Source organism: Pinus tabuliformis, chromosome 5_2, assembly GCF_031772625.1.
Source record: "Pinus tabuliformis cultivar Carrire ecotype Pingquan chromosome 5_2, CPIR1, whole genome shotgun sequence".
Classification (NCBI taxonomy): domain Eukaryota; kingdom Viridiplantae; phylum Streptophyta; class Pinopsida; order Pinales; family Pinaceae; genus Pinus; species Pinus tabuliformis.
Window position 1 is genome coordinate 866,520,183 of NC_142306.1, and position 72,089 is coordinate 866,592,271.

Genomic DNA, 72,089 nt, shown 5'->3' on the forward strand with positions numbered 1-72,089 from the left:
TTTTCTAATTTATGTATATAATAATAAAATAATAATAATCTAATTTTTAATATCACAATCAAGCTAAGCACCAAATTGGTTTATGAGACCCTCTTATTTGAGGCACAAGTGACCCACCTTTGCACAACGATTTGACTACTGAAGTCTATAAAGGTGTACATAATCTACCCCCCCTTAGATTTAAACATGTGACCTCTTAAGAGGAAGCACACATTCTTAACCATTGGGCTCTCAATGTGTACCTCATATTTCTAATTTTGTATGAATCTAAATTCATAATTAAAATGAAGTTATAGGATTTAATAATATAGCGTTGTAATTACCTATCAATTATATCCATAAACATAATGGTTGTTGGAGAGGTAAATCCCCTCTACGGATAGAGGCGATCCCTACTAGCCCAGCAGGGGTCTAGCAACAATCACACAATGCTGCCACGCATGTTCCTAGTTACAATTAAACAAGAAGTTAAGAGCACCTACTTGGATTCCTGCGCTGTCGTTTGACGAAGAGATGTTGCCTTCGCTCCTTCGCTTCGGCCGGTCACAATCCTCCGCGATCTCCGCGAATGGATACCTGCACACACGAAGAGAAAGCAAACGCAAGCGTGAAATCTAGTAAAAGTAACCATATGCCAGTCAGAAAAGACATAATTCACTTCTATCCATTGCATAGACAAACGAGAATGGAACAATAATAGCAGTCATCTATTATTAATCAGAATAGAGAAGAGTACAACCAAATGTTCTGACGTCGATAAGCTTCTCAGGAGGGATCAGTCAGCATGTATCTCAAGCATTCACCTTTGAGGATGGTTCTCCCAAGACAACAACTCTCTCTCTCTCACACAAATGTCACAAACAAACTTCCCCAAGCAATCAATCACTTCCACACCTAACACACCAAACCTATAGCAACAATCTGAGCACTACAAGCTCTGTACAATCCAAGCTAAGTCTAACTAGTTCCAACTAGCTGCTCATGGTAATGGTGGAAGTTTATATAGGAGAAGGAGTCTCCTAAAAAGGTGGAAGGATGAGCTTATCTTCAAGGGAAGTAGTTGCAAAGGGTCGAACAGACATGCCATAGAAAGGAGTCGACATTCACAAAGCTAACAACCAAGCCTGGAGAGATCTGGAAGGCTGGTTGTTTGAACGAATTCGCCCAAACTGGATCAGCGCGGATTATAGGGAGACTGCCGCGCTGTCAGCACATATCAATAACTGAACAGGTCATGTCAGCGCGGAAGAACACGGGAAAGCCGCGCTGTGCATCATCGCGGAAAAGTAATGTTCTTCGGCGATGGCAGCGCACAGAATACATTGGAAGGCGCCTGTCATCGCGGTTATTTTAGGAACAGACGCGCTGATGCACAAAACTTTGGAAAAGTGGGTTTTTAAGCCAGTTCAGGGATCAAGCACTTAGTGATTGTGAATTCTGGACACAGCAGGGTGACTGACAGGAAGGCAGTGATAAATTACTGTGTAACAGATGCCCCCTAAAGCATGAAGACCGAGAGAGTGGGAGGGGTGAAATGCTTTACAACACACGCCGAACTGGAACACCACCAGGAAGTACCGAAAATCTCTGACAATCAAATACATGCAGTCTAGGCATGGGCGCAGCCATCCAAAAGACATGCGAGAATGGTCTATGGTATGGACGCAGCCACCCAGCTAAAGAGACCATAATAAGGACAAGGTATGGTCGCAGCCATCCATGAAGACTCAGGTATGGGCGCAGCCATCCGTCAATGAGTCATGTAATGATTATCCACAAAATCGCAACCTGGACCACAGTGAGCAAGGATCCAGGGTCTTGCGCTCCATCTCGACTCGAACAGAGTACAAGTCCAAGCATGTGAATACATGGGTTGAAGTCGAACATGCATGAACATCGTCTGATTACCGGTCAATGATGAAAACTGTTAACAGACGCGAGAGGTACCACCAATAATGACAATGGCCCCCAAGGTACTATAGGTACAATCCGTGGCGTGTGAATCAATGAGTTGGTGTCGAACACCCACGGAATCATTCGATCGAAGGTCAATGATGTAAACCTTGCGTCGAACACGAAGAACCTGCCATTGAGGCATGCAGGCTCCAAGGCACCTGGAAGGAGTCTCTAAGTCACTTTCTCGGATAATGAGCTGAAGTCGACGAGAAAGGACCTTGATCGAAGGTGGGCCATGATGATTCCCACATCATCGACACGAGACAGAGGTATAATAGTTTGCGATGAGATAGCGAACGAGGTTGCATTGTGGCAGAGGACAACTTCTCTTGAACATATAACGGCACTGTAACGGATTTGGCAGTACTTGACATCAAATGAGCAGCGGATAAGATGGTGACGGCAATGAACAGATGAGAGGTCAAATAGGATATCCCAAACCCATGGAGGCTAGTGAAAACGAGATGAGATGACCCCACCCAGACACGAAACAGCGGAGTGCCATGTTCAAGAGCGACGTACTGCCGAGACGACTGTAATCATAGTTCCATTTTCCCCACCTTTGCAGGCCGGTACCCCGATTATTTTTGGAAGACAAGCTTGACGGGGATAACATATGCTTGATGTGTGTCATGTTGACAATATCCGATGTCATTGAATGTTTAACGAGCCTGACATAGGAGGAACTCGGCTTCTTTTCTTGTTTCGAGAGTCTGAAAAGAATGCGGAAAAGGAGACTCCAGGGGGGTCCTTTTTCGTACAGTTGTGTCTCTCGAGCCCGAAAAAGTATAAAACTATGCTCGAAAGAACCGCCCGGTCATTACAACCGAGGAGTACTTTTCATGAATAGTGTCTCCGACCTGAAAAAGTAAAAAAGCGGTTGAAAACACGTCGTTTTAGAGCCAATATCGAGCGCGAAACGACAAACACCCGGCGATCTTTTTGGTTTAACGGTCGGAAAAAGAGCTTAAAAACGACCGCCTTTCATTCCCTTTAGCGAGCTGAAAGGAGGACTCGGCAATCTTTTCATCTTTAAACGGTCAGAAAAGAGCTGAAAGCAGACCTCCATTTTTATTCTCTTTAACGAGTCAAAAAGGGAAAAATACTCGGCAATCTTTTCACATTTTACGAGTCAGAAAAGAGCTTAAAGGCGACTCGTCCTAGAGGAACGAGTGGTATAAAGGGTAGCAACTGGTTCCGGTAATGGTGGAACTGTTCAAAACATGTAATGGTTAAGAGGCTGGCTAATAAAACCACTCATCGCTGCGGTTCCTCAGGAAAGGATAAACAACCAAGTGAGAGCATATGATCGGCCAAAGAGATGGTAGCAATGGAATGAAACAACCAAGGCTCATCTAGCAGAATTCAGCGGATAAAAATGGCAATCACGAGATGTAAATCGGGTATGGGTTCATTTTTTACACAAGCTTGAACCGTGGAGAACTCTGCTCGGATTCGGTTTCATGTTTACACAAGCTTGAAACGAAAAACTATGCTTGTTATAAGTTCGCATGCCCCCAGCATAATGACGCAAATCGAGGTACATGCCCCCCAAGCTTCATTGCATTCGACAAAGTGGATGGAATGAAGGTTCACTCTCGAGATCGATGAAAGACTCGACTTGTATTTTACGAGATCTTAATCAAAAGAATCGATCTGGAAAGGGAGGTGTTTCATTTTTTAATGAGGTTGACACAGTAAAAGAACTATCCTCATAACCCGTGTTTCATTTTTTAACGAGCTTGACACCGGAAAAGAACTATGCTCGAACACCTAGTTGCATTTTTTAAGGAGCTTGACACAGGAAAGCGAACTATGCTCCGACCAGACCCAGTTTCATTTTTTAAGGAGCTTGACACCGGAAAAGAACTATGCTCCATCCAGACCCAGTTTCATTTTTTAAGGAGCTTGACACCGGAAAAGAACTATGCTCCAACCAGACCCAGTTTCATTTTTTAAGGAGCTTGACACCGGAAAAGAACTATGCTCCATCCAGACCCTATTTCATTTTTTAGGGAGCTTGACATAGGAAAAGAACTATGCTCCGTGCAGACTTCATCATAATGAACGGGAAGTGGAGACCTCCAAGAAAGTGGCTCCGGAAGGAAGGCCAACATCTCGGAAATCAGGACCTAATGCCCCCAAGACACTGTGGACGATAGTGTCATCAGTGGGTACGGGCACGGGGTGGGCGGCCACGTAGTTGATTTGCGGCGAGGCAGATGCAACTTGTGGGTGAAAGCCAGGAGGGAAGGACGAGTGCGCCGGAGGGGCTTGTGGACGAACGAACGATAATTGATCGAACGTCACGATTCTTCCATCGTGTGGAAAACAAACCACACGGAAAAGTGAAGAAACAAGGGCTCCCATGGCATACACATAATCACGACCAAGGAGAAGACTGAAGTCTAAAGAACCTTGGGTAACTGAGATGTCTATATAGACAGTCTTGCCTCCCAAAGTAATAGGAAACTGTGGAAGGATCCCTAATGGTTGACTCGTTCCTCCATCAAACGCGGTGAGATGCGGTGCGACAGGTACAAGCGATGGGGAACCCAAAGCTTGCCAAGTAGTAACGGGCATGAGACTAACCGATGCTCCTTCGTCTAACACAGTGCCGGGCAGCGCCTTATTGCAAGCATAGGCGGTGACCCAGAAAGGCACATGGGATGGAAGGGGAGGGGCAGTCAAACGACTCCAATCAAAGGAGATGACCGAACTACTTGGTGGGGGAACCATATGGTTGCCCCCCCGCTCAGAAAGAACCGAATCTAAATTCTCCGGAGAGGTTTCAGGAGAACCTTTATCAAGCTCAGGAGAATCTGAGGAGACGAGAAGGACATGAGAACCTTGCTCTTCCGAAACAGAGTGGTTGAGAGGAGGTGAACTCGAATCAACACCCTTTCCGACCAACAGCGGGTCTGGAACAGGCTGAGAACAGCCAAGTTCGGGAAGAGGGGCCTGGACGAAAGGAGAATCTGAAGCGATCTCTTTGTGAACAGGGGCGCGATCTACAGCTGTAGAAAGACGCTGATAACCAGCGGGAAACGGATTCGGAGGAGCAGTAAGACTTTCCAACACAGCAGAGGCTTTATCCATGAGTGGACAAAGGTGAAGGGGATGTTTGCCTTCACAAAGTCGGCAGGGGATTCGAAGCTTCCCTTTCTCCTTACCATTCCCAACTGACGAGGTAGCATCGCCATGATCATCAGTGGACGATGAAGGGCGGGCCGGATCGTGGGACCAAACTTCTAATACCCTGGGAATGCCAGGGCAATCACGAAGGAGATGGTCCTCCTTGCATAATCGACAAGGAAACTTGACCTTCCGCGGAGGGGCAGAAGGTGACCCGACTTCAGGTGTACTGGAGTGGATAGCTGGACTTGAGAGGGGGACTGTGTGTGTATACTCTCCCTTAGGAGACTTCTTCTTCTTGGTCTTCTTCTTCTTCTTCTTAGCCACCTGGTTAGTCGAGTCAAGACTTTCACCAGGCGAAGTAGAAGATGAGGACGTAGAAGTAGGCGTCGAAGGGGAGAGGTCCACCTTTGGATCAACATGATGTTGTTCAGGTGGAGGGACTGATGGACTAACAGCCGATACGGTAGGGACCAAAGAGGTTGAAAACAACCACACAGGCAACCCGACAGTTAACCCTGGTAGGGACAACGTCGCCATGTACGGAGCACCAACATTCCCAAGAGGAGGGAATTGTCCTGGATTCCCATCAGAGGGGGAACCTGGGTTAGTGAATCCCGGAAAAGTTGCCATAGCAAACGAAAACGAAACCTACTCAAGCTAACGCGCACAAGATCTAACTGGGTGATGTTATCGTGGCCAAATTAATTTTAAGACGCAAGGACCAAACTTGACCTTTTCATATTTCAGGAGTCGAGAAAAGGACAAAGATGACTCCAGTCTCCTTCGAATGTTTAATGAGCACGAAGTGACAAGACGCTCACAGGCACCTTTTCATTTAGGGAGTCTGAAAAGGATCAAAAGCGACTGCTCTGGAACTCTAGGTAGAGGGTGTGCCAAACTCTTCGCAAAACCACAGAATACTTTTTAGGGTACGGGTGGTCAATCTTCGTGAATGCTGTGTTCACTGCATTGCGAATCGTAGGGCGGCCGACTCGGCTTCCTATGGATAAAGGATAAAAGCCTAGTGGGGTCTCCCTATATACTCGACGGTACGTGGGAGCGCAGTCCGTATTAGACCACTATCGAGTCACAGAAGGAGGAATCACCCAACCTAATGTGAAACAACAGTGACTATGTTTTAAGACGCCGGAACACGTCTCTAACCTAGACCTCTAAATATTTGCGTTTAGTTCCAATGCGTTTTTAGATTCATTTGGTTCATTTTAACAATGCCCGAGAGGTAAATCCCCTCTACGGATAGAGGCGATCCCTACTAGCCCAGCAGGGGTCTAGCAACAATCACACAATGCTGCCACGCATGTTCCTAGTTACAATTAAACAAGAAGTTAAGAGCACCTACTTGGATTCCTGCGCTGTCGTTTGACGAAGAGATGTTGCCTTCGCTCCTTCGCTTCGGCCGGTCACAATCCTCCGCGGTCTCCGCGAATGGATACCTGCACACACGAAGAGAAAGCAAACGCAAGCGTGAAATCTAGTAAAAGTAACCATATGCCAGTCAGAAAAGACATAATTCACTTCTATCCATTGCATAGACAAACGAGAATGGAACAATAATAGCAGTCATCTATTATTAATTACAGCAGGGTGACTGACAGGAAGGCAGTGATAAATTACTGTGTAACAATGGTGGTGATAGAATAATAAATAATATTGAGCATAATAAAAGGACTAAATATGTCCCTAGAATGACCTATCAATTATATCCATAAACATAATGGTTGTGATAGAATAATAAATAACATTGATCATAATAAAATGACTAAATATGCCCTAGAATGACCGTGAGTGGAAAGCTAACAACATTGTTGCTTTAACAAATAATTTAACCCCATTAAAATTTTATCATTATTGTTATTATAATTAATATAACATAAACAACTACTTTCCACCTAATAGAATAGCAGTCTCACTATTTCATAAAATAGAATAACTATTTCACCGAGTAGAACAACATTCCCAAAAAATAAACTTACATTTTATATTAATATTTATATTATATTCAGTAATATTTTTTTTAATTAATATTTTTAAATCATTATAATAAATATATATATATATATATAGTAGATGATGTTTTTATAAACCAAATAATATTTAATGTTAAATTTTCCCAGTGTAAAAAATTAATTTTATAAATTAATTTAAAACTATATCATTTAATAACTAAATTAATTATAATTTAATATTTTTATGATAATAATAAATTCCTAAATTAAGATATGATTTATGTAAAAGTTATCAATCATTTATTTCATCGTTCCAACTCTAAATAATGTTTCAATATATTGTAAACTAGTAATTGTCCCAAAAGGTACAAAGAGAGGCCGATAGGATTATTAAAAGCAAGAAACCTCTAGAGATAGTCAAGCATATACAAAGCTTGCTAGTGACCAAGGCAATAACCACCATGACCATCTCGTAGCAGCAGATTTCATACTAAAACAACAAAAACAAAACCAAACCATTCATATCAATATATTAAGTTTAAAACGCGTTCATACTAAAAACTCAATAGATTATTGGCAACACACTTTATTTTTCTAAATAAAAAATAAATTACACCGTTTTACATGATAAATGAAAAGCGGAGAAATTTGTGATTTGCAAATATTAAAACAAACCACTTACTTTTCCACATTGTTATTTAATATTTTAAAATAACCACGCGTTATCTAATCTATTTCTATCTTCAACTTGTAAACTCATTCAGTATTTCTAAAATTGTTGTCCACTTATACCATATATAAAACCACCTTAATTAATAATGATAAACCCTCAAGTGAAGGTCAGATCAACAATGGTTAATTTCAAATAAGAAAAAACAGTATTTACTTAAACCATGAGTGTTGAAAAAGCATTATTTAAATAGATTATATAAAAATTAACCATTTCGCAATATCAACATTATTTACTTGGATTATGTCAACATTTACCATTGTGTGTATTTCGAATTAAAAGACATTATTTTTTATTTATTTTATAGGTAAACATAGAAATAGAAATCCGGAAGGTAACCATAACCAAATGGAAATAAGGTAGGCCCCGTAATTGTATAGTGCGATTAGAAAGTCAAATTATAATATTCTTAAACCAATACTTATTGTATTCATATGTGATGTTTAATAAAATACATTTAATTTTGTGATCTATAAATAATTTTGTAACTATTTTTATTTAAACATTAATAATTATAATTATAATAATAATAATAATAATATAATTAATAATAATATAATTGAAATGACAAAATATAAAGAGAACCCTTCTTGGGTTTTGCTACATTCAAAGTCGCACCCATGCCTGATCCCACAACGAAATAAATTGTGAATAAGAATTTCAATCAAGGGAACAATCATGGATGATTTTATTATTAACAGTCCCGGAAACCATAACTTTAGGAATTGGATAAAACAGTATACAATGTCAATTATATCCTTTTAATGATCTCTTTTTCACAATCGTCAACAAATTACCCTCAAAAAATCCAGAAAATGATTTTCATGTTGAAACCCCACAACTGAGAATACAGACTTTGTTAAGAGGAGCCTCTGGATTAATTTGGGCAACACAACCGACATGCACAACTGGATACTGGCTAAAAGTGGATGTGCCAAGGAAGTGGTAAATGGGTTTCCCATTGATTGAAAACCTCGACTTCCCATCATTTATCATAACCCCCCTGTCAGTGTTAATTCTTAGAAGATCACACATGTTGCTTTCGTCTGACTTGCAGTGTCTGCATTCTCCACATTCTCCAGTAAATAAGGGAAGCACACTGTCACCCTCCTTGAGGTCAGTCACCCCTTCTCCAACACTCTCAACAACTCTGTGTCAAGCAATAGACCTATAGTTAGTGACCAATGAATCACAAGAAAATTATTGTCCCTTTTCCCTTTTGAAATTCTACATGATGCCTGCTAGTATGACTAATTAATTTCTTTGAAATCCTACATGCCTGCTAGTATGACTAATTAATTTCTTTGAAATCCTGAATGCCTGCTAGTATGACTAATTAAACGCCTACTAATATGACTAACTAATTTTTTTGAATACATAGAACTCATGGGCAAGAGCAGAGTGCATACCCAGCTGCTTCATGTCCCAAAATGCGGGGAAAGAGAGGAGTTTGGCGCTGCAACCAAAGCAGTATCAATATCAGTGATTCCATTTCACTGTTAAAAGAAATATTTGTATGCGTTATACAGTACAGTGCAGTTGGAGATGTGTAATTAATATCCTTCCTTCAAATTTTCTTGATGTTTAATGATAATTATTCATAGCATACGTTTGCTTCCCAGAAACTTGATGTTTAATGATAATTATTCATAGCATACCTTTGCTTCCCAGAAATAAAGGTCTGTATGACACAAGGCAGTATAATGCACTTTGATTCTCACTTCCATTGCCTGTGGAGGAGCCACTTCCACTTCTTCAATCTTCAGAGGCTCCCCTGCACCCCATGCAACAGCAGCTGTAACAAAAGTACAAATCAAAATATATCAGATTTCAAGAAGCATGAATTGCACACATACAGTTTGCATAAATCCATCTTAACCCTGAAAATCAATTTTGCCATGAAATGATATACATGAAATAAAAAGAATGTGGCCATGACTCCTTCCATTGAACTGAACTGAACTGAAGTAATTACCTTTGCATTTGATAACCTGGCCTGCAGTACAACTCGCCATTTTCCTTTCAGCCCAAATAAACAAACTTACTTTTTCCTTTTGCGCTGGTGTTGCAGGAGGCAGAGATGGATCCTTAATTTATATTCTACTTCCTTTGAAATTGCCTGCAGACAGGTTGTACAATTGGCTAAAGCATATTATCCTTAATATATTTTGATGCAAGGAATGATTCCTCTTGTTGTCTACGCTTAAGATATGGATTCTTGTGCATTTGTGCAATGTGTGAGAATGGGAATGTTGGATTGATGTGTATGTTTGCTAGTGACTGTACTCTTGAAATTGCAGTGAATGTTAGCCCTTGGTGTTCTCTGGTGCTGATGTCCACTGTTGCTTTGTCTAATGTCATTCCTTGTGACTTGTGTATCGTTAAAGCCCATGCCATTTGAAGTGGTATCTGACGGCGTGTACCCCTTGTGATGGGAGAAATGGGTACATATGTTGGGTGTGAAATGTCCCACGGTGTTCCTCTGTATTGTCTAAAGTCAACAACCACAAAGGATGGTAATGCTGGGGGCTTTGAGCCAATTGAATAAAATATTGAGATGACCTTCCCAAGTGCGCCATTAACGAGGCCTGCATGTACCCATAAGTTGCTGGTGAGCATAACTTTTTGTTCATTGCATAAGAGCACTTTTGCAAGCAGATGCTCATCTTCTGTTGTAGTAGGAGTTTTCTGCCTTTGTTGTTCCACAGAGCAAAGCGCTACTGGGATGTTCAATTTTTTAATCATTTTCTTATTATGCAAGACAACTGAGTTGTTTGTTGCGAATAGGTGCATGGATTCCTCGAATGTCATTTCTCTTCATTTGTAAGAGACGAACTTGTTCTTGACATTAGGTGTTGCCAATCTTCAAGTGTAGATATTCCATTCCTAAGATGTCCAAGTATTTGCCGGAAAGCAACCTGGGACGGGCTAGCTCCTTGTTGACGGAAAACGGTTGAAAGTGTTATGAATATGTCGAAGCTGCGCCAAAGTGAAGTGCCACGTGATGTCCCAGCGTATAAAAGAATGTCTTTTACAGGTGGTAGTTGGCCTAAATCTTCGACAAGGATAATTGAGCGATTACCAAATGGTGCATTCCGATGAAGAGGGAATGTCTCTCTTAGACAATCGTCAATGCGAGAAAGCATTTTGGACCAATAAAGCTAATTTCATCAATGAGGATGTATTCTACATGACGGAGTTGCTCTTGCAGGTGTAGGAGTGGTTGGCCTTCGAGAGGATGCATTGTCTGGATAAGGATACGAAGGGCAGAGTGAATTGCGAGGGCATTTATGTTGAAAGCTGCAACGCCGTTTGGTGCAAGTAACAATAAAGGGTTTTTGTTTGCTGGTGAGTTTTCCACAAATGCTTGGTGCAGACATTTAATCAAATGGGATTTTCCTGTGCCGGCTGTTCCTTGTATGTTGATTTTGCGTGGGGGTTTTGGCGAAGGGGTTTTGAAGTGTGAAAAAATAGTGGTAAAAGCCATGTTTTGGGTAGGGGATAATCTATGATCATGGGGAAGGTTGGAAAAAGAATGATGTCGGTTTTGAATGGTTGAGCGGTTGAATTCAATGAAATTTATGGCAGTTTCTTGCAAGGGGGGAGGGAGAGTATTTTGTGACCAATTGTGGCTGACATCGAAGTCGCAGTAGCCAATCATGTCGAGGTCATCAATTGCAATATTGTAACCTGGGTGTAGCTGAGAGAGGATTTTCCATTCATTCATCTGCATGGAATCAGGGGGGTGTGTGGGGTAGTTTGATCTTCAGTAGGTGGGCTTTGTAGGTTCTCGGTTTCTCGATGGACATGCCATGGTGTATATGTACCCTTTTTTTATTCCCAGTGTGCAATAATTTCTACATCAGTTGAACCAATATCATCAGGGAGTTTTCAGAAGGGGAAATACAAGAGTAATTCACTCCAATAGAAGGTGGCATAAGAAGGAATAGCAGAGGAAGGAATGACATTGTAACGGGGCAAGACATGTACAATCATTGGGGGGAATATGTGTTTCCATTGGTTTTTCTCCGCTGGGCATAATATGACCACGAGCGAGCAGCTTCAAGGAGGGGCAGGGGTTCTAGTGAGGCAGGCCTGTTCATATATGCAACGATAAAGTTTGGTGTCGAACCAAGATTTTCAGTATCTTGTGAAACACGTTTGAAAACAGCCCTGTCAACATTCAAAGAACGGAATGTACGGCTGCAAAGAGAGAGAGGTAGCTTTTGTAACATATGGCATATTTCTTGTGCACCAATGTCTCTATCTACAATGGTTTCTGTAAGGAGTTTTCGGATGACAGCACCAGTAGGTGCTTCTGGAAGGGCACTTTGTGATCGCCGTGATAGCATTTGACGGTAGTTCTCAGATCTTGTCTTTGCTTTTGTTGCATACTTTGAAATATATTTCAATACAGCATGGCGAGAAAGGACTGGTTGGCAATCAACATTTTCTCTCCAAATAGAGAGTAGATCGGCATTGTGAATATTCAATCTTTCATCATTGTGAGCAGGGACATAGGTTTTATGACCTTTATCATCAATGAAAAGTGAAGAAGTGGACTTCAATTCCCACGTACTCCATATCGGCAGCTAAGCACATTGTCTTTCTTACGAAGACAAGAAGATTCATGACATTTTTTATGACGTTGAACGCAGTTGACGAGCTCTGTATAGTCTTCAAACTGTTTGGACGCGAATATTGCTGTTGTGCCAAGGAGACACGGGTTATGAATTGTTGACTGGTGAAGCGGAATATTTCGGTGTTCTGCCTGACGTGGATTCCAAGCAGTTACGTAGTGGTCGAAATATTTATGTGCATTAGCAACTTCTAATGCATTGTCCCAATCAAGTGTGTCCATGTCTGGTGCATTTTGTAGCCAGAGGAAGCCATGAATGTGTGCGGATCCTCTATGTTGCCATTCGTATCTGAATATAATATGAAGGTTACATTTGGTTAATACATATATATGCAATGTATAAAATTAATGTAGAGGGAAATGGATATTAAATAATACCTGCACCAGTAGTCGATTGCATGGAGGCCTTTTTGCAGGATTTCTTCAAGGAAAATTGTAAATCTACAATGCATATATTGGGCTGTTAGATGTGGGTTTTTAATTATGTTTTGGATTTTCCATTGGAAGGGGTTGACTGAATTGGAAGGAACACTGGTGGGCATGATCGTGTGCAAGTCATGCCATTTAGTATCAGTTGCGCTGAGAGTGAAGAAGAATGTTGGGCTTCCTATTTGCGTGATCATGTCAGTCAGCTCAGATCGTCGTTTGTTCCAGAAAGACCGTGTTCCTCGTAGAGCTGAACCGAACCGCATTATTTGCTCTGGTAATCTTGAATCTGGAGAGTCATGAAGACACTGGCGTAGGTCTGAAACCGTTGTTGGCAAGTTGTTCTCAATGTACTTCTTCACGAAAACACTAGTTGTTGCTTGGCTACGGTGGCGCATTAGAATGTTATAAAGATAGTAGCGGAATCTTGGGTGTTGGCCAAAGCGGTTATCATGGTAGTGCAGCAAGTGTAAAGCATATTCATGCATTTCAACTTTTGTAAGCCTTGGTTGCATGATCATTGCGATGCCTGTAGGGAAGAGTGTGGGGAATGCCATGGCAAAGAGGCCGATGGTGTTGTATTCATTTATAGCAGTTAAAGATATTGGAGGCCAATCGATAGAGCTTGTTGAATTTGAATGGGTCAAGTGCAAATAGTTACAAATGTGTTCACGCTCAATACATGAATTTGGGAGTACTGGAACGAAAGAAGAGGGTTGGATTTCTAATGGAGGTAGCATGACATCAGGATTATAAGTAGAATCAGTAGTGGTTTGATGGGGTTCAAAAGAGGAGGTGGTTACACTATGGAGAAGAGAAGAAATGTCTATAGGGTGATCTGGGAGCGCAGAAATTGCAGATGAATTGAATTGAACATCACGGTAGTAAGGGTCATATTTTATTTTGTTTTCAAGGGCTGCAAGGACACGTGATTTGCAAACGAAGAATTCGTAAGCCTTTTCAGATGGATTTTTCCTTTTCACAATGAGGATGTCTAAGTTAGACATCATTCGGGGTAAGTATTTGGCAATAGTGGTGATGTCTTGAGGGAAGCTAATTGTATGGCCACTATATTTGTATTGACCACCACGGGAATGAGTGACTTGTAGAATGGGGTTGACATGTGCAATGAGAATTTCTTCAACCCGTGTTAATTGGTGAAGGACATAGGGTTGTTCTCCAGGGTCCATGTTGTTTAGTTCAGAAAAACGATTGGTAGATTTAGATGATGCACAACGAAAACAAGAGATTCTACCGTGGAAAAGCTTTGTTTTCATTCCTGGGTATGCTTCCTTGCATATTGTGAAAACATGCAAGGTAGAAAGTCCATCAATCCTTTCGCGAAAGCGACGGTGTTCTTCGTTAAGGGGAGGGTTATATTGGATTTGATGAATGTGCAGTGGGTTGGTTTGTATAGGTGGGAGAGCATTTGAGGTGGGAAGGGATGTAGAGGAAGTAGTAGGGTTGTTGTGGTTTTCATAAAGTAGTCGACAGCGTGCATTTATTCGATCCTTTTGTTGTGCATAAAGAATACGTCACTGCTTGTTTTTAGCTGCAATTTGATTGTTTGTTGGCATATCTAAACAAGTACAAGTAATAATTGTTAGTTTTCATAAACAAGTAGTGCATGTTTGGTATCTCATTTTATTGGGTGTAAATCCATTGTGAAATTGAAACATTATATTTTTAACATAGAATTAATATTTTTTTATTTCAACATCGGTGAAGGTAGGTAGATTAGGTAGAAGGAAAAACATGCAATTAGGAATGCTATGAAATCATATGTTCTTTCAGCATCTATCATTGAGAGGAGAGAAACAAGATTAAAAATATTTCGTTCCCTTCTTCTTCAATTTTTTTTTTGTATGACATGTTTGAGCGATAAAATGAATAGCTTAGCAAGCAAGAGATCAATGTATAGCATGTAGACAATGAACGAGAAACATATGTAGTAACTCTTTACAAGTGTTGATATCTATATTATGTAAAATGTAAATGGCAAACATACATATTTTGGAATGACTGGTGGTGGGCTCCAGTATTGTAGCAATAATGCTACAACTCCTGGAGCTTCCTTCTTTAGTTTTATCAACCCGGTAGTTCGTAACAAACTTGGAAGCGACGGCGCTGTATGCACAAGTACTAGCTCTTGCTGCAGCTGTCACTTGGTCAGCTGGCACAAGTCCGCTAGGGGCTCAAGCCAACTTCTATGAGCTCTTAGAAGAATATTTTTAACTGATGGATGAAAGCTAATCTCAAAGGAAGCTAATCTATTTGCAGAAAGGAACTGAAAGCCAACAAGAAACGCAAACCCTAGCAAACCCTAATTCTACCAGCTAGTCTTACTGATGCAGAGATGGAAATGCAAACTACTGAAAGAGATGCCATTACTTCTATGAAGGTAAAATGAATGTGTCTAGACTACCTCTATCTGAAGAAAACATCTTTTGTATTTTTGTTTCAATTAATAGAATTATCATGCATGTGCCTTTAACTAGATTTTTACTGTGCAAAGGTGGATCAAGGAAGAGAAAGGCTTGAAAAAGGTTGGGAAAGTTCAGAGAGGGTCTAAGGGGTCCCTACCCTTTCCAGAGAGTTTCACAAAGTTTGGCTACCAAGAGACCGCGTTTATGAGCTTCTACAGGAAGTCTGCAGGGGTTCTACAGGATGTTTCAGAATTTCTACAGGATGTTCAGTAATTCCTACAGGATGTTCTACAATCAGATTTTGGGTGATGGGTGAGTGGAAGAGGCTGCATGGGTGGATAGGGAGGTAGGAGAGGGGTTTGTAATGACTTAGTGACAGAGAGATGAGATGATGAGGGGGTGTGCTAAGCTAGTTTGTCTAAAGGAGGGTAGAGGGAATGGAAGGCCGAAAAGGGAGGATAACGTGGGCAGTAGAGTAGCTGAGAGACAAGGGGTCTAATTGGGAGGTGAGCAAGTGGCCTGGGCAAGGCTTAGAGGGATGAGAGGGTGAGGGAGTAGCACTGCACAGTGTAAACTGAATCAAATCATCCACGTCCTACACATAATCAAAACATTCCTAACTGTTTAATGGAACCAATGAACAGCAACGTTATTTCTAAGGAAAACCATGTATGGCACTGAAGCAGAGAAACATTCCAAGAGGTCTGAATGCATGGACAACTCCTACAAACGAAAATATTGCCCCAAAGATTGCATGAGTACGTAAACCAATGTTTTTGGTGGGTAGCACTGTCTGCAATTCCAGCCCCTAGAAAGAGGTGAAAATGAGTGTGCAGGCAACCCTTTTCTGGAACTTTTATCAACTCCAATATCTTCACTTTATTCTAAACAGCTGAAGCAACTCTATCTTCTAACAATGACCTACTTAACCACGCCAAGAAATCTAACTCAACAAACTGCGTTTCAAATGCATGTAAAGAAAACCATAATGTTGAAAGAAAAGATAACAATACAGAAGAAGGAGGCCTTAGGCTCTCAGGTTGGGCCCAACCCCGAGAGCTATGGCTCCTTTAAAAGCTCAGAACTGAGATCAAATCTGACTGCTTTCCATTAAAAAATAATAATCATAAGTCAAATAGCATGCCAATAATGGCTACAAAAGAGAAAAACCAAGCTAGCAGCTCGAAGTGCAGAATGTGCAACAATGTTTCAAAAGTCCTTTTCGAAGGCTAAGGCCTTATCATTTATACATCACGAGGCCCCAAGCTGGCCTCCTAAATCAGTGGGACTTGGCTGACCAAACTAGGAGTGAACTGCTGCTTCCTCAAAATCCGTTTGGCTGCCTTCTAAATCCGGTTGTGGTGGCTGTTGGAGCTCAGAGTTGGGGGTGAAGATCCCGAGGAAGGCCATTTAATGCTGTGGACAACCCTCCTACGAATCCTCAACCCCATCTTAGCTGTCTCCTGGTCCTTATCTTCCCGGTTTTGTTCCAATCATGTGTCAAAAAACTTGAAATGAGCACGTGTTAGCCACCTAGGAATAGTGACTGCCCTTATTCATACAAATGACATAAACATACTAAAAAATGATGCATAAGTTATGAAAAATGAAGGATTGAGCAAAGGTAGTTAGGCCAAATGAGCCCAAAATGTTACCAAATTTGGGGCTCATCATCACCCCCCAGCTAAAATGATTGCTCATCCCTGAGCAACTAATCCAGCTCCTCGTCCTTCATTGCTTTCACCGCCACCCTCACATCCCAGGCTTCTGAAGTGGTCTCCTCCTCACTGGCATGGAACCCAGCCTTCCTTTCCACCTCTTCCCACTGCTTATGCTCTTCTTTTTCTGTTCTGCCTTCCATCAATCCTAACAGTAGAGGTGGGCTTAGCTTGAGGCCAATCCAGCTGGCTTGGAGGTTCTGTATGGACTTCTTGTAGAGGGGCACCCGTGCTAGAGCTTCCCTCATTCGAGTTGGAGTATGATATTCTTTGATTTTAAGGCTGTGGGACAATGTGTTCCATCAGCGGGTGCAAGCATGAACACAGTTGTCCCCTAATAGTCTCTCCATATCCTCGAAATATGTTATGGCTTGGGCCTGCTGATCCATGTATTTCAATAAAGTTTGAGGGTTGGTGGCTAAGTGTTGGTGGGCCTATATCAATGCAGTGGGATACCCTCGCTCTGCTCTAATCAGCAGTGGCTCATATAATTCTCGGTCCATGACCTCTTTGACCTCTGCTGCCCTCTTTTCTTCATGGTTCAACCATGAGGCAAATGCCATCAACTGCAATCCCCTACAACTGTGTTGGAATCCCATGAAGTCACATTAGGAAGGGCCAAATTATGGAGATAGAACTCTGAGAGTTTGGCCTTATCCTCTGATGAACTGCTATTGCATAACGTTGTGAACTGCTGGGGGTCTTGGAGTTGGGAGATACCCCTCTGTGCCAATGCATTAATCTGAAATTGCAGCCACTGGTCTCGTAGGTACAGGCCATAGGATTTGGTCGGTTGTCTGCATTGTAGAGCATCCATGGCCCAACTGGCCATGCAAGCCAGTTGTGCCTCTTTTCGCTGCAACTTCTGTTTGAGAGCTTGTATCTCGATTTGTGCTTGCAGTTCCCTTTCCTGTAGATGCGAGGTTGGCTCCCCGAGACCAACTTGCAGTCCTTCTCTGCCTTGATGTTCTGCTGTAGTGTCCCCTGAGGATGTGCCCTTTTCCTTCTTCAGTTCCTGTAGCTGCAGTTTAAGTTTCTCATTCTCTTCCTGTAGGAATACCCGCTGGCAGTTTGCCACGTGTTTGGCCATAGCTAATTCTTTTCTTGCCTCCTTGAGTTGTTCCTCCAAGGGGACTATATCTGCCACTCCTTTTGATTTAGCTATTTTCATCCACGTGTGGGTTCTCACTCTTTCTTCCTCCAACGCAAAGAAAAGCGGCACTGTGAATTTTTGTGGAATAATTTTCCCAGCCTCCAAAAAGTTATAATACGAGCTCAAGCTTGGCTGGGGACTAGGTTCCGGAATATGCTCTTTCTCTTCTTCCCTCGGTGGCTCTACTTCGTCTTCCCTAAGTGGTGATGAGGGTGCCTCTCCCTCCATCCTCTCTGTCTCCTTAAGTCGGGCCAATGTTTCCTGTAGAATGGCCTCAGCATCCTGTAGCCGGGCTTTTGAAGCCAACCTGTCCATTCTCTCCTTCCAAGTAGTTGTCTTCGGGCTCCCCCGCTCATAAGTGACTGATATTTTTGAGGGGGACCTCTCCCTTGGCGAGGTAGGGGTATCTTCTATAGTAATTGGGCTGCTGGATGGAGGTTGGGGCCTGCCTGTTTTGATTCTCACACTTCTCCTGGCTTTGAAATACAGAGGGATCTCCCTCTTTCGTTTTTCCTTTGGCTTAGGAGGTGTACTAAGGGTGGCCAGCACGGCTGCTGCCTCCCTTGCAAGAATTTCGGTTGTCTTCTCCTTTGGTTTTCCTTTCTCAGGGCTTCCTGTAGAAGGCCCTGTATCAGCTGATTTCTGGCTTCCTTTAGAAGCCGTTTTTGGTTTTCCTGTAGAAACAGGTGGCACCGTTTTAGCCTGTTTGGTTGAGGGTGCTTTTCCTTTTGACTTGGGTGAGGCTGCTTTCGAGGTGCCTTTACTGACGTGGACTTGTTCCGTCCTTTCCACCCTACTCTGTAGCCTTTTCTCTCTGGGTATCAATGTGGATTTTTCACCCTCCTTTTCGGCAACCTGGGGTTTCTCTTGCCTCCCCTTTTGTTCTTTCTTTGGTGCTTTGGCCGCGGGTTCTTGGCCTTTCCCTTTCTTCTCTGTGTGTACTGACTCCTTCTCCTTGCTGCTGTAGGAGGTGAGCTCCTCGGTCAACATTTTGATATCGCCATCCTTAGTCAGATTTCGGAAGGCTTACCACGAGAGAGGGACTGTGTAGGTGTGGAGTGCATCCTCCACGAGGAGCTTAATGAGCCCATGATGGGCTACCTGGTCTGGCGTGCCCTCTCGTAATTTGGTGGCACATTCAGTCATGGACTGCAGGAGGAAGTAAGGAATACTTAGCTTATTTTCTGAAGGTAGGTCCATTTGGTGCCTCAATTCTGTGAGTAGCCGGAAATGGTACCCATATACGATGCTGAATCGTCCTTCGCACGTGATATATTTCATAATTTGGAGGCTGACCTCACTCCAAAGCGGCTGTAGGCTAGCTCTGCGAACCCCGTTCTTATCCTCTGAGAATTTCTCCTCCGGTGGAAAGAACTCCTTTTTAGCCTTCTGGCCTAATTTCCTCTCCTCCTTGTCCCACGGTACCCCCATTGGGAGGTCAGTGACTCTGCTGATGAACTGTGGGGTGAGTCTGAGATTCAAACCCCTGAAATTGACAATGGCCAGCGTTTTTTATTTTGGCTTCAAAGCTCGCAGGAAATCCTCTGCCACCTCATCATCATAACCTTGAAGCTTGTCGCAGAACGACATCCATCGCGCACGAGTGAACAGTTCTACCACCTCCGGGTTTTCCCGTAGCTTCTTTGAGTCTGTCGGTTCCTTTCTGATGAATCCACCCAGCATGGTGAAAGCCTGCTATGTTAGCCGGAGGTGGCGGGTGCGTATCAAAAGATGGCCTTTCGGATTTCTTTGGGACAAAGCATAGAACTACGCCTCTGTCACGCACACAATTCGTGAATTCTTGACCATCTACAGATGAGCCTTGACAAGGGCTCAATTACAAACCACATCCTGTAGAAAACCCTGCATATACTACGAAGACAATTTTCATGCAAAAGGAAGACGACGCTTGCAATTTTATGCTCAGAATGTAGTTTTACATTTTTGAGGACGTCGACTTCGCCACCCTTCAAACCAATTGCATGGGAGGAACAGGTTTAGGCTTACCATTTCCAATTCGCCACCTTTGACGTGAATAGATCAATTTTCCTCTGTAGCGGCGAGCTTCCTGTAGCGCAGCTTCCTGTAGAAGTAGCGCACAGGTTCCGGAGAGCACGTCAGTGGTTCTGTGCCTTCTGTGCCACCACCAAATGTCTGAACGAGCCGAGGACTTGGAGTAACAAGCTTCAGAGAAATTCGGATGCTTACTCGACTGCAAAACGGCTGGTGATAAATGAGTGGAGTGACGATCTAACCGGTGGATTTGAATCCCGGCCAAACTCGTGGCGCGGGGGTGAGTTGTCCCTGCCGGACCGTTGGACGACGTCACCTACTCATTTCACTGCAAGTCTCCCTGACTGCCGCATCATTCCCTGCAGATCTGCCGCCGCCATTTCCGTTAAATCGCCGCTTCTCCCTGACTGGACGCTTCTCACGTGTCCATTACCCGTTTTGCTTGCCACGACCACCACTTTCCAAATCTGACGAGACCATCTGACTGGTCGTGGTGGCCAGTTGAATGGCTACCCGACTGCTCAACCCATTCATTTCCACACTTGCAAACATTTTAGAGTATTATTCATGTAATTTGACGAAAAAAGGGTGAGGCACTTACCTGTGCGGCTGCGACGTTATTTTCAGGTTTCGGGACGAGGGTGATTGGATTTGCTTGTTGCTGCTTCATGCACAGGCACAGGGGTTCCTCCTCGCAGACTATTGTTGGTTACAACGCTTATTACCTGGCTGCGGATGGTGCATGTGCCCGCTCTATGTGTTGCAGGCGCCTTGATGGTGTACACTCTAGCTGGATGAACTGCTACGGGATTCCTGTAGGATGTCCTGTAGCAGTTTTTCCTCCTCGGGTGCATGCCGAAACGGTGGAGACGGTGGCATCACGGTCACGATCGCAGGGCCCTCGGATGGCTTTGATAAGTAGTGCATGGTGTCTCTGCATCTTTTTTCCATTTGAGAATTGCTTCCTCTGATAATTCAATGTTCTGATTTGACTGTGCAGGTATTTCCATTGCATGGCAACTGGGGTGGTAGAAGGAGGCGACAGCAGTGCGTGATGGAGAAAACATTAGCTTGCATGCCTCCGTGTCGGACCTCGGGCGTTAGATCTCCCCACACAGTCAGTTCTAGGCCGTCCAAAGCTTCTACAGGAAGTTTCCTGTAGAAATACAGAACTTCCTATAGAAAGTCCTGTAGCTTCCTGTAGAAGGCTAAACTGTGATCAAATCATGCCCAGACCTTGGAAGAGATGAGTGTTTCTGGAGGGAGTGCTGGTGAGGTCACCTGGTAGTATAGTAGGGACCTTTGTCTTTGAGTTGAGGGGCCTCTTTTCCTGCATGGAATACCTGCAACCTGCATGCATTGCCACATTGTGAACTTGCTTTCCATGTTTTTTTTTGTTTGTTTTTTTCTTTTTTTCTTTTTTTTTTTTGAAAGACAGTAGGGGCGCCTCCATGAGGTTTTCACCCTTACCATCTGCCTTGAGCGCCTCAGAGAGGTTTTCACTCAAGGGTCTTTTTCAAACATTTTCAGAAAGACAGCAGGGACGCCTCAATGAGGTTTTCACCCCTACCATCTGCCTTGGGAGCCTCAGAAAGGTTTTCACCCAAGGATCTTTATTATTATTATTATTATTATTATTATTATTATTTTAAGATCTTCAGGGTATGCCCAAAACAGAGGCAGAACCCTTCTCTATGACCAGCACTGATTTTTCCACAGTTTTGATGAATTCCTGCCTTGTAAGAGGTTTTCTGTAGATCTTTAGTCGATGCCCATTGACAAGAATAGGGATGGCCTCCTCATCAATGGTCCGAGTAAGAACAGATCCATTGTCATTACATTTTTCCACTGCATATGGTCCCAGCCATCTGGTTCTCAGCTTCCCCTTGAAATCCTTATGCCTGGAATCATACAACAGCGCCCAATCTCCCGGCTGAAATTGCTTGTCATTGAGGTGTTGGTCATGCCGCACCTTCCTCTGAAGTTGAACCACTTCTGAGTGGAGAAGGGCCTGCATTTGGTGCTCGTCCAATCCATTCAGCTGCAATAACCTTTCTTGTTGGGCATGGCTGAGATCCAGGTCCAGCTGAGCTGCCATCCTCAAGGTGTTGTATTCGAACTCAATTGACAGCAAAGCTCTCTTCCCATAGACCAGCTCATAAGGTGTGAAGCCGGTTGTGGTCTTCCAAGTGGTGTTGTAAGCCCATGTGGCCTCAACCAGGCGATCTGCCCAATCTTTCCTGCTGCTGCTCACCACCTTAGTCAAGATCCCTTCCAATACTCTATTGGTGACTTCCACTTGCCCATTTGTTTGAGGATGATAGGGGGTGGAAGTCCTACGCTTGATTTTGTGATGAGCGAGTAGGTCTTCAATTAAGTTGGAGGTGAACTGGCTTCCTTGATCAGTGACTATCTCTCTTGGGTAGCCAAATTTGTAGAAGATGTTTTCTCTTAATAACTCGGCCACCTTTTCTTCTGCCACTGCTTTGATTGCCTTGGTTTTTGCCCACTTTGTCAGGTAGTCTGTGCACACAATGATGTAAGACCTTTGCCTCGAAGGAGGATTGATTGGACCCACAAAATCCATACCCCACTTCTCAAATGGCTCAAGAGTCACTTGAGGTTGGAGAGGCATTTCGTCCCTTGGAGTCGGTTTCCCCATCCTTTGGCATCGGTCACATTGGCTGATATACCTTCTGACATCTTGATGAAGCGTGGGCCAATAGTAGCCTGCCTGCAGGATTTTGAAGGCAGTCCTTTTGGCTGCAAAATGTCCTCCACAAGGCCCGTCATGACAGGTTAGGAGGATATCAAAGACTTCCTCCTCCCTTACACAACGCAGATCTGATCAGGGCCAAGCTTGAACAGGTTGCCCCCGATCCAAGTGAATGAGGCACTCTTCCGTATGATCCTGCTCTTCTCTCTTGAGGATAGGTGCGGAGGAAACTGTGTTGAGACAAGGTAGTTTGCTATATCAGCAAACCATGGAGAGAGTATTGAAATAGCAAACAGATGTTCATCTGGCATCTGGTCATCCCCTGTTCCATCCTCTCCTACAGGTAAATCCAATCTAGACAAAAAGTCAGCAACAACATTTTCTTTACCTGGTTTGTCAACGATAGTCAAATCAAACTGCTGCAACAAAAGTAACCATCTAATAATACGAGCATTCACATCTGGTTTATTCATTAAATATCTAATTGCAGCATGATCAGTATGTACAAATGTTTGATATCCAGTGATATAATGTCGGAATTTGTTCAGTGCATGGACCACGGCCAAGAATTCCTATATGGAAGTTTTTGTTCAACTTGTCCTAAGGCTGCCCCTATGGCTTTGTTCGAGGCATCAGTGTGGATGTGGAAAGGTAGGGCCCAGTTTGGACCTCTCAAGATTGGGGCAGACACCAACTTGTCCTTTAATTCATTCAGAGCCTTCTGACAATCGCCAGTCCATTTAAACTCAACATCTTTTGCCAAGAGGCTAAACAATGGCGAGGCTAGCTTGCTGAAGTCTTTAATGAATATCCTATAATACCCTGCTAATCCTAAAAACTTCGAACATCTCTTACCTTCTGAGGAGGTGGAACCTTCTTGATGAGAGCAATTTTGTTAGGATCCACCTGTAACCCTTGGTAAGAAATGGTATGGCCTAGCACGGTCCCTTCAGTCATCAAGAATTCACACTTTTCAGGACTAAGGGACAGGTTCATCTCAATGCACTTGGTTAGGACTTTTCCCAAATTGGACAATGCTTCCTGGAAATTGGACCCATAAGGAGTGAAGTCATCCATATAGATTTCCACCGAATCATGGACCAGCTCAGAAAAGATGCTCAAGACGGCTCTCTGGAAGGTGGCAGGAGCATTGCATAGTCCAAAGGGAAGAACTCGGTAAGCAAAGGTACCCCAAGGACAAGTGAAGGTGGTCTTATCTTGGTCTTCCGGGCTGATTTGGATCTGGTTATACCCGCTAAACCCATCTAGGAAAGAGAAAAACTTCTTTCCTGCCAGTCCATCCAACACTTGATCTATGAAGGGTAGAGGAAAATGGTCTTTCTTGGTGGCCTTGTTCAGTTCTCGGTAGTCCACACAGATTCTCCACTTCCTGTTTTTCTTGGGAACCAACACCAAAGGGGACACCCATTCACTATCCGAGATGGGGTAAATGAATCCGGCATCCAACAATTTTTGTAATTCCTCCTTGACGATGTCCTTAAGGGCTGGATTCATTCTCCTTTGGGGTTGTCTAACCGGTTTACAATCTTCTTTGATGTAGATGTGATGGGTACAGACCGAGGGATGGACTCCTTTCATCTCCTTATAGCTCCAAGCAAAAGCATCTAGATGACTGGCCAACAGACTACACAGCTCCTTTTCCTGGGAAGGAGATAGGGAGGAGCTGATCTTTAACGTTCTCTCAGGGCCGAACTCCACATTTTTTACTCTGGGAGTGACAGGGTTGGTCACACAAAGGTCCACTAAGGTGCTGGCTTGGGCATCCTCCACCAATTCCTCTAAGGACAATGCACTGGGAGGTGGAGTCTGGATCAAGGTCTCAATCAAATCATCCTCGGTTGGGAGGCCTCCCCTAGTGGTGTCTAGGGTGCACAAAGGTGTTGAGTACACCTCATCCTCTTCTCCTTCCTCCAACCAAAGTGGTAAGTCATGCTCTAATAAGGGTTGGGCAGGAGGGTACAGGACTAGTTGCTTGGACATAGGACCATTTTTGATGGTCATGTTTCCTGCACGGCAGCTTATGTAAGCATTTGCAGTGGCTAACCAAGGCCTTCCCAAAATAAGAGGGTATCCAGTAAGCTTTGCCTTTGGTTGCAGAACCAAGAAGTCTGCAGGGTACTCCCAAGAGTCAACAGAGACCAAGACATCCTCTACAATCCCTTCGGGAGTCACGGTGGAGCGATCTGCTAGTTGTAGGACTGTCGAGGTCTTTCTCAAGGAACCCTGAAGGTTGAGTTTGAGCATGGTATCTCTGGTCATCACATTAATGGCAGCCCCCAGATCAATCAATGTGTGAGGTATGATGGTGTCATTGATGTGGACATCCACTACAGGACTCCCAGGATCCAGATACTTTGGGCAGATGGCCTGCCCCAACATAAGATCAGACAGTTGTCCTATGACATTGATGGTTGAAGCATCTCTTTTTCGCCTGCCTGGGTGTCTGAAACACTTTTCCTTAACCAGTTTGTTGTATATCGGTACATCTTTGATGGCTTGGAGAAGTGGTATTCTCACACACAACTGTTTGAGTTCTCCCAGAAGCTCATCCTCCTCTGGGTTGGGTTGTGTGGTGGCCGTTAGTCTCTCAGGAAAGGGTGGAATGGCCTTTGGTTCACTTTCCTGTTTATCTTCCTCGTCCTCTGGGGGAGGAGGTTGGTGATCCGGAAGAGTCTTTCCAGATCGCAGATTAATCTCCTAGATCTCCACAGCATAGGTAGGGCATGATGTTTCCCCAGTATATACCTGCTGGGCCTGTCTGTTGTTGGGGTTCGGGTTCGGTTGAGCAGGCATTTGGGGTTGCCTTGGAGGAGCAGGAGGTAATGGTTTTGGTTGAGCTGGTGGTGGAGGCAAAATGGCGGGAGGAGTATTGTACTGGGGCCTCCACCCCGATTGAGGTGCATTCCACTGAGGCTGTGGCTGGGCATGTGAGTGAAACAAATGAGTAGTGGGCTGAGTATGGTACTGAGGTGGGTAAGACCATGGAGGAGGTATAGACCAGGAAGGATGAGCAGGGGGACCCCAGGAAGGCATAGGAGCGGATTGGTTGGGGCTGTAATAAGCTTGAGGTGTCCCTTGCATCCCCTGTTGGTAAGGTCTAGGTCCTTGTGGCCTCCTTTTGTTGAGGAAATAGAGAGGTTCAGTGGGCGCTTCTGTCCCTTGATACATGGTTTTAAGCCCAAGTAAGGTCGGACATTGGTTTGTGGGGTGGTCCTCCTCACAGACAAAACATACCTCAACCGAATGTAATGGGCACTCGTTCTTAGGATGTTTCCTTGTACACCTAGGGCAGAAGATAGCCAAAGCCCTCTCAGCTTCCTCTTTCTTCTGTTGGATTCGGAATGTATCAAGTTGCATGGCGATGGTCTATCTCACCTCACTCTTGAGGTCCTCTAATTGATTTGCAAACTCATGTTTGCAGAAAGGAATACCAGCTGAGAGGAGGTTTCCTCTACCTCTTTTTCGGGCTGCCCTAGAGTGGTTTCTAAACACAGTCTTTATGTCCTCATAAGGTAGTTGGTAAATATCTCCTCCAGCTAGCATGTGAAGGGTATCTAAGAGGTCTTCAGGGACTCCTCGGAGCAGGACCAACTTAAGAGATTCAGGGTCAAGTGTGCACCTAGCCCGTTTATAGCTAAGTTGGAACCTTTCCTCGTAATCTTCTAAAGACTCATCATTCCCCATGGTCATCCGAAATAATTCTCTCTTGGTTTCCTTGGACCTACAGTAGTCCTGGTATTTGGTATTGAAAGCTTGCTGCATCTAGGCCCAAGTGGTGATACTGTTCCCAGGTAAGCCCATGAACCAGCGTAATGCTGCATCCTTAAGGGTAGAGGGGAAGAGTTTCAGTTTTTGCTCATCTTCGGTATAGTCATAGGTTCGACAAAGGACGGCAAACTCAAACATGAAGGTATCAGGGTCTTCAGTAGTCAGTCCATGGAAGTGAGGTAAAGCGGAGGGGCTGATGTTCTTCATTTTCATGTCTCCATTGGTCTCTCGGATGGGGAAGGCACCTTCAATTCTCTCATCTTCTCCCCTATTGTCAACCATAGCTTTAGATGGAGTGTTCTCTAACTCTTCTTCTGCTATAGGATCTTCGTATATCTCAGGAGGTTCGCCTATAGGTTCTTCTGGATCACTGTCACCAAAGAAGAGAGAAGGGTGACTCAGTGATGTGGTGGGGGTGTTGGTTAAGAATTTGCCTGTTTTATCTCGATTTCTACGAGGCATGAAATGAAAAGACTTCTGATTGCTTTTGTTTTTCTGGTACCTGCAAAACTAAAACAGATTGAATTGCAACTAACTATCTTGCTGAAATGGAAATGCGGAATTGAAATGAAAGCATGAAAGAACTAATCTATTTTTCTCAAATGAAATTGCAGGAATGAAATGCTAAGCTATGCTTGCAGAAATGAAATTACGGAATTGAAATGTTAATCTATGAAAGCAGGAAATGTCTATGCTACTTTTGCAGAAAGGAAATTGCAAAATGGAAATGAAATACTACTTAGTAGAAGGCGAGAGTAGGAAAGTAGAAGAAAAGCAACAATCACCAATACTCTGACGCTTCCCCGGCAACGGCGCCAAAAATATGGTGGGCTCCAGTATTGTAGCAATAATGCTACAACTCCTGGAGCTTCCTTCTTTAGTTTTATCAACCCAGTAGTTCGTAACAAACTTGGAAGCGACGGCACTGTATGCACAAGTACTAGCTCTTGCCGCAGCTGTCACTTGGTCAGCTGGCACAAGTCCGCTAGGGGCTCAAGCCAACTTCTATGAGCTCTTAGAAGAAGCTTTTTAACTGATGGACGAAAGCTAATCTCAAAGGAAGCTAATCTATTTGCAGAAAGGAACTGAAAGCCAACAAGAAACGCAAACCCTAGCAAACCCTAATTCTACCAGCTAGTCTTACTGATGCAGAGATGGGAATGCAAACTACTGAAAGAGGTGCCATTACTTCTATGAAGGTAAAATGCATGTGTCTAGACTACCTCTATCTGAAGAAAACATCTTTTGTATTTTTGTTTCAATTATTAGAATTATCATGCATGTGCCTTTAACTAGCTTTTTACTGTGCAGAGGTGGATCAAGGAGGAGAAAGGCTTGAAAAAGGTTGGGAAAGTTCAGAGAGGGTCTAAGGGGTCCCTAACACCCTTCCAGAGAGTTTCACAAAGTTTGGCTACCAAGAGACCGCGTTTATGAGCTTCTACAGGAAGTCTGCAGGGGTTCTACAGGATGTTTCAGAATTTCTACAGGATGTTCAGTAATTCCTACAGGATGTTCTACAATCGGATTTTGGGTGATGGGTGAGTGGAAGAGGCTGCATGGGTGGATAGGGAGGTAGGAGAGGGGTTTGTAATGACTTAGTGACAGAGAGATGAGATGATGAGGGGGTGTGCTAAGCTAGTTTGTCTAAAGGAGGGTAGAGGGAATGGAAGGCCGAAAAGGGAGGATAACGTGGGCAGTAGAGTAGCTGAGAGACAAGGGGTCTAATTGGGAGGTGAGCAAGTGGCCTGGGCAAGGCTTAGAGGGATGAGAGGGTGAGGGAGTAGCACTGCACAGTGTAAACTGAATCAAATCATCCACGTCCTGCACATAAGCAAAACATTCCTAACTGTTTAATGGAACCAATGAACAGCAACGTTATTTCTAAGGAAAACCATGTATGGCACTGAAGCAAAGAAACATTCCAAGAGGTCTGCACGCATGGACAACTCCTACAAACGAAAATATTGCCCCAAAGATTGCATGAGTACGTAAACCAATGTTTTTGGTGGGTAGCACTGTCTGCAATTCCAGCCCCTAGAAAGAGGTGAAAATGAGTGTGCAGGCAACCCTTTTCTGGAACTTTTATCAACTCCAATCTCTTCACTTTATTCTAAACAGCTGAAGTAACTCTATCTTCTAACAATGACCTACTTAACCACGCCAAGAAATCTAACTCAACAAACTGCGTTTAAAATGCATGTAAAGAAAACCATAATGCTGAAAGAAAAGATAACAATACAGAAGAAGGAGGCCTTAGGCTCTCAGGTTGGGCCCAACCCTGAGAGCTATGGCTCCTTTAAAAGCTCATAACTGAGATCAAATCTGACTGCTTTCCATTAAAAAATAATAATCATAAGTCAAATAGCATGCCAATAATGGCTACAAAAGAGCAAAACCAAGCTAGCAGCTCGAAGTGCAGAATGTGCAACAATGTTTCAAAAGTCCTTTTCGAAGGCGAAGGCCTTATCATTTATACATCACGAGGCCCCAAGCTGGCCTCCTAAATCAGTGGGACTTGGCTGACCAAACTAGGAGTGAACTGCTGCTTCCTCAAAATCCGTTTGGCTGCCTTCTAAATCCGGTTGTGGTGGCTGTTGGAGCTCGGAGTTGGGGGTGAAGATCCCGAGGAAGGCCATTTAATGCTGTGGACAACCCTCCTACGAATCCTCAACCCCATCTTGGCTATCTCATGGTCCTTATCTGCCCGGTTTTGTTCCAATCATGTATCAAAAAACTTGAAATGAGCACGTGTTAGCCACCTAGGAATAGTGACTGCCCTTATCCGTACAAATGACATAAACATACTAAAAAATGATGCATAAGTTATGAAAAATGAAGGATTGAGCAAAGGTAGTTAGGCCAAATGAGCCCAAAATGTTACCAAATTTGGGGCTCATCAACTGGAAGAGAGTATTTGCAGTGAAAGCTACAGGTTGCATCATAATAACATGGGTGTGTAATTTACAACAAGATGAGACAATTAGTTGTGCGGAAATGTTTGTTTATGTACAAACAGGCGTGGTAGAAGAAACCCTAAGAAACAGTTCAAAGGCGGCGGACAACAGGTCGTTTTGAAGTGGACATTGCTTGAATGTCAGTGAGTGCTTCCTTGCATGCAGAGGCATATTGAATTTCTTCTGAATTGATCAGTATTGGTTGCAAGCATTGAACACCGTTGAAGTAATCTGCTTTAATGGAAAGTGTTAGCTGGAAGCGGTGCCCTGAAATTCGGCCACAAATTTCCTGCAGATCAGTTGGTTCGATAGAAAGCAGGAATAGGTCTTTTGTCGTGATGCCCATGAGCTCGTTCCCTGCATCATTGAAAACTATGGCATTTTGTAGATTCCTGGTGTGGTCATGTAGCTCAATTTTAAGTTTGTAACGGTAGTCACATTCTGGGAAGTCACCGTTACATTTTGTACAATGCCAAAGATTGTTAGAATGCTCCACAACGCTCTTCATGCATTGTTTTCCATTGAAATCTAGTGGACATGCTAGAAAGTAGAAGTCGTCCATATGAAGAGCATTAATTGTTGCTCGAACTGAAACCCAGATTGCTTTATAGGAGGGATGCATGCCAGCAATTTCATGAAACGTCTTTCGTGGTAGGGCACGTTTCGAAGCAATACCATGGTTTCTACTCAAAGATGGAGAAGAAGAGCTATAGCCTATTTCATGGAACCATGCATGTAGTTGGTGAGTTTCTTCAACTTGTGGATTTATTGTGAGAGTGCTTGTTGGTATCGTCCCTATTGTGGTTCCATTAAATTCTGATATGCGGCCTCCTTTGATTGCAAGGATTGGTGGGTTGTCGAAAGAGTAGAATTCAGAAAGATTCTGTCCTATATAGTCACAATGGTCTCCCCATAATGTTACATCAATGCTAAAACCCGACTTGTCCTTTAATATGAGTGTTTTCCTTAATGTTTCACTTCCATCTTTTCGTCGAATTGTTGATGCAGGTGAAGTGGAGGTAACAACACCAATGACATCCACATTCGTATTTGGAGTTGCACTTTTTATTTCAGCAATAGTCTTGAAGTGAAAGCTCTGGTAAGGAAACGTTGGATCATCTGTGGGACATGGATTGATAGTGGAAGCAGCAAACAAGTAAATTTCCCATTTGTTCTTGAGGTGGTTGTAGTTTGGATTTGCTTCTCTCACTGTGCCATTTGAAACAATGTATAGTTGCCCAACTTGAATTAGATTGTAAAGAGATTCGGCCAGTTCGGCAAATGCAGAAAGGTGGATCTCTTCCTTATCACGGTTGATAAGGTCAAATCCAAAAACTTTTCCTGAGCCTCGCACATTGTTGTAAGCCTTCAATGATGTTTTTGCATATGCCCTACCTTGGATTGACCAATATTTTCGGTAAGGGTTGAGTGTCATGAATGGAATTGTTGTAGTTGTTGCCGTAGTTGGTGGAGTAACTACAAAGGGCAAGGTATCTTCAGATGATGAAGAGCTAAATTGGGATGAACCCGCCTATGCATGTTGTAGCGTCGATGCGTCCTTCATCAATGTTGCTGAGCGCATCACAACTTCAAGCTCAACAACTCGGATGGACCTTATGTAAACAAATGAGAAATGAATTAATGAAGATTCCATTTTCCTTCTTTTAATGCAAACAACGTTTAGAAGGGAAAAAGTAAAAGAGAGTGACTTCAACTGGTGGGCCTTACGAGGAGTTTTGGAGCACTGTGCAAGCTGCTTTTTTAAGCAGAATTATTGAGCCAATTTGGATGTCTCTAGATACAAATTGTGGGCCATATGCGGATGGTAGCAAAGTCTTATGCTGATGTGTTCCATCATATAGAGTAATGTGGAAGTGCGATGATGTTGTTTTTAATGAGGTAACAGAACCAACATCGATTATCTGAAGTAGTGGTTGAATCTCGGTGCAACCATTCAGCAATAGAGGAATGGAATTCGTTGTCAAGGTTGTCTCCATAATATTAACAGGAGGTTTCTTTTTCCCGTGATAGGAGTACCTGCAATTCATCAATTTCACCACAACACAAAATTCTAGTTAAAGAAGATGTGATATGAATGCGGAATCTAATCTAACAAGGCTAACTTTTGATGGTGAAACAATAATAAGGGCACAACCTAGACGGGGAGGAGAATAACCTCTCATATTAACCACCCAAGGTAGACCACATTAACAAAATGCTTGTTATTTGATTCAGTGACAAGGTACATATTGTGCAAATACGAAAGTACCTCAAGCGCCTCAAAGATCCTTATAGTCTTACAGTACCATCAAAACATCAATAAAATAGGAACATTTTCCAGCCATTCCTAATACTGATCCTACCCATTAAGAGATGTGGTTCAATCAAGGCAATTGCCATGTATTTCGCTCACTTAATTTACCCTTTGCAGACCCTTTTTAAAGGCTGACTGGACTCCTTATGGCTTTGTAATAATTTTTTATAAGTGGTTCATATTAGTAGGCCTTGGAGGCATCAACATAAAGTGCCCACACTTAGCGCAGGCAGTGTGAGACCCATCACTTGGAAGCAGTGTGCTTCTTTTGTGAATCTTGTACATAATTCATGATATATTAACGATTTTCTGAACAATGCACAATTTTTTTTTTTTTAATATGCTATATTCGGGTGTACTCACTGTGCTTGTGCATTTTTTCACATTATAGGGAATCACTTTCATTAAACATATGTTGAATGGTAGCCATTGCATATAACGAACACGCCATTCAAACACTATGTATAGCTATTGAATCTGAAAGTTCACACATTCCTTCAGTCTGGGCATCTAGAAGAACTATTTGGGGCCAAGCTCATGTTTGTAATAAGAGCTATCTGGGTCCTCCCTCTTGTCAGAAACAAGCACCTGAAAACAGCATCCAGACCATAACAACAATCAGATTCCATCAGTCACAAAACTGTGGCCAGATTGCAGACTATCATGGGCAGTTTCTATTTATTTGCAGCCTGACCAACCCATCTAAATGCAACGATCTGCAAAAAGAGGAGTAATTCAATTCCCATTTTCTTTTCGTACAAAGTTACAAAGAGGCAAATGGAGTATGGTGTGCAAGGGGAAAGAATGTGGGCAGTTTCGATATAATTTTAGCCTCACCAACCCATGTAATTTCATGGACTGCAAGGAAGGGCTTTGAATGACCTCGCCTCCTACCTATCCTTAGGTGTGCACAATCAAAATTTTCTCTGAAAATGTGTGCTCATACCATGTTTTGTCTAATAGTATTGTTAGTATGTCAATTTCTTAAGCAACACACATGCAGAATTCAGAGTAGAATGACATGGATAGGCCTCCACAATATTTTTTGGATAATTTATACTTGCCTGTGCACTCTAGGGTATGTCTACCTAAAACTATATATTTCTTGTAAACCTACGCTTATGGTTTAGCCACAGTTTTTTAGAATATAAATTTTAATTGTTTTTGTGCAAAAAAAGAGCAAGTTTAACACAAAGAAACTGTATAGAAGATTGTGTGTTCGTAAAAGATGTTAGAACCTGAAAGGTACTAATCAAATCAAAATGACAGGTCTTAAATATAAACCAACATGTGCAGAATCCGGTGAAGGGTGTGATTTAGTTTATCTTAATTGCAGATTGCAGCCCATTTCTTATTGTAATGGATTAAAATCTTTTCATTAATGGAACCATTGTTTTGAAAAAAAAGAACTTCTGGCCAATAAAGTAATGGTTCATTGTTAAATTACAAACTTTACTGTAAGAAGATCCCTGTGCAAGCTGACTTCCAAGCCGAGGCATATCTTGAAATCTTAAATTTAACTGTTGTATCAAACAGGGTTTACCATGATGTAAGAAGTGGATCAGGTTTGAAAAAAAAGAACTTCTGGCCAGTAAAGTAATGGTTCATTGTTAAATTACAAACTTTCCTGTAAGAAGATCCTTGTGCAAGCTGACTTCCAAGCCGAGGCATATCTTGAAATCTTAAATTTAAGTGTTGTATCAGACAGGGTTTACCATGATGTAAGAAGTGGATCAGGTGAGGTAGTGGATGGTGAGACAGTTGAAGACCTCATACTCATTTTCCTATCAGTCTTTTGTGACAACATACATGAAGTTACAGCGACTGACTGAGAATGTTGAGAATTTTACAATAAGCCAAGGAAATTCCCAAACGAATTCTTAACTGGAGAATATTAACGCTAAGATAATAGCTATCAATTAACATAGTTCGATTGAGTTGCTTGATAGCATCACTTTCCTGATTAAAGAAAAAGAATTCTGGAGGAGCACAACTCAGTGTTAAGATCCCTGTGCAAGCTGACTTCCAAGCCGAGGCATATCTTGAAATCTTAAATTTAAGCGTTCTATCAGACAGGGTTTACCATGATGTAAGAAGTGGATCAGGTGAGGTAGTGAATGGTGAGCAAACCTGTGCCTAAAATTTCAGAATTGTGCCTAAATTTTCAGACATGTAACATTTGTTGTGCTCCGACTTGTGGAAGAGAATTTGTGACCTGTAAACTCTTGGACATGAGGCATATGTCTTGTGTGCAAAAATGCCTAGTAGCTCAAGCTTCTGACAATATCTCAGACCTATGTACAATGAAGACTTGTAACTGAAGCAAGAGTTTTTGAATTGTCACATATCTTTGTGACATTAAGTACTTTTGCATAGATTTTTGACCTATGGCAAAGGATCTACAACTAGTTGACCTATGGCAAAGGATCTATAACAATCTCGGGCCTGTGAGAAGACAAGTTTAAAATAGTATGTGGACAGCAGTTTAGACCTACTTATTTTTTAGAAGACATAGTTCATATATGTGTAAATATTCTCAGACCTGTGACTTAGATCAAACCTGCACCTAAAATTTTAGAATTGTCCCTAAATTTTCAGACATGTAAAAATGCCAACAATCCTGAAGATATACAGAGCCATGTCAAAGAATTCAGAGAAACATTGCAGTTGTTTGAGGGGATGCATCCTTTTCAGTATTACACTATCCATGCTCAGTACCGAAAGCGTTCACCTAGAGTCTTATTAAAATATCCAAACCAAATTCTTTGGTTGAGAAAGGATCCAACCAGAAATCAAAGGAAGTTCAAATAAAGGGTGGATCTATGGAAAATGACAGCAGGAAGGATTCAGATTATACTATCACGGGATTTAGATTATACTGTCACGAATTGTTATTGTCTCCTTGTTGAACCGGTTGAGTTAAGAAATATGGAAATTGAATCAACGACTCTTGTGTTTGCCACAGGGTGGAACGAATTGCCATAGGATATAATCTATTCGCTTCCTGTGCAATTTGTGTATATCGAATTGTGTGCCAGCAATGGAACAACCTGCTTCCGGCAAACTATTTCATAACTTGGTTTTGTGAGGCATCTATCACGAAGCAGCCATAGTTGGCAGTGTAAGTCAGAGATGTCCTCTTATCAAAACGGATTTTCTTTTGAAGGATAATCATGCTGAATGGAGAAAAAGGAGAAAGCAGAGGACAACCATGTAAAAAAATTCATAAGCCTATCATTAATGAAGTCCAGTGAATCCATAGGAAGCAAAACAGGACTGAGAGAGATGATATGGCAAGGAAAGGGAAACAAAGTAGTTGAAGAAGGACCTGACCTGGAAGAAATGATGTTGTGTAGATGTATTCTAAACACAGCTCCGGCTCACGATTTCCAGCTCCGTTCGTGAGATTGTCAAACCAGGCTCCTCTGTCAGTTTGAACACTGCTATACTTTGTGAGATTGTCAAACAGGGCTGTCTGTTTGTCGATGAAGTTTGATCCAAGAAGGCTGTCGGTAAGGTCATGGAAGCACGGAAACCGCAGAACAGGGTTTCCAAAGCACAAATTTGTTGATCGTGCATCGCAGAACAGGGGTTTCAAGCCACGAATGTGTGCACCGCAAAACAGGGTTTTCAAAGCACGAATTTGTTGATCGTGCACCGCATAACTGGGTTTTGGAGAGAGTTGAGCAATAATGCCACCCAGCAATAATGCTACCAAACGGACGGAAAGCAGGAAGTTCTCGGAAATCGCTGAGAATAAACAGAAATTGCACGACAGATGCCCGCCGAATGTGGACGCCAGGTGTCAACCTGAGAATGAAAAGGACGACGAAAGTATGTTTCAAAGGAAAGCCTATCGACCTAATTATTAATTATTGTTTCAGTATGCATAAGTATTATATTACACCGGTTTCTTATATAATAAAGTGCAGTATGTTTTTAGCTTTAACTAAATGTTTTCAGAATATTTTTAATAAATTGTTATTTTTTTATATTTTTTATTTCAAAATTTATTTACTAGTTTATGATTGATTAGTTGTTTGAATTATTATTTTTTTAATATTTTTTATTTCAAAATTTATTTACTAATTTATGATTGATTAGTTATTCGGAAGTTTTATTGTGGCGATTTTTTTAATATATATATTTTCAATTTAATTTAAAAAAACAAAAAACAAAAAAAATTAATATATCAAAAAAATCTCTAATATTTTAAAATAATAAATAAATAAAATAAAATATTATTTAGCTATTAATTAAATAAAAATTTATATAAATATTATAACGAAAAGATTTAACTTTCATCCCATAAAATCATTCTCCTCAAATATCATAATTAATTCCACTATAGACACCCTCTCTAAAGATAAAGAAGGTATTCCGGATTTGGGTGACCAAAGAATCTTTAAATGGACAAGCCAATGAATACTACCATAGATTATTCACGGAGATCAAGAACACAAATTAATATTTTTGCTATACTCACTGTTTTTCATTATCAGTGCATATAAGTTCTTTTTATCGCGAAAAATATGGTTTTAATGCAGCTTATGTAAATATGTATATATATACAAATTGTGCTCTTGGGTTAATAAAGCTTTTATAAGTAAGACTCACGCTCCACATTTTTTAAAAAAGATTTTTTTTATCGCATTTATTTAGCATATATATTTTTTTGAAAAATTATATTTTACAAAAAAAAATTCATGCGGATTTTTTTTATTAATGAAATATATGTTTTATAGGTATAAACACGAGCAAAGATCTATCTTTACCATTTATCTAACAAAGATCTATTTTAATTATATATTTAACATTAATTTATAGAGATCAAATTTCTTCAACACACATTAAACTAGTTTTTTTTGTTATTAATATATTTTTAAACATATATCAATTTTAAAATATTTTATTAAAAACCAATATTAGATATTTTATTCTATACAACATCAAAATATTTTATTTTAACATTTTTTTTATACATAGATATATATATGAAGTTGATATCAGTTTTAAAAATCTTACTCACATATTTTTTTTATTTTTTTCTAATTATATTTTTTTTTTACTTTTAATTACTTTACATAAAATTACATTAGGTACATATGGACAACTAATTAAATATGCATAGCATATTTTTCTTATTATAGTGGATATTAATTTTTTATTTAGAGAATATTTTACTTTTATTTAAAAAAAAACAGATATACTTACACAACGTTTTCAAACTACGTCTTCAAACTAGGTTGTAGAATAAACTTTTCGGTTCAATAATATAATTTTAGTATGGGGGATTTTCGCAGTGCATTATATTAGATATCATTTTTTGGGATTCAACTGCGTTAAGTAAGTCATTCAAAGTATGACCATTTCCATGAGAGGTAGTCGTAAAGTGACTAATTTCTCATGATTTTTGAATAGTTCACTTAGCACTCATTGCATCGGGTGATGCTCACAGGGGTGAAGAAGTGGGATTGAAACTAGTGAACTTGAATGGTTCATGAGGCACAATACTTGCTAAGGTTTTGCAAATGGGGTAGCAAGCTAAGTGGGCTTGATTGTGGGGAAAAACTCCACAGTTAAGCGCGCTTGAGCCAGAGGAGTTCTGGGATGGGTGACCTCCCGGGAAGTCCTGGTTACCAGGTGCAAGCCCCGGAAGTGATGATTGATGCTATGTGATTCGTTCTCCACATTTCACTAGTTTCAATCCCACTTCTTCACCCCTGTGAGCATCACCCGATGCAATGAGTGCTAAGTGAACTATTTAAAAATCATGAGAAATTAATCACTTTACGACTACCTCTCATGGAAATGATCATACTTTGAATGACTTACTTAACGCAGTTGAATCCCAAAAAATGATATCTAATATAATTTTATTTTATATAATAATTACATTAATTTTTTTGGAAAAAAAAAATTATTTATTTAATTTTATTGATTTCAAATCTTTTTAAATTTACAAAACGAGTATTATAATTTAATCTAAAGGGGAAAAAGTTAATGTCACATGAAGACCTTGGGCGAAGGACACAACTTATGGAACAAGCAATTACAAAAGATTCTATGGGCTTACTACCAGCGAAAAGGTATACGCACAACTTCGATTGCGAAAGTAGGCATCCGGCGAGAATGATCAGAACCAAAGAAAGGTGAAATGGCCGTTTTATCACTTCCTTTATTATTGATATTTTAAAAAGGAGAAAGTGCGATATTCGTATAACACACGTAAAATTCTTTGGTAAGTGAAAAAGTGTCCGGAATGTTTCCCAACCGAAAGTGTTTGCAAATATACCTAATTTTCCAAAGCGTTTGGAATGCTAATTTTGTGATATTATAGAAAAGTGCATAGTGTTTGCAATTCTTCACCTACACTTTACAATATAATTATCTAAATCAAAGGGGACCTTTGAAAGGTGATTTTTTTTTATTGTTATTGTTATTTTTTTTATTTTTATAGTTTGTATCATACCTAAGTTAAAGGATGAACCATTATAAAAAGATAAAGTAGAGAATAATAATGAATAAAGTATATATATTTAAATTATATATAAGATTTAATGATTGTATAAAATATTTTTTAAAAAATAAAGTAGGGAATGATAATAAATAAAGTTTGTAGTGTAATGATAAAATTTAGTTTTTTATCTTTATTATTTATTCATGAAGATTGTATGATTTTTTCCATCTTGTCTTAGGATGAACCACATTAGTTGGTTCGAAATGTAGACCAAATCCTAAGAATGTGATTAATTCTAAAGACATTTCTACATTATGGATCACAAAAGTCTCAGATTTAACAAGATCTAATTGGATACCGTCATCCATATCAAAAATTCATGGTTTTATTTAATTTATTATTAATCATTTGCTTTTTATTTATATCCTTTTCTCATCCAATTAATCATTTGCTTTTTATTTCTATCTTTTTCTCAACCAATTTTGTTTTACTGTTCACTAAATCTTTCCTCAATGTTAATTTTTAGTGTATTCTTTATAAATTTGATATCTTAATTTTTAAGTAGGTTGATAATGTAAGAGAAAATGTATTCTTTATCTTCTTATTTTGATTTGCAACCTTTATGAGTTGGTTCTTAGTTGTGTCCTACAAACAAGGGAGTCTCATACACTAATTAGTGTTTGGTTTGGTGATGATCTTAAAATTAGATTATTATTATTATTCACTATTTTTCACACTGGAGATATTAAGCTTCATGTAGTTGCGCATTATGATATACCATTATTCATTAAAGTTATCTATTTGGCATTGATGTTTCTTTCATTGAACTTTTTCCTTTAACATTTTGGTTTGGGCCTTTTAATCTATTAGACACCATTTGTAAGAGTTTTGCTTGTGGGTGGCAATAGACACCCTGCCCAATTGGTTAAGGTAAGCATTAATGATTGTGATGGGATATTGCAAGGCTACATGATGCTTGCCTGCTGAATGAATGTTGTGGCGAATTGTTTGTAGTTGCCATATGCAAGTTAGGATGCCTTAAGCATATGATCCAAACTGGTGGACCCAAGGGCCTGAACTCCATTATTAGTAGGCATATTGGGAGTTGGGTCCACATGGTGAAAGCAAAGGCAAGGCGCCCCTACTGTATAAAGAGGATGCCCACATGTGCAAATTCATTGAATAAATTTGGTCATTCATACAAGGGTGGACAAGGAGCATTGTGATTGTGATAAGTCAAAGTTTAACACAATAGGGCGAATTGAGCATTGATTGAGTGAACATGGAAGACTTAGGACCTACATGAGGTAGGTTTGTAGATGCTTTACGGTCCGAATTGATAAGTCTTATAGGTAGTTGTGCCTTGGATAATTATATTCTATAAAAGAGTCGCACGTAATTGGTCATGTTCCCTTGTTGTATCTTTTATCATTTGCCACATAAATAAAGTTAAGGAATTTGCCTTGAGAGTCGCTTATAAACATGTGATGTGGTCTCTTTTCTAGAATGAATGTTATGATCTTTGCAATGCATGGTGTTAGTTAAATATTCTTGAAATGTTAACTAAGTAATAAAATATTGTTGGGAGTCCCAAGGGATAGCTCAATTGGTTATTGAACTGACGTGAAATCGTGCAAACCAAGTGATCCAAGTTTTAATCCCCGAGTTGTGACCTAGTCTACAGAGAGGAGGACAAAACATAGGCCCCAAGAGGTATAGTAGTAACAACTAGCATCGATCTTGTGTCATATGAAATTGACCCAATTACCAATTCCTATAAATTACCAAAAAAACATTGTTAGGAGATTCTAAAAACACGATTAAACATATACTTATTATTGAATAAATTTAATTCTATTATTAAATTTAATTGCAAAACTAACCTATCATATCTTTAAAATGAAATTACTAATCTATTTTAAATAAAAATATATAATTTAACCATTAAAATCATAATAATAATAATAATTAATTTAATTAGGACTAAAATTCCTATTTCTATTTAATAAAAAAAATAAAATAAAAAACCCATCTAGAAACGTTTAAAACAATCACATTTCTTCTTAGACGTCTCATTCTTCGTGTTGTTTTAACCAAAATCATATCAATATTAATAACTATTCTTCAAATATTTTTAACTAAAATATATCTATATTAAAAATTTCCATTTATTTTTTTATCTTTACACAATCAAAGTCATCTTTAAAAACTTTGACTTGTAATGCCCCAGGGAAATGTAAATATTTGACTTACTGTGGTTAAAAGAAAAGAAATTGAATATGACATTATTAACTGTTTTGAAATTTAATAATATTGTTATTATTTTTTTAATAAGTTAAGAAAGGTCTTTTTTTTTTAAATGCTGGCAAATTTTGAGTGGAAGTTGGGGAAGAACGGTTGCAGTGATTACAACCCTAACTATCTCTCCTGACTGGAAAGGTTTCAAGGAAAAAGGAAAAAAGAAAAAAAGAGAAGTTAGGTTGTGTTGTGAGAACAAACAGAAAGGAAAAAATGGCTAAGTCTGGTGAGGACCAGATAGCCAAGCACTAGGTGCGGCTATCTTGCCGAGGACAGTGGTCCTACAAGAGAGCACGGGGGGAGATTCTGGTCCCGAAAGACGAATCTCAAGGTTGGGCGGCAAACAGAAGCAGGAGACAGAGGAAAGCTCAGTATTTGATCCGGATTTAAACAGGAACACAACAAATTACAGAGATAACCATATACACAAAGATGCAGCGGAAATAATACTTCATTTCATTAATGGAAAATACTGAAATATGCTTACAGACAGAAATGGAAATAAACTAGCTAGGGCGATGGTAGCTTATCTCTGAGAAGAGATGTGATGGCTACATGCCTCTGAACTGTGTTACAATGAGGCTCGAAGGCCTATTTATTGTTGAGAAACAATGGAAAAACCCTTAACATTCCAAAACCTAACCCTAGGAGATGAAACGCCAAACTGTGGGCCCCGTTTGGGGGTAAGTTGGTACATCAACTTCCCGGGGTCGTAACTTTGGCATATGATCTCTGTTTGACGCATACAATAGCTCATTAGAAAGATCTATCCGAGCACTATCATTGTTGGAACGGGCAACACAGTCCATTCCATGGACTCGTGTTGCCCCCGGATTCCCCAAAAAACGTCGTTTAGGGCCTCAAAACGGCTCCGGAAGTTCAGGACCCGAAAAACTGCTAAAAATAGTAAGTTGTGCTACAATTAAGGAAACTGAAAATGCTGAGAAAGACAATGGTGGGGGTCCAGGTGGACTTGGCAGGTGGCCACCAATATCCACCTGGATCATTCCTCCCCCCTTAGGAAGCAATGGTCCCCATTGCGTTGAGCTCCTCCATGAGATGAGGAAACTTCTGCTGAACTTGTTCCCTGGTGAGCCACTTGCCCTGCTGAAGGAGTTGGCCCGCTTTGACAACTCGATACAGTTGGATATTCTGTTGGCGAGTGTTCTTGATCTGTGTGTCCATGATCCGATCAGTTGCAGCTTGTTCCATGCAATCTGGATTTAATTCTGTGGGTTTGAGCTGTTCTGCAATGTCGGATGTGTCTAGCAATGGTGGAAAGTATGGCCGAAGGCGGTCCACATTGAATACTGGGTGCAGGCCAAGGAATGGGGGAATGCTGAGCTCAAATGCATTGTCTCCCATAGCCTTAGTAATGGTGTAAGGACCATATCGGAGTGGTCTCAATTTCCGATAGGCTCCAGTAAGGCGTTCCTTTTGCAAATGCAACCAGACTTTGTCGCCCACCTGAAACTTGTGTGGCACCCGATGTTGATCATGTCGCTGCTTGTACTTGGCATTTGATTTCTCAAGAATGTCATGGACCTGCTGGCGAATATGTTGGATGCGCTCAATGAAGCTGGTGGCCTTATCTGTTTCGGACTGGACATGAGCTGAATTCATGTGAGTAGCTGCAAGTGGCATGGCCACATCAATGGGGCATAGTGGCTGGAATCCCAAACCCACCTGAAAAGGGCTATGGCCAGTGGAGCTGTGAAGAGCTCGGTTGTAGCTGTGCTGAACGTAGGGGAGGCTCTCGTCCCATGTGCGTGGATGCTTTGAGTTATACATGCGCAGAATGTGCACAATCATCCTATTGACAACCTCTGTCTGGCCATCAGTTTGAGGATGGAAGGCTGTGGACTTCGTGAGTTTGGTGTCCAGCATTGACCAGAGACTGGACCAAAAGGTGCTGAGAAACCGACTGTCCCGATCTGAGATGATAGACTGTGGGATCCCAAAGTGCACCCACACTCGTTCAAAGAAGAGTTTAGCAGTGGCTTCTGCTGTGATATTCTTCTTGCAGGCCATCATAATGGCCATCTTTGAGAACCTGTCGACGACCACAAAAACACAGTCATTTCCATGCTTAGTGGAAGGAAGGCCTGACATGTAATCCATGGAGATGGATTCCCAAGGTCGACTAGGGGTAGGCAACGGGGTATAGAGGCCTTGCTTCTTAATGGTCGGTTTGGCAATGGCACAGGCAGTACATGATCGGATGTACTTCCCAACATCCTGTCGAAGATTCGGCCAATAGAAATAGTTTTGCAGTACTGCCACTGTTTTCTCGACCCCGAAATGCCCAGCAGCCCGACTGTAGTGTGCTTCCCAAATCATCTTGGCACGCTCGCTTGAAGGAACACAAAGGTGACCGAGGTGGCATAATAGGGCATCCTGGAGGTGAAAATCTGCAACCTGCCGACCCTCCAAGAGTGTCTGGTATGTGTGGCCGAATTCTGGGTCGCTTTTGTAGAGAAGTGGCCAATCAGAAGTCTCGTGCCCACAAGAGTTGAGCACGGTGGTTAGCGCCATGATCGGTGGTCGACTGAGGCAATCTGCAACATTATTGGTGCTGCCCTTTTTATACTTGATATTCAAGTGAAACTGTTGCAGGTATGTAGACCACTTCTGATGGCGATCATTCTGCAATTTCCCTTGGGTCTGTATGAACTGCAGAGGTCGGTGGTCTGTGTGGATGACCGTTTCCTTCCCCAAAATGTAATGCTTCCATTGTCGGCAGGCCTGTACAATGGAATACATCTCTTTATCATAAGTGGGGTACTTCCGGACTGTGTCTGAAAGTGTTTCACTGTGATATGCCACTGGATGTCCATGTTGAGTAAGGACTGCCCCAATAGCATAGTCAGAGGCATCTGTCTCGACCTCAAATGGTTGTTGTAAATCTGGTAACGCGAGCACTGGTGCCGTGCAGAGGCGATCCTTCAACTCCCTGAATGCCTTCTGTTGAGATTCAGACCAAAAGAATTTTGCTTTCGCCCCGCCCTTGGTGACTTGACTCAAGGGCCAAGAAATATGAGAAAATCCCAACACAAACCTGCGGTAGAAGTTGGCAAGACCTAGAAAGCTGCGGAGCTCTGTTAGAGTGGTTGGAGAGGGCCAATCCCGAATGACTTGGACCTTGGCTGGATCGACATGCACCCCCTGTTCATCAATGATGTATCCCAGATACTGAACCTCGGTCATGCCAAAAGTGCATTTCTCCAAATTGGCACATAGCTTGTGTTGCCGCAGTGTTTGGAGAACCTGTCGGATGTGGTGGAGGTGCTCTTCCCAACTCTGGCTGAAGATCAGAATGTCATCCAAGTATACTACTACAAAGGAGTTGGTGAATGGCCGCAAGATGTCATCCATTAGCCTCATAAAGGTTGCAGGAGCATTCGTCAATCCGAAAGGCATGACCAACCATTCGAAGAGGCCCTCCTTGGATTTGAAGGCAGTCTTCCACACATCTGAGGGTTCAATTGGTACCTGGTGATATCCTGACTTCAGATCGATCTTGCTGAAATATTTCGCCCCCTTTAGTTGGTCTAGGAGGTCATCAATCCGCGGGATCGGGTACCTATTACGGACAGTGATCTTGTTCAGCGCCCGATAGTCAATACAGAGTCTCCACGTCCCATCCTTCTTCTGTACCAACACTATCGGGCTCCCACAGGGCGAAGAACTCGGACGGATGTGACCTTTCTGCAGGAGCTCCTGAATCTGCCTCTTGATTTCATTGTTCTCCAGAACGGAGCGCCGATAAATTGGTCCATTGGGTAGCGGCGCACCTGGGGTCAGATCGATGGAGTGCTTGACTTGACAGTGCAGAGGAACCCCTGCCGGGGAGGTGAAGATGTCTTCGTACTCCTCCACAATCTTGTCCATCTGTAGCTGCCGTGCAGAGGGACCCCGTTTGGAGGCCGCGGCCACTGTCTTCTTCTTCCCTTGAGGGCGTATCATCAGGAAAACAAATTTCCTGGTTTTGGAAATGATCTTACTGCATTGTTTTGCAGTAATCAAAGAGATGGCGGCAGGTGGTGCTACCTCTGGTATCCTGAACAACTTATTTCCCAATGTAATAATAACAGCACGGGGCCTTGATTCATACACAGCATGTCGCTTCCACAAGTATGGTTGTCCTAGTAATACATCACAAACTTCAAGGGGAGCAATGTCACACAATACCTCATCCGTGAAGGGCTTGATGTTGTATGGAAGGCGACACTGCTGGCTCACGCGAAGATCTCGCCCTTGGTGAAGCCACCCAATGGTGTATGGTTGTGGATGTGCTGTGGTCGGTAAGCCCAACCGCTTCACGACCTCTGCCGAAATGAGGTTCTTTTGACTCCCGCTATCAACAATGAACTGTATCGGGGAGCCCTTTACCCACATCTGGGAGTGGAAGAGACGCTCCTCCTCCTCTGGATCTTCGGGTTCATTTTTCTGGATCTTTGCGGTAGCAACAGTGGCGCTGGGATCCGCATCAATGATCTGCTTCCCTTTTTCATACCCCTTATCGGGTTCTGACTCAGAGTCGGAACATGCATCTGATTCTGAAACCTTTAGCTCAGCCACCAGTGACTGCTTGGCCCGACACTCACTTGTGTTGTGAGTGGAGCTCTTATGGAACTCGCACCATTTTCCAGTGTCCTTTCTCGGCTTCGCGGCGTTGCTCTTTGCTTGCAGCTTCGGCTGGTTGTCTTGGGCTGTCCCGCCTTGGCTTTGTCCTTTGTTCTGTGGTTTAGGGGCACCTTTCCCCTGCTTTGGATTCGCAGATCCAAAGTCTCGCTTCTTTTGTTTAAACTTCTGCTCGACCTTGACGGCATACCGGTATGCTGCGCCGAGCGAGGGGATGTTTAGGAACTGTATTTCTTCCTGGATGTACTTGTGCAGGCAGCCACGGTATTTGAGTATCAAATGTTGCTCCGAATCCTTGATACCCAACTTTGTGCGAAGGGTATGGAAAAGATTGGTGAACTCCGGCACGTCTTGGTCCCTTCCCTGCCGCAGCGTGGTCCACTTTATGTATTCATCCTCATAGCTTCCGACAGGGTAGTACTGCTCCTTGATGGCATCCCGGAACGAATCCCAGGTGGGTGCGGCTGAAAATAGTGAGCCAGTACTTTCATCCTTCTGCTCGCAGTAGGTTTCCCACCAGTCCTTGACGTGGGGGGCTGCTTTGAGAAGAGCAAAAACAATCTTTTCCCGACTCGAAAATTCATGAACAGAAAAATAACCCTCTAGCAGATTTAACCATTTATCTACGGCATCGCGTCTATCTGACCCTCGAATATGGGGATTTCAAAATTAACTTGTACCTTAAAGGGTGTGGGTTTCCAGAGGAGCTGCTGGAAGCCGATGCGCCGCTTCTGGGTAGCCGCTGAAGGATCTGCGCAAAGCTGTCCATCATCGCGTTCCGTTGTCGCTCGAGCGCTTCTTCGAGCAAGATTTTGATGGGATCTCCTGCCCCCTCGTCTTTCTTCTCGTCCGCCATGGGAGGCCGTCGGGATTTGCGAGGCTGGTCTTGCAAAGGTTCAACCAGTTCAAGCCCTAACTCCTTATATCCCGACCTTGTTGGGGACATGCAAAGAAAAACAGAGAAAAAGCAGACCGCTCTGATACCACTGATCCGGATTTAAACAGGAACGCAACAAATTACAGAGATAACCATATACACAAAGATGCAGCGGAAATAATACTTCATTTCATTAATGGAAAATACTGAAATATGCTTACAAACAGAAATGGAAATAAACTAGCTAGGGCGATGGTAGCTTATCTCTGAGAAGAGATGTGATGGCTACATGCCTCTGAACTGTGTTACAATGAGGCTCGAAGGCCTATTTATTGTTGAGAAACAATGGAAAAACCCTTAACATTCCAAAACCTAACCCTAGGAGATGAAACGCCAAACTGTGGGCCCCGTTTGGGGGTAAGTTGGTACATCAACTTCCCGGGGTCGTAACTTTGGCATATGATCTCCGTTTGACGCGTACAATAGCTCATTAGAAAGATCTATCCGAGCACTATCATTTTTGGAACGGGAAACACTAGTCCATTCCATGGACTCGTGTTGCCCCCGGATTCCCCAAAAAACGTCGTTTAGGGCCTCAAAACGGCTCCGGAAGTTCAGGACCCGAAAAACTGATAAAATAGTAAGTTGTGCTACAATTAAAGAAACTGAAAAAGCTGAGAAAGACAATGGTGGGGGTCCAGGTGGACTTGGCAGGTGGCCACCAATATCCACCTGGATCAGTATTTGGAAGGCGTTGCAAGTGGCAGTAGCTCTGAAGAAATAGAGGTGAATAGTTTTGAAAATCAGCACATTAACATCCAAGGACAGGTACCAAACAAAACTCTATTTGTTGTGCGTGAATAAGTTTTGTATTATCCGTTTGATATAAAAGAAAAGGACTGTAGCAGAAAGAAAATAGTTAATCCCTATATAGGATTAATTCTGTAATTGAAATGCATCAGTTAAGTAAGGGAAACGTTGGTGGTCTTTTAGAATATCTAGAAGAGGGAAGGGTACATAAACTACTTAAAATCTGGAAACAAGTGAGTAAGAGTGACCATGGTACGCTGGTACAGTTGTACAGATTTGGACCACACAAAACTCTGATAATGGCCCCTAGGAAGCGGTAGGTGTAGTATTTAGCAAACCTCTAATTAAATCCCTGGTGGGTAGGTGTAATTCTGGAACTGCAAATATAAATTTTATACTCGGAAAACAAACCAAAAGACAAGAATCATTCTGTTAATGCTAACCAAAACGAGGAGGGCAGAAACCAAGTAGTACTGGTCTATAATTTTCGTTGGGTTTTATACGGAGGTAGGGTATGGCGTGATAATGTTGATTATTTGAAAACATGCATACATATCCTTACAATTAACAAGTTGGTGCACGGTCAAGTTGTAAATATATACGGTTTATAAATGTAAGAGAATTCTCTGCCGCGGGTTGTAATCGACGGACCACAGAGAACCATGGAGGGAGAAAACCCTGTATCATGCAAACCAGCCCGTCAAGGGTTACCATGCACGCAGACCTCCAGGACTCTACGGGTAGGGTTTCACATCAAATAATTAACTAAGAAACCCTGCATATAAGATTTAATTACCAGATATAGCACGAAGGTCGTAAAGAACCAAAAATGATAAGTACATAGAAAAGAATAGTGCCAGACATTTAAACAATCATTTAAATTTCGGTTCAACTATTAGACCAAATGAAAATCTGGATGGGGATTGTTATCTCTTACACATCTAACCAGAGAACAAGGTGTGAAATCCATATTATTAAACATGCAGTTGTATATAGCCAGAAACCAACATCCATTAGCAGTCGGTGATAACACTGTAGCAAACGGTTACACATTATACATTCAGAGAAGAGAATAACTTAACCAAGGCGCTTCCAACAGTTTCACTCAGGAGTCCTGAGAATTGCTTCGTAGCACCATGCAAGTACACTTAATACAACCCGGTAAACCCCGGAACATTCCATGGTGGATAAAAGAATATACATAATTACATTAGGATAACATTGTTCAGCTGACGCTAGAGAACTAAAAACAAAACCCTCTACCCGAGCAAAAGGGGTACAGGTCTCAACCCCAACAGCTCTCGGTTGTACAAGGAGGATTACCCTGTAACTCAACAAGCTTTCAAACCTTAGGAACTCAAAATGTTGTGCAACATAATCAATATAGCTAGCCATCTCAGATTCGAATCATCTAATGAGTCAAATTCATTAAAAGAATAGTTATTCAGGAGCAAACCCTTACCTTGGCTTCTTGAGCAAGGAAAACTAGTGAGATGCCGACCCCGTAGCCTCGCCTGAGGGCCTCAGATGTTTGAGGCAAGCTCTACAACCAAAACACACCATTACGACTTAGTTTGTAGATAGAAATGGAAGCGTTCAGCAGAAAAACAAAACTCCAAAGACGGAAATGCCAAATAACTGTGAAAAAAACATACCCGGAATTTTCCATGTGATAAGGTCGCCATATTCTTTCATCTGGTGGCCTTCCAATCTATTCCAAGGCCTGGCGGCAGACAGAGTAGACTCGTAGAAAACTAAGAGGTGAAACAGAGCCGGAGCCAAATGGTGGAGGCAATAATGCAACCCGATAACCGAGTGATGAATGAACCAAACCATGAAAGGATTGAACTGTCGGATCATAAACCCGCCCATCCTCCAATGAAGTGGCGAAAGGCTCGAGGTAAACAACTGCGGATAGAGGAGCCTGCTCGTGCCACGTAGATGGCAGAGCAGGAAGAATTAACACCAATAGCCAGTGTATTAACTCTAAACAGTACCACATAACCAGAGAAAAATCAATGAAATGCCAAGTGTAACATATATCCGCCAAGTTGCTGATCGCGAGGAGGCGGATGATTTCCAAAGTACGTGCAAAGTTAATGAACCAGATCCTATAGTACCAGGTTGACAACATCACCGTGAGTCCAACAATCCGGTTGCCGGGAAAAACTTCACCAATGACCGGAATAGTAAAGGGTTACTGTCGTAATAGTTCTATAGTAATATGTAATTAAAAAAAAAAAATTACTATGGTAGTATTGGGAGACATGATAGTTGGTATCAGAGCCCAGTTACAAAACTGAGGCCTCTGGGAATTGAAAGTTGACTACAGAAAACAACACATACAATTTATTTTCATTTTTATTCATGCAATTCAAGAAAACAGTTAGTGTGCTAACTTTTTCCTTGTTGTCACTTTTCCTATGTTAAGAACAGAACCAGGAACCAGAAGACTGACAGTATGAGAAGAGCGGACAGTGCATCACGCAGGTATGCGATGGGCCAGGGACCTGTACCTGGTCCTGAGAGCAACCCCGAGCTATGGGTACAGCTCGGAGAGGAGGCTCGAAATACAAACATGGCCATCTTGGAGTCAGTGCAGGAATTGAAAAATGAGATGGCCCGGTTACGAGAAGATAACGCACGGCTAACTATGGAACAAGAGAGAATTATAAAAAGCCTGTCTGACAAACAGAACCAGCCGCCAGCAAATCCCAGTGTGGAGCAGCAAAGAATGTCTGGGGAGCAGCATCACCATACAGAACCTGAAGGGACTGAGGAAAGGGAGGAATGATCCGATAATGCATCTGAACAACAAACATCAAAAAGGCAATGGATAGAGCTACAAGGGGAATTTCGTAAGATTAAACCACCACACTTTGACGGAGAACAGGAGGAAGCAGCTGAGGCATGGTTGATTAATATGAACAAATATTTCCAGCTATATGAATACGATCACAACCTTAAAGCACGGCTGGCTATTTTCCAACTGCAGGGAAAAGCCACCCTGTGGTGGGAAGAAGTTAAGATCGTAAGAGGAGTAAGCTAACAGACCATAACCTGGGAGAAATTTCAAAGGTACTTTAAGGAGAGATACCTAACCGAGCGTTTCTACGATGAAAAGGCAAGAGAATTCCATGACTTGCGGTTGGGACAGCAAACCATGGACGAATTTATCACCCGTTTTACTTCCTTGCTTCGTTATGTGCCTTATATTAGAGAAGAAAAAGCTAAAGTGCAGAGGTTCATTAGTAGTTTACCTCTGTATATGCGGGAGAGGATTGAGTTTGACAATCCGAAGACAATGGATGAGGCAATACGTAAAGCCAGAATTTGTTACCAGCAGAGTAAACAGAAGGGGGAAATTCCAGGTAAAAGATGGAATGATAAGAGAAGTAATAAGTCGGCTAGAAACAACAAAGGGATGCACAGTAGTGGTAGCAAGGGTGTTGGCAAGGGGAAAAGCAGCAGAACTGTACAGAAAAATTCATTCAGGTCCAAGCCAACCAATAAGTCCAGAGTCAGCGACCAACCTGTAAAGTTGGACAACGAAGGGACAGCAAGGCCTCCAATGCAGTGTTGGGGTTGCGGTGGACCTCACTACGTCAAAAACTGCCCTCAACGAAAGGGAACTGAACAGGTATCCCAGATCCATGAAGCATCGATAGTCGGCGATATAGGACGTAGCCTACCAAGGATTAATGCAGCTTTGGATGATCGTCAGGCGGAGTACCAGCCGACCATGGTGGAATTCGAAGGTAAAATCTCAGACCTTACTGTAGTTGTTTTAATTGATCCTGGAGCCACATTAAGTTATATTAGTCCTAAGGTTGTAGAGCATTGTAAACTGCAACCTGTTAAATTCAAGAATCCATGGCTAGTACAGCTGGCTACAGGGGCCAAGAGGCAAGTACTTGCAAAAGTCAATAACTGCTCTTTACAGATAGCAGGACAACCAGTAATGGCAGATTTAAATGTGCTTCCCCTTGGTTCATATGATGTTCTAATCGGTATGGACTGGCTAGAGAAGCACTGGTCCTTAGTCAACTACAAAACAAAGACTATTTATTATAGAGATGAGCTTGGAACAAGGCAAGAGATGCAAGGAATTAAGCGGCCAGTACAGGTCAGGCCAATAACTGCCTCTCAGTTAGCAAAATGCATTAGGAAGGGATGTCAAATTTATGCCATCCAAGTGGGCTATGCTAACTCGAAAGATAAGACAGCCACATTGGACAACATCCCTGTGATACAAGAATTTACTGATGTGTTTCCGGAAGAAGTTCCCGGACTGCCACCTAAGAGGGATATAGACTTTACTATCGAATTGGTACCAGGGGCAGCCCCAGTATCCCAAGCGCCCTACAGAATGAGTACACCTGAGTTGACGGAGTTAAAAATGCAGCTACAGGAGCTGTTAGACAAAAACTATATTCGCCCCAGTGTGTCTCCTTGGGGAGCTCCAGTATTGTTTGTTAAGAAAAAAGACGGGACTCTTCGCATGTGTATAGATTATCGTCAGTTGAACAAACTGACAATCAAAAATAAGTATCCTCTACCCCGGATTGATGAACTTTTCGACCAGGTGAAAGGTGCAACAGTATTTTCCAAGATCGATTTGCGATCAGGGTATCACCAAATCAGGATTAAGGAAGAGGACATAGCTAAAACAACTTTTAGAACAAGGTATGGACATTACGAGTTTGTGGTGCTACCCTTTGGGTTAACTAACGCCCCCACAACTTTCATGTGCTTGATGAACAACATATTTCATCAATATTTGGACAGATTTGTGCTCATATTTATTGATGATATACTGATATATTCCCGCACTATGGAAGAGCACAAGGAGCACCTCAGATTAGTGCTGCAAACCCTCCGAGAACACCAGTTATATGCCAAGTTCAGCAAGTGTGACTTCTTCAAGGAAGAAATACAGTATCTGGGCCACATAATCACAAAAGAAGGGATCGCGGTAGACCCCGAAAAGATAAAGACCATAATGGAGTGGCCCATACCAAAAGATGTAGCAGACATCAGGTCCTTTATGGGGTTGGCCGGTTACTACAGACGATTTGTGGAAGGATTCTCAAGAGTAGCATATCCTATCACTTCCTTGCAGAAAAAAGGAAGAGCGTTCAGATGGACCCCGGAATGTCAAAGAAGTTTCGAGCAGCTTAAGCACCTACTCACCACCGCACCCATTTTGAGCATAGATGATCCTAATAAGGACTACGTGGTGTGCACCGACGCAAGCAAGGAAGGAGTGGGAGGCGTGTTGATGCAGGAAGGGAAGGTAATTTCTTACGAGTCAAGGAAACTAAAGGAGCATGAGCAGAAATATTCCGCTTATAACTTAGAGTTGGCAGCCGTCATACACGCCTTGAAGATGTGGCGACATTATCTTGTGGGAAGGAAATTTTTATTATTGACAGACCACCAGAGTCTGACCAATTATTTTAGCCAGCCCACTTTAAATGCTAGGCAAGCACGGTGGATGGATTTCCTAAGTAGTTTTGACTTTGAAATTAAACATTTGAAGGGAAAAGAAAATCGGGTGGCAGACGCCTTAAGTCGAAAATTACAGTGTTTATATGAAATTTCCTATAGCAAATGGAAAAGCCCCTTCGAGGGGATGATACAAAAAGCATCAGAACAAGATATTGTATACCAACAAATAAAACATCAAGCACAACAGTCTACCAGCGAGGAAAATTAGCAAGGCTATGGGGTGGATGATGCTGGAATGTTGTACTACAAGAAGAAGTTATATGTACCCAATCAAAAAAGCCTTAAAAATCTGATTTTGGATGAATTTCATATCAGTCACTACGTTGGACACCCGGGATATCAGAAAATGATCACTGCGCTTCGAAAAGAATACTACTGGCCGGGTATGAAGAAGAATGTGGCCGAGTATTTGGCACGATGTTTGGAGTGCCAACAAATTAAAGCAGAGCATCAACACCCAGCGGGGTTATTGCAACCCTTACCCATTCTGGAATGGAAGTGGGAAACTATTTCTATGGATTTTATAACAGGGTTGCCTAAGACAAAGAAGAATAACAATTCTATTATGGTGGTAGTGGACAAATTGAGTAAAGCGGCACATTTTATACCTGTGCAATCCACCTACAGAGCTGTACAGATTGCCCATATCTTCATGCAAAATGTGTTTAGATTGCATGGACTCCCAAAGACGATAATCTCGAACCGCGACGTGAAATTCACATCGGTCTTTTGGAAGACATTGTTTGCAGAATTAGGGACACAACCGAACTTCAGTACAACGTATCACCCCCAGATCGATGGACAAAAAGAACGGGTGAACCAAGTGGTGGAAGACATGTTAAGGGCTTATGCGATGCAATAGCCAACTAAGTGGGAGGAGTACTTAAACTTGGTGGAGTTTGCATACAATAACAGCTATCATACTTCATTACAAATGAGCCCCTTTGAGGTTTTGTATGGGCAGAAATGCCGTACACCCTCAAGCTGGGGTGGACCTGAAGAAAATTAAGGTTAGGTCCGGACATGCTTAGGGAAATGGAGGAGATGGTCAAAAAGGTACGGTCTAATTTAAAAGCCGTGCAGGATAGGCAAAAGAACTTCACTGACCGGAAAAGGAGGTTTAAAGAATACCAAGTTGGTGATCATGTATATGTGAGAATTCAAGCAAAGAGGAGTACGCTGCAATGGAGTGGGTGTGCCAGGTTGGCACCCCGATATTGTGGACCATATTGTTGGGTTGTGTTATATTCTTTCCACGACTAACCTACGTAGTTGAACGGGGGGTTAGAGGGGGGTGGTAGCCCCCCTTCGTTGCGCCGATTGCGCAACGGGGGGGTCACAGGGGGGCGGCAGCCAGCCCTGTCCGGGGGGTTTGAGGGGGGCGGGTAGCCCCCCTCTACGGGGTCCGGGGCAGCGCCCCTTGAAAAAAAAAATTGTACCCTATATTAGGTTGGGCGAACCTACCTATGGTTTTGTGCATGATTTTCGCACATGGTATTGGACGCGATGGTTTTTCGGTCCATGGTATTGGATGCTTCGGCATGTATAAATATGTATTGTAACATTGAAAGGAATATAATGAAAAATCAAGCTGGTAGTCCCGGTTTTGGGATCCAGGGAAAAATCTCTGTGCATATGTGTTTTATGGGTTATGCTCTCGCATTGTTTATTTTCTTTGTTTAAGAATTCGTATGCAGGTAATTTCTATACAGGGTTAAAACCTACATCCAGGTCATGGAAAGAATTGGGGTGGTGAATTACCAACTCACCCTGCCAAGTCACATCCGGATCCATAATGTCTTCCATGTCTCTATATTAAAAAAATATGTCTATGACCCTAAACATGTGATCAGATGGCAGGATGTACAGGTGAGAATTATTTCTAGTAGACCAGTCTAAAAGTTTTCTTTTAAAGAAACTGATTTAGAATATTGCATGTCGCAGGTTGAACCGGAAGGAGAAGTCTTGGTCGAGCCGCTGAGCATTCTCGACCAGAGAGAAGTACAGCTGCGGAAGCGAGCTATTACCCAAGTTAAAGTGCAGTGGCAACACTTTGGGCCTGATGAGGCCACTTGGGAAGATGAAGAGCTCATGAAAAAAGCTTACCTAGGGTTGTTCTTGGTCAACAGACATCGGGACGATGTCCAATTTCAGGAGGGGGAGATGTAATGCCCCATGGAAATGTAAATATTTGACTTACTGTGGTTAAAAGAAAAGAAACTGAATATGACATTATTAACTGTTTTGAAATTTAATAATATTGTTATTATTTCTTTAATAAGTTAAGAAAGGTATTTTTTTTTTTAAATGTTGGCAACTTCTAAGTGGGAAGTTGGGGAAGAACGATTGCAGTGATTGCAACCCTAACTATCTCTCCTAACTGGAAAGGTTTCCAAGAAAAAGAAAAAAAAGAAAAAAGAGAAGTTAGGTTGTGCTGTGAGGACAGACAGAAAGGAAAAAATGGCTAAGTCTGGTGAGGACCAGATAGCCAAGCACTAGGTGCAGATATCTTGCCGAGGACAGTGGTCCTGCAAGAGAGCACGGGGGGAGATTCTGGTCCTGAAAGACGAATCTCAAGGTTGGGTGGCAAACAAAAGCAGGAGACAGAGGAAAGCTCAGTATCTGGAAGGCGTTGCGAGTGGCAGTAGCTCTGAAGAAACAGAGGTGAATAGTTCTGTGAAATCAGCACATTGACATCCAAGGACAGGTACCAAACAAAACTCTATTTGCTGTGCGTGAATAAGTTCTGTATTATACGTTTGATATAAAAGAAAAGAACTGTAGCAGAAAGAAAATAGTTAATCCCTGTACAGGATTAATTCTGTAATTAAAATGCACTAGTTAATTAAGGGAAACGTTGGTGGTCTTTTAGAAGATCTAGAAGAGGGAAGGGTACATAAACTACTTAAAATCTGGAAACAAGTGAGTAAGAGTGACCACGGTAAACTGGTAGAGTTGTACAGATTTGGACCACACAAAACTCTGATAATGACCCCTAGGAAGCGGTAGGTGTAGTATTTAGCAAACCGCTAATTAAATCCCTGGTGGGTAGGTGTAATTCTGGAACTGTAAATATAAATTTTATACTCGGAAAACGAACCAAAAGACGAGAATCTTTCCGTTAATGCTAACCAGAATGAGGAGGGTAGAAACCAAGTAGTACCGGTCTATAATTTTCGTTGGGTATTATACGGAGGTAGGGTATGGCGTGATAACGCCGATTATTTAAAAACATGCATACATCTCCTTACAATTAACAAGCTGGTGCACAGTCAAGTTGTAAATATATACGGTGTATAAATGTAAGAGAATTCTCTGCCGCGGGTTGTAACCGACGGACCACAGAGAACCATGGAGGGAGAAAACCCTGTATCATGCAAACCAGCCCGTCAAGGGTTACCATGCATGCAGACCTCCAAGACTCTACGAGTAGGGTTTCACATCAAATAATTAACTAAGAAACCCTGCATATAAGATTTAATTACCAGATATAGCACGAAGGCCGTAAAGAACCAAAAATGATAAGTACAGAGAAATGAATAGTGCCAGACATTTAAACAATCATTTAAATTTCGGTTCAACTATTAGATCAAATGACAATCTGGATGGGGACTGTTATCTTTCACAAATCTAAACAGAAAACAAGGTGTGAAATCCATATCATTAAACATGCAGTTGTATATAGCTAGAAAACAACATCCATTAGCAGTCGGTGATAACACTGTAACAAAGGGTTACACAAATGCAATTATACATTCGGAGAAGAGAATAACTTAACCAAGGCGCTTCCAGCAGTTTCACTCAGGAGTCCTGAGAGTTGCTTCGTAGCACCATGCAAGTACACTTAATACAACTCGGTAAACCCCGGAACATTCTATGGCAGATAAAAGAATATACATAATTACATTAGGATAATATTGTTCAGTTGACGCTAGAGAACTAAAAATAAAACCCTCTACCCGAGAAAAAGGGGTACAATCTCAACCCCGACAGCTCTCGGCTGTACAAGAAGGATTACCCTGTTAACTCAACAAGCTTTCAAACCTTCGGAACTCGGAAGGCTGTGCAACAGAATCAATATAGCTAACCATCTCAGATTTGAATCATCTGATGAGTCAAATTCATTAAAAGAATAGTTATCCAGGAGCAAACCCTTACCTGGGCTTCTTGAGCAAGGAAAACCAGTGAGATGTCAACCCCGTAGCCTCGCCTGAGGGCCTCGGATGTTTGAGGCAAGCTCTACAACCAAAACACACCATTACGACTTAGTTAGCAGATAGAAAAAGAAGCGTTCAGCAAAAAAACAAAACTCCAGAGACGGAAATGCCAAATAACTGTGAAAAAAACATACCCGGAATTTTCCATGTGATAGGGTCGCCATATTCTCTCATCTGGTGGTCTTCCAATCTGTTCCAAGGCCTGGCGGCAGACAGAGTAGACCCGCAGAAAACTAAGAGGAGAAACAGAGCCGGAGCCAAATGGTGGAGGCGATAATGCAACCTGATAATCGAGTGCTGAATGAACCAAACCATGAAAGGATTGAACTGTCGGATCATAAACCCACCCATCCTCCGATGCAGTGGCGAAAGGCTCGAGGTAAACAACTGCGGATAGAGGAGCCTGCTTGTGCCATGTAGAGGGTAGAGCAGGAAGAATTAACACCAACGGCCAGTGTATTAACTCTAAACAGGACCGCATAACCAGAGAAAAATCAATGAAATGCCAAGTGTAACATATATCTGCCAAGTTGTTGATCGCGAGGAGGTGGATGATTTCCAAAGTACATGCAAAGTTAATGAACCAGATCCTATAGTACCAGGTTGACAATGTAATGCCCCACTTAAATCTTATCCTACAAATTTTGTTAATATTTACATTATCTGAAAATATTGAGAAATATTGGTCTAATATAAATTTATGATTTCCATTATTCAAATTCCCCACTTACCTTCTCAAATTGAATATTATGTAGGATATGGTCTCCTTCCATTATTTCAAAATATATGTATTCATTTCACATTCCCCAATGTACCCTCACATTTACTTGGGAGAAGACATAGTCCTCTCCATCTTATCATCAATATATATTTATTCATTTCACATTCCCCAATGTACCCTCACATTTACTAAGGAGAAGACATGGTCCTCTCCATGTAATTACACTTCACATTCCCAAATGTACTTTTCAGATTTACTTGGGAGAAGACATGATCATTTCCCATTAAATTCTCAATTTTATATTCATGTCACAATTCCAAATGTACTCCTAGCTTACTTGGGAGAAGAGAAGTCAACTAAGGATGGATGAGAAGTTAATGACATTAATGAGAGGTGGTTGAGGAAAGAGGGTATAAAAAGGGAAGGGGGAAGGAAGAAAAGGGGGGTTGGAGTCTTGCTTAGGATTGTGGGGGTTGGTTGTGATTGTTTGGCCTTGTTATGATTTTGGGAGACCTTGGAAACCTGTGGAGGTTTCTTGGGTTTGAGAGGAGGAAAGTATCATTATCTAGTTTTGCACATTCTTCTTGAGGACACACTATATCTGGTTGGACTTGGGCACGGAGGGCTAGGGAACCTGTGGAGGTTTCCTGGGCTAGGAATTTATTTCCTAGTTGGCTGGGAGGTAAATCCGGTTGGGTCGGTGATAAGGAGCGTTCAGCTGGAGCTATAAGACAAAGGTATCATCATCAACCACCAGAACAGGTATTTTTCCATGGACTACTCTTGTTAAGTTGATATCAATGGAATGCTCACCTTAATTTATGTTGCTTATGATAAAATGATAAGATGTTAAATGTTTAAAGCTATGTAAGAAGGTCAATAAGCTCATTTTATTACTTTTAAATCAGCAGGAAAATAGATCTGTTAGTGTATAATAGATTGAGGCTCTAATAATAGGAATCAGGCCCTTACACATCGTATCAGAGCTTTGGTTCAAAATATGGACCCAAAGCCCACTAAATAGCTATTCCATAATCAAATTTATTATTAAATAGTTGAAAATCTAGAAAATTAGAATGTCAAAATGTTTCAACAGCAGTCCAATGGCTTAGTGCCTAGGGATATGACAGAGCTAGTGTTTTGCTTCAACTTAAATGCGCCTGTAAAATTCCTGACAGAATAAATAATATTATAGAAATAAAAAAAAAAAAAATCTGGACCGAGCTCCTAGATGAAGAAGCTTGCAGTTCTGGGGACTTTTGCAAACAGTGATTAGGCTGCAGTTTTGTGGATCAAGATAAAGATCATATAAAACCCTATTTTAGAAAACCGAGGGGCCAGTTCTAGAGCCCAAAGATGATCGAATATCCTGGTAAGGAGAGCGCAGTTCTGGACACAATAGATGAGGTCTATGTTTACCCTTGAAGAGAATCAAAGCCTCTGAGCTACCTCAATCCGAAGCTCAGAATTTTGTGCACATTTATGTGTGACCAAACTCCAGGGCATTGACAAAGTTAACGAAGGGTCTCATCATCTAAGAAAGTTTTCCAGCATTTAAGAGATCCGAATTCTGAACCACCTATGAGATCCGAAGCATCATATACATCAGTGGATAATCGATTTTATGGTTTCACATAGCAAATATATAGTAGCTCTTCTGTTAAAGTCAAATTACAGTCACTCAAAAGCGGTCATCAAATTACAGTCACCTTATTTAAGGTATATTTTGCAGTCTTGTATAATGCCATAAAAGACGAGAACTTGTGGTAAAGTATCACAGTTCTGAGGCTATATATATACATATATATACCTGTAAGTTTGATCAAAGAAATAGAGATCGTACGTGTTTAAGTGTAAAACTGAACGCATTAGAGCTTTCCACTTCGATCTCGAATTGTTATTAGATAAATATTAATATGTTGTGAGAAATCACAGGATCCTATTCAAACTGCTACTATGATAATGTCGATTCAAATCCCTTTACTCCTGCGTATTCCTCAATTTAAGTCCAACCTCCCCTTTGGCTGTGGCTGCATTTACTACTCGTTTTTCTGGGTTGGATGGATTGATTTTCCCCGTAGAGAGACAATTTGATTTGTTGTTCAATTTTAAATTGATTTTTCAGGTCCCTATTTCACTACTGCGCATATCTCCTTGTGTTAATGGGGGAGAATATCATAGCATTCCTCTTACGTATATCTTTTTCGTCTCCTCTTTTAGAACAGTGAAATCAGAATACATGCACATGGGTCTATGATACCCCTCTGTTCTGTATATTGTGTCCAAGTCTCCACGTTTACACTTGTGAAATCATAAGATCCATGTATCTGCATAGATTCTGTGAACTTACCTATAATTTTCCTCTTTGTTCACTTGACAAGAAAAACTAATTGATGCCATTGAGATTCTGTTAACTGGTTACATAAATACATTATCTAAAGAAATTGCACAGCCACAGGTGCATAGGCATAAGAAAATAGGAACTCTTGGATTTCCTCTTAAAATCTAGGTATTGAAATACTACATCAAACTCACTAGCGGTTCTTGAAATCTCCCAAAAGGGTTTCTTTTGGAAAAATAGCTAAATAGAGCATGTTGGCAAAGACAACGTTACATGTTCATTCACTTATAGCAGTTAAGTTAGTAGCTGGAGTCGGTTTTCACCTTGCTGTAATCCTTCAGGGAAAACTAATTTTGCTTCAAGGGTGCCATCAGCCTGCGGGATTGTAGTCACATATGCACTATAAATTGGGGTATGCACTATATAGGCCACATTGCCCAGAAGGCGGGAAAAATTTGGTTTGCCTGGGTGCGTTTCCGAATTTCTCACCAAGTGCGTGAGTAGATCCAGCCTTGTTTCAGTGAAACCTGTTATGGTTCAGGGTTTTCTTGGCTTTTGCCTTTTCATTCTTTGTTTCCTTGGATTCGAACTCGAGAGCTCCTGAATATGATGGCCCAGGAGAGCTGAAACCAGGCTATCTCGAATCCAGTGTTTTGGGTTTTGTTTCTGTCTAGGAGCTATGATATAAATGTACATTGAAGTAAAAATGCATAAGAAAAATCGATGCAAATTCATATGATTTGTGGCCATTTTTAAGCCAAAAATCCTAAGAACTGGTTACGCCCATGCAACCGTGCCAGAGCTTTCAGCTCATGCCTTGATTGCAACTACATGCTTATTAGGCATCTAAATTATCATTTTGTTGAAGGTGTGCATTTGCTGCTTACAAAGAATCAGTTATCATAGTCTATCCATTTATATTTTGCTCATAACTGTCTCCGTGATCCGGGGGCTCTCCAAATCCCTCCCAAAGGGATCCAACAAAGCTTCCTGAAAGAAAGTGTGAATGGTAAGAGCCCATTATTATATCTCTGCATAGCCTGAAGAGAGGGCAGATTCGTGAAATGCATATATGTTGGAAAAGTAACTTTTGAAAGAGATCGATCCCAATTTTGTACTTATGTCAGTCCTGTTTTTCTTTGACCCATGTTCTACTGTTTTGTCATATTAGAGTGTTAACTAAAGATACTGGTAACTGATTTGCTTCCAAACTTTACAGTGAACATGTAACTAAACTGTGAGAAAGTATTGTGTGTGGGCGTGGCTACCAGGTATGTTGCAAGCTTTGATGGAGTATTTTCTAAGCATATATGAATATAAATCACAGTTCTTCTTAGCATCCTCGTTGACTCCAGTCATTGCAGCATTTTGAAACATGCCACTCTGAATAAATTGACTTTTCAAAAAAAAAACCAGAACACTAGCTTAATTGTCGGTATGTCTATATAGTATAGTTGTATATCCAATATTTACATCTGGCAAGAAACATAAGTTGTTTCAAACTGTTTCCTATCTTGCTATGGTTATCATATCACCAGGGACACGCTAATATCTTTACCTGTGTCTTGCTATATTTCTTTTGTGGGTAGTGACGATCATAACATTGTCAAATAAAAAGATGGAAATTCCAATTTGACTTCCATTCTTGGCCAGCAATATTAGATGAATCGGCAATTGGACCGGTCTCATACTTGTGTGATATGGGGTCTATTCCTACCCTACTACTACCACTATAACAACGACCATTATAATTGATGGGTGAACAGGGCCACCCCCAGCAGGTGTTCACAGGTAAATAATAGGGGATTTGAACATAAGACCTTTGTACTCACATTTACTTTACATTTTACAAGCTTGGTAAGTGAACAGCTAACAGTGTTTATGAATGAAGAATTCCAAGAGTGAACCTTTTCTTTTGTCTAAGACATCCTTGACCTTGTTGGTTCAATTAATATTTCATGGTTTGCTTTTCTGTACCAATTTCTAGTTGTATTGGTATCAACTTAATTTCATCCATAATAGTGCCTTAGGTACGCATGTAGTTGAGATTGTGAGTGATCGAACAATAATCATGCCCTTAAAGTATAACATGAAGAACTACAACCAACAGTTAATATATCTCCCCTACAGATATAATGTGGTTGGAGGGATCTTCTTTAGGTTTACCATTAGTTTTAGGAATGACTAAGGGTAGATTAGTTGGCATATTGGCCAATTTGGATAATTATGGATAGGAACATTAATATTATTTGAGGAGATTCAAATTTGCCATATATGTAGAAGGCATTGGTTGGAATTATATCCTGTATTATATCTAGCATTGGTTCTAGCCATGATAATGACTAGTGTGGAATTTAGATTAGAGAAGGATGAATTAGATGAACTAGAACTAGTTCCAAAACTAGATGAACCAACTATCCTGGAGGGGGATGAGGATTCATAATTCAATGAAGATGAACTTCCCAAACCCAAGATGCAGGTAGTGAAGGCTCGAGCGAGGAGTAAATCAAACTCAACAAGTACACATAAAGAATCCAATATTTAAAAAAGAAAAAGTTTAAAGGCCTTGTAGCCTTGTAGCCACCCACTTATTATTGTCATGTGATTATAACAATCCAAGTATTAATGAAGTTATTTTCAACTAAAAAAAATTGGAGGCCATATACTATATGCACTGTTAAAGCATGCACAGCACAGCTCAACATGATCTTTGACCATTCCTGATCTCTTTGTTTTGCCAAGCGTTCAATTTATAAATGAGATTGAAAAAATTTCTCATAATCTCCTCTCAATTTGACTTGAGGTTTATTTAATTTGGCAATCCAAGTTACATGTTCGATTATACAGATGTGAAAGTCACAGAGCCAAGTTGGAGGCTATATCTGTTGGGTTTGATCTGGTATTATACTATTTTATACAATCAATATCTTACTAGCTTGGCATATTATGAAAGAAACCAAGCATAATGCCTATTTTACATCCGGAACAGTAACAAATATCATGACCCAAACAATGGTTTAGATATGTAATCATTCCACTCATCGGGCATCCTTTCTCGATACTTCAGCAGCTTGTAAGTTGCATATGTTAAAGGTATACCCCACGCATCATGATCTTTAGGTGCCTACATGGTCACTTACATCCCGTTAGAAACCTTTTCTGCCATGCATCAAAACTAACTGCAAAATGCTTCTAAGAAATAACAACCAAATAGTTCAACAGAAAGGGAATCTTAAAAACCTTAGGAGTCCTAATCAGTTTCATTTCTGCCTCCTCCAGGGTTTTGCGGCCTTTCTTTGAATTGCATTCGTTGCAAGCAGTAACCTGGTCAATAGATAAGCAGGAGTCCAGGCAGAATTAAACATAACTAGAAATACAAATATGATAAGCATGAATCCAGGCACACTAACTTCAATTGATAGCCGAAATATAAATGTAATTGTTCAATTCAGTCAATAAAACTTGTCGTAACATCAATGAAACTCATCTGAAAAACATTCAAATGATATACTTTCTTCAATAATTACTTTGTTGGTGACAATCTTGAAAGCAGTAACCCAATATTTAACTCGCATATACCTCTATTATTTAAAAATAGCCTGGCTCAAAATCACCATCAAACCAAGCAATTTATAAAGTATGAAGCATTCAAACCAGATTATTTTTTTTAAGTTCAACCATTTGTTATGTTTATGAAGCTAAGCAAGTAGTGACATTTCTTGCTAATACAGTTGTAGTTGTTTTAGCATTGTACAAAACCAAAATGCTTAACAGATGGGGGATAGAGAAAATTATGGGTATGCTCTACGTGAATGACCAAATAATTTTCCGTAAGTTTATCACTTAAAGATGGATTAATATGCCTGTTGCAGATTGAAATTCATGTCCAGACTATCAGTTCAAAAGCTTTTCCATTTTATAATTTATATAACAAACCAAGCATATAGAAATATCAGTTGTTCTATGCTTTTGACCTATCTATTGCAACCCAAGTTATTTCTTGTATATTATATCAAAAAGTAAGTGTACAAATATACTATTGTAGCTGCTTGCCTTCTCAAACTATTGGTTTAAGGCATATGTTTCAGCATACAATTACATACCTTTTACAATTATTATATTTTGATGCAAACAGCGAATGAAACAATCAAATATGATTGAAAATGCAAAAATGTCATTTGTGTTGAACCAGAACCTCACGTGTACTTTCATGAAATCCATTTGAAAAGTTACAACATAAATGTTTTAACTTTTAACTTTTTAGTGGTCACTGTTGTGTTCAAAGTTCCTACATTTTAACTATTAGGAATAAAATATAAATATAATAATAATAAGAAATAGTTAATTAAATAGTAATTAGTTAATCAATAGGCATGTCCCTAAGGACATGACCATTCATGAAAGCATACCTGCCTAGGTATATAAAGCAGAGTTTCATTTGTAATTCAATCATCTCACTTGTATTCAAATATACTTTTATAATATATTATTGTCCTATCATGGATGTTTATATATTTCAGACCTTCTGAAGTAGTCTACTGCGTATATGAACTTTGTTCGTTTCAGAGGTGATGTGCGTACAAGAAAAATGATAAATAAAAACTAAATATTTTAAAACAACGGGCAAAGTATATAAAGGAGTGCTGGCAGACAATACAAAGGTTGCAGTAAAACGATTGACTGACTATCATAGCCCTGGTGGGGAGCAAGCATTTCTATGGGAGGTTGAGATGATCAGTGTGGCAATCCACCGCAACCTTCTGCGCTTGATAGGATTTTGTGTTGCACCATTAGAGCGGCTTCTAGTCTATCCATATATGCAAAAACTTAGTGTTGCATACAGGCTAAGGGAGCTCAAACCTACAGAAAAGCCATTAGACTGACCTGCTCGGAAAAATGTAGCCTTAGGTGCAGCCCGTGGTTTGGAGTACCTTCGTGAGCACTGCAATCCTAAAATCATTCATCGGGATGTGAAAGCTGCTAATGTCTTGCTAGATGAAGACTTCGAAGCTGTTGTTGGTGATTTTGGGCTAGCGAAATTGGTTGATGCTAGGAAAACTCATGTTACAACTCAAGTCCGTGGAACCATGGGTCACATTGCTCCTGAATACTTATCAACTGGAAGATCCTCAGAGAGGATAGATGTGTTTGGTTATGGTATTACTCTTTTGGAGCTTGTCACTGGACAACGTGCTATAGATTTTTCACGTCTCGAGGAAGAGGATGACGTTCTATTATTGGATCATATTAAGAAGTTACAAAGAGAGAAAAGATTAGATGCTATTGTAGATGCAAACCTAAAGCAGAACAATGACGTTAAAGAAGTTGAGGCAATGATTCAGGTAGCATTGTTGTGCACATAGACCTCACCGGAAGATCGACCCAAAATGACAAAATTTGTGCGCATGTTGGAAGGAGAGGGTTTGGATGAACGTTGGGAAGAGTGGCAGCAGGTTGAAGTCATTTGTCGACAAGAATATGAACTAATGCCTCGAAGGTTTGAGTGGGTTGAGGATTCTGTATATAACCAGGATGCAATCGAACTCTCTGGTGGAAGATGATCAACATGGGCTTTGTTGTCTCATATTTTTGTAACTTGGAACATTTTACAGTTTTCTTCAAATATATCATTATTGGAACTGTAAAAGTGGTTTTTAAGGTCGTAAGATTTTATTTACCTATTCTTCCACTTTTGTAAGCAAGGTGTGACTGCTTGTTCAACGATACTCAAATGCATTTTGAATCCCTGCTTCATCAGTAGGAAATATCCAATCATGTTGTTGTCCATTTCAAATCGTGTACATTAGATATTCACCTAGGTATCCTTGAACATCTGAATACCAGGAAAACCCTGACTTTCATTAACCAGGAGAGATCTGGATTATGGTGAGGAAATTATATCCAACAATATTATAGTGTTTGTATTTATCATGGAATACTAATCTCCAAAGCTGGTTGTTTGAATTGGAATAATTCCTTGATGTAATGTGAAAAGATAAAATTAAATGTTTTTCCTTTCTAAGGGATCTCATTGTTTTGGGTGAGTGTCACTTCCAACGACCAGTTTACCCTGGTTGAGTTCAAATTTATTGGCTTAATTTTCAAGAACGAAATGAAAATCATCCCACTCACTGGCTGTTCAGCTAAGTACTAATGGAAGCAAAGCATTGTTATGCAGCATAGGAAGTATGAACGGAATGATGAGAATAATTCCAAACAACCCATGCCCTTATACAATATTATAAAGGCACCTACCACACTGGAGAGGGGTGCTCTTGCCACATGGCAGCCTATAGCCGTTTTCCCTTGTACAACATTTTGAGAATTATGCAAAGAGACAAAGTTGACCGTAGAAGATATGACAAGAATATGATGCTTTGGGAAAGCTTTTAAGAAAAGCCCCTGAATAGGAGGCTCACACAAGAAAGAGTATCCGAGGGCATCAAGATGATGCAGTTTTTGTTTGTATTTGGACACAAATTGTTGCTTGATGTACAATTCTTAGCTCTTTTTTTTTTAGGCCTTAGTCACATGAACATAAATAAAGAGAGGATTCAAAGAGGGCAGTGTCCAAAATATAATGAAAACTGACTGTTTTTTTTGTTTGTGGGATTTGAATGCCTATGCTGGTTCTCCTAATCAAAATGCCTAACCAATTGACTAGTCTGTTTTTTTTAATAATAAATATGCAATCTTCATTTATTTTTCATGTGGTACGTGTTACAAGGGTGTCATTTATAGTTTGAACAAAACAACATTGATTCTTGGACCTTAGTTTGATCAAATGAAATTTTAACCTTATGAAATTAAGTGTCATCTCTTGTCAGTGGCATTTATGTACTGCGGTATCTTAGTGATATTGTATAAGTTATGTGTTGTGGCCATGCATCATATTATGGTGAAGATTTTATAAATTCATCTTCTCTTCTCCACAAACATTAATATGCATAAAATGCATAGATTTGTTGGATGGTGAATATTGTGGAATCATATTGATCTTATTCCAAAAATCCGTTTATGTTCAGTTTATGCTAATGTCTTCTTGGTTCTTGCATTAAAATAACCATGTAACCTCTTAGTTGTTTGGAAACATGGCTTATTATTATATAAATATAAACACAAAAATTTCAAAATCAACTCTACTTTAAAAACATCTTTAATATAGGCAATTATTCCATTTGTTTAATTATTTCTCATTTGACAGCTCATATTGTGAGCTGCATTATATATCATGAAATTGTTTTAGTACTAGTAAACAATGATTAAAAAAAAAAAAAAAAAATTGAACCTTTGATATGTAAAGGACATTTCTCTCAAATTACAAAAAAAAAAGTATGAAAATCATGCTGGAAACAATTTCTGAAGTTTTGAGTCTTTTATTTTCAAGATTAACTAATTGGTTTGGAAGATGAAAAACCAACAAATTGGAAGAGTGGGACTTTTATATTCACTAAGGTATCAAAGAAATTATATGCATGAAACTTATACTAGCACCTTCTAGTGGAAATTGATAGTGCACGAATCCGTTGCTTGCCATTATTTTGGTTTTGTTACCACCTTATAGCATATCCGGGTTCAAATGCTATTTTCCATGACGAACAATTAAATCTGTTTCAACTCTAATTGTTATTAAGGGGTTCCACAAGGATGTCACATGAGCGTTTATGATGCCCATTTTAACATAGATAGCCACCTATGTTAAGGTTCTATTTTGCAGTTTCATGTTATTTATGAACATTATATACATTTGGTTGGACACGTGAAAATCAATTGATGGATTTGGTATTGATGATGGACATGTTGGATGTATGACCAAATGTATGACTTACTTGGTTACAATTTATCTAGTGCATGACTTGTCAAAGTTATTGTTGCATCGTATAGGCTTATATAGATATGATTTATCTAATCAATGACTTAGTGAAATTATGATTTATCTTATGTAAGATTTATTTCCAGTATGAACAACAAAAATTGACACGTGGACACTGGGCTTAATAAACATGATGTTTAAGATCATGTATCTATATCTATTTTGTGGTTGTATATATGCATGGATGAGAACTAAACTACAGGTTGGAAAGAACCGTATGATAACCAAGATCTACTATTCCATTGGGGAAGGTCGAGACGACCAATGAGGAAAGGTATGATGTACATTGTTCTATTACATTTGGTATCTACTTGATATGCACTCCTATGACATGAGTAAAATGAAAATGACAGGTGGCAAGACGACCTGACTGGATTATTCGATGACAAGTCCAACCAGCTCTGTAGTGTGGTCCGTGCTCTGAAGGAGGGGTGGAGGTGTTTCCCATCGTGTATCCTCCGAAACCTGGAATCGTGGGGAGGACAGCTGAACGCTCCCCCTAGACGTGTGATGACGATTGCCAGATTCCTGTTGGGGAAAGTTTGGTCGAGGCATTCGACACTTCCACCATGTCGGTTTTATCAGTGGTCAGTATGGCCTTTGCCACTGATAAGGCAGCAAAGGACGGATAGGGCGGGAGCGGAAGTAGGCCAGGGTGGATAGGAAGATATAGATCAGTTGGAGACTCTTGATGGGAAGTAATGTCATTGTTTGACTTATCGAATCTTAATGCTATAACTCTCTCTGGTTTGCTATGCTTTCAAACTCCTTGTATCTTTTCATTCTAACTTCGAGACGAAGTTTTCTGAAGGAGGGGTGTATGTAATGCCCCACTTAAATCTTATCCTACAAATTTTGTTAATATTTACATTATCTGAAAATATTGAGAAATATTGTTCTAATATAAATTTATGATTTCCATTATTCAAATTCCCCACTTACCTTCTCAAATTGAATATTATGTAGGATATGGTCTCCTTCCATTATTTCAAAATATATGTATTCATTTCACATTCCCCAATGTACCCTCACATTTACTTGGGAGAATGAAGACATAGTCTTCTCCATCTTATCATCAATATATATTTATTCATTTCACATTCCCCAATGTACCCTCACATTTACTAAGGAGAAGACATGGTCCTCTCCATGTAAGTACATTTCACATTCCCAAATGTACCCTCACATTTACTTGGGAGAAGACATAGTCCTCTCCATCTTATCATCAATATATATTTATTCATTTCACATTCCCCAATGTACCCTCACATTTACTAAGGAGAAGACATGGTCATCTCCATGTAATTACACTTCACATTCCCAAATGTACTTTTCAGATTTACTTGGGAGAAGACATGATCATTTCCCATTAAATTCTCAATTTTATATTCATGTCACAATTCCAAATGTACTCCTAGCTTACTTGGGAGAAGAGAAGTCAACTAAGGATGGATGAGAAGTTAATGACATTAATGAGAGGTGGTTGAGGAAAGAGGGTATAAAAAGGGAAGGGAGAACGAAGAAAAGGGGGGTTGGAGTCTTGCTTAGGATTGTGGGGGTTGGTTGTGATTGTTTGGCCTTGTTATGATTTTGGGAGACCTTGGAAACCTGTGGAGGTTTCTTGGGTTTGAGAGGAGGAAAGTATCATTATCTAGTTTTGCACATTCTTCTTGAGGACGCACTATATCTGGTTGGACTTGGGCACGGAGGGCTAGGGAACCTGTGGAGGTTTCCTAGGCTATGAATTTATTTCTTAGTTGGCTGGGAGGTAAATCCGGTTGGGTCGATGATAAGGAGCGTTCAGCTGGAGCTATAAGACAAAGGTATCATCATCAACCACCCGAACAGGTATTTTTCCATGGACTACTCTTGTTAAGTTGATATCGATGGAATGCTCACCTTAATTTATGTTGCTTATGATAAAATGATAAGATGTTAAATGTTTAAAGCTATGTAAGAAGGTAAGTAAGCTCATTTGATTACTTTTAAATCAGCAGGAAAATAGATCTGTTAGTGTATAATAGATTGAAGCTCTAATAATAGGAATCAGGCCCTTACAGCCAACATCACCGTGAGTCCAACAATCTGGTTGCCAGGAAAAACTTCACCAATGACCGGAATAGTAAAGGATTGCTGCCGTAATAGTTCTATAGTAATATGTAATTAAAAAAAAAAATTACCATAGTAGTATTGGGAGACATGACATGACTTCAGTCCGCAAACCAAACTAATTGTTTAAATTGAAAATAGTAACGTTTAGAGGAAATTAAACTGGTGGCCAAGCCCCACATTGATGCAATATTAGGTGGACCTAAAGTTGTACATTTATTCGCTAAGCAAACTTGAAAGACGTTAACCCCACCAGTAACGGGGCGAATCATGGGACTACCAAAACGCTTTAAAAATAGCATTGCGAAGCATTAAAAAACATTACCCCTAACATTAAACAAAGTCAAACACGGTCAATTGAAAAGGTTAACAACCAGCGTCTCGATCTTATAAAAACAAGTTACCATTATATGCTACGTCACATTAATTTGCAAATAAAGAGTAATAAACTTAAATCAAGTTTTATTGATATGTATTAAATACAAAAATATTCACTTTAAAAGATACGGTATCATAGTAATGGAAAGAAAATGAAATACACCGACATGAGACATTTTACTTCACATCGTTATTTTTTCAATACATGATAAAGAAGCTTAGGGGTTTGAAAACTCCACTTTTATTTTAAATAACACATGCAACATTTTTACTTTGACAAATTATCAATTTTTTATTTATAAGAATTGAAAAAGGAAAATTGTTTATTTGAAAGGATCTAAATACTTAATAATATTGAATGAATTAACCTAAATATTATAGGTTTGACTTTATTGTTATATTAATTTTTTAATGAATTATAAAAATCATAAATATATTTATGATATTTTATTTTTTAGAAAACATTTTTCTAAAATTTAAATGTTATTTGAGTCATTTAATTGGATAAGATGAAAGTGATGGAATATATTTTAAGTTGGCAAAATATAAAATATATTAAACTTTTTATTTTAAAATTTTAAAAATCTAATGTATTTGAGGAATAGATTTCACTATCGGGAGAAATACTAATAAGAGAAGAGGTTAAATAAATAAATAAAAGGTTTCATTATTAGGAGAAATACAAATAAAAGAAAGGATAAGAGAAGAGGTGTAAATAATAAATAAATAAAAATTCACAACAAATTTAAAAAATTAAAAAATTAGAATTAATTAATATAAATAAGATAATTAATTGTTATTAAATAATAAGATAATAATTGTTGAATTGAGGCTACTGTGATCCATGTTAAGTTTATAAGAAAAAAAATTGCGGCGTAAATTACATGATAATACATTTGTTGAAAAATCTATTATTTGTTGATTTATGCAGAAATTTTTTTTCTCATAAACAAGATAATAATCATTAATAATTGAATTAATAATATCAAAATTAATGTTTAATTTTTAAAATAGTGGAATAATAATTATTAATAAGGTATTATTATTAATTAATTAATAATTTGATAATTAATATCAATATTGATGGTTAATATTGTTAAACAATAGTAACGGTGGCAGGAGTGGGAGGGATATTGATAAATCACGATGGAATAATTATGGAAAGATTTACTTGGGGACTTGGGACCAAATCAAACAATCAAGTGGAATTTTATGGTTGTTTATGGGTCTGATAATAGCTAGAAAATGGGGGATCTAGGAGTTGACCATCCTCAAAGATTCTTTTTTCGTTATCCGTTAGTTGAAAATGGATAGCCCCCCCAAAAGACACTTCCTTGAACCTCTTTTTCCTCCTTGTTAAAAACTCCTTACGCCAATTCTCTTCCTTTTCTATGTTTCATATCCTTCACTCCCTCAATAATGATGATGACATTCTTGTAAATAAGGCGTGTCTGCTTCATGAAGAAACTCTTGAAGTTAATGGCTAGTTGGCTACTTATTTTATCCCTTAGTCTAATGATAACTCTCTTGCATGGCAAACTTCGTTAAATTTGGGACGAATATTGTGAATTGTGGCATTCAGCATCAAAACATAGTAGAAAGGTGGTGGATTTGCAGGGGAGTAGAAGGGAGTGGCGATATCAATTGTGGGAAGCAATAGCCAATTCTCACCTCTATTTCGACAATTCTAGTGTGGTATGTTGTGCAAAGCCTCATGGTGCTTCATGTAACTCAGATTGTGTTGCTTTTTCTCTGTTATGCAACTAGATCACAAAATAGAAGAGATAGATCAACGACTTCAAAATTATCCTCTTCGAGGGGGAAACCTCCTTTACATTACACAAATGAGCAATTCTTGGATGATACAAATGAAAAGACCTCCTTTCTATATATAAGATTCTAAGGGGTCAC

General features: G+C 40.6%; 1 protein-coding gene and 1 pseudogene across 1 annotated transcript; one reads left to right on the top strand and one right to left on the bottom strand.

Annotated features, from left to right (window-relative positions):
• Positions 1-11,783: 11,783 nt before the first annotated feature.
• Positions 11,784-48,713, bottom strand: LOC149162076 (uncharacterized). The gene is made up of 3 exons (XM_089435094.1): positions 48,684-48,713; positions 48,491-48,571; positions 11,784-12,383 (listed from the first exon to the last, which is right to left on the bottom strand). The coding sequence occupies exons 1-3, from the start codon at positions 48,711-48,713 to the stop codon at positions 11,784-11,786; spliced, it is 711 nt and encodes a 236-aa protein (XP_089291220.1).
• A 15,733-nt stretch (positions 48,714-64,446) lies between these two features.
• On the top strand, positions 64,447-65,380 carry LOC149162077 (LRR receptor kinase SERK2 pseudogene; annotated as a pseudogene).
• The last annotated feature ends 6,709 nt before the right edge of the window (positions 65,381-72,089 follow it).

What these genes read in the sequence shown, in the direction of transcription:
- LOC149162076 (XM_089435094.1), bottom strand. Translation starts at nt 48,713, where the DNA reads ATGGCGACCTTATCACATGGAAAATTCCGG. An exon ending in TATCACATGGAAAATTCCGG is followed by an intron (nt 48,572 to 48,683) that starts GTATGTTTTTTT and finishes TTTTGGTTGTAG; the next exon opens with AGCTTGCCTCAAACATCTGA. An exon ending in TCCTTGCTCAAGAAGCCAAG is followed by an intron (nt 12,384 to 48,490) that starts GTAAGGGTTTGC and finishes CAATGTGCTTAG; the next exon opens with CTGCCGATATGGAGTACGTG.